The 72,089-nt window shown below is 37.8% G+C and overlaps 3 protein-coding genes and 1 long non-coding RNA gene across 5 annotated transcripts; 2 read left to right on the top strand and 2 right to left on the bottom strand.

Moving 5' to 3' along the window:
* Nucleotides 1–464: 464 nt before the first annotated feature.
* On the top strand, nt 465–8,383 carry LOC149011950 (uncharacterized; the record flags this gene model as incomplete). Its single annotated transcript, XM_089162802.1, has 7 exons — nt 465–1,369; nt 2,288–3,386; nt 3,751–4,035; nt 4,193–5,373; nt 5,485–6,733; nt 6,785–7,260; nt 7,537–8,383. Coding segments are annotated over exons 1-7 (5,796 nt in total), but the record flags the coding sequence as incomplete, so codon positions are not given.
* A 1,575-nt stretch (nt 8,384–9,958) lies between these two features.
* On the top strand, nt 9,959–17,227 carry LOC149011951 (uncharacterized). Its single transcript, XR_016174297.1, has 3 exons — nt 9,959–10,094; nt 16,662–16,974; nt 17,165–17,227. It is a non-coding gene; the product is annotated as an uncharacterized LOC149011951 (long non-coding RNA).
* A 16,870-nt stretch (nt 17,228–34,097) lies between these two features.
* On the bottom strand, nt 34,098–37,077 carry LOC149011952 (subtilisin-like protease SBT1.4). Its single transcript, XM_089163852.1, has one exon. The coding sequence runs from the start codon at nt 36,958–36,960 to the stop codon at nt 34,552–34,554; it is 2,409 nt and encodes an 802-aa protein (XP_089019978.1). The 5' UTR covers nt 36,961–37,077; the 3' UTR covers nt 34,098–34,551.
* An 18,565-nt stretch (nt 37,078–55,642) lies between these two features.
* LOC149011953 (guanine nucleotide-binding protein subunit gamma 3-like) lies at nt 55,643–66,045 on the bottom strand. 2 transcript variants are annotated; one of them, XM_089162993.1, is made up of 5 exons: nt 65,364–66,045; nt 64,240–64,292; nt 64,019–64,063; nt 63,898–63,942; nt 55,643–56,066 (listed from the first exon to the last, which is right to left on the bottom strand). In XM_089162993.1, exons 1-5 carry the CDS (start codon nt 65,508–65,510, stop codon nt 55,757–55,759), a joined length of 600 nt encoding a protein of 199 aa, XP_089019119.1. In that variant the 5' UTR covers nt 65,511–66,045; the 3' UTR covers nt 55,643–55,756. The 2 variants fall into 2 exon arrangements, with proteins under 2 accessions (XP_089019119.1, XP_089019118.1); XM_089162992.1 differs by having other exon boundaries at nt 55,643–56,069.
* Nucleotides 66,046–72,089: the final 6,044 nt, after the last annotated feature.

The following is a 72,089-nucleotide window of genomic DNA, read 5'->3' on the forward strand; positions in this document are numbered from 1 at the left end:
AAACACACTGTGGACAAATGTTCAAACCATAAAAGTACTAAATCGATTTCAGTTAACTTTTTTGGAACTAAGGTTCATCCGGGCCAGTTTGCACGCACCACGATTTACTTCCTCGGGGGGGGTAGCTTTATATTAATACCACCGAGTGGGTGCGAACCCAAGACCTCCCCTAGGGAAGTTGGGTCTTTAACCGCTTTAACATACCACCTTTGGTATTTGCGAGTGTAACTACCGCCAATATACCAAGACTTATACCTAAAACCTACTCTCTTTTTCATTTTAATATCTGATGAAGAGGTCACTTGTTTTATTTCAATTAAAAAAATTCATGCTCAATAGGCCGTTATAAAAATACTATAGGAATCTACACTAGGGAAATTCTGAGGAAGGTTCATGTATGTGAATCACCACCGATATTAAATTCGAGCAAGTGGAGAGTACATAGGCTCTTATTAAGGGGAAAGTTCATAAAGGTCGATTTCACTATTGAGAGTCAAGTCGAGTCATCTTGGATGGAAATTTGCGAGGAAGTTTTATTGCGATTTCATTCTTGGTGGGTAGTCTTCTTATCTCTCTTTTGAAGCTACTTTCATTTCATTCCATTTCTCCTGAGTGCTTTCCGGCAGACGCCGATTAAAGTGACCGAACAAGTGATTAAATCAAGTTTCGGCTCTTGGAATTTCGTTAGCATCTTGAAACTGTGGAGAAAAATGTATACTGCTGCAAAGGGAAAGAGCGTAATGTGTACTGCTGCAAAGGGAAAGAGCGTTGCATCATCTTCTTCATCTTCATCATTATCATCATCTTCATCATCTTCATCATCGTCGTCATCTTCGTCGTCGTCATCATCATCTTCATCATCATCATCTGCCACACAAGAGTGCAATTCCTGCGGTTCCTTCTCTTTTGAATATGAGGTGTTTTTGAGCTTCAGAGGTGAAACACGGACCAACTTCACCGACCATCTCTACCTCGCTCTCAACGACATCGGAGTCCACACCTTCAGAGACGACGAAGAACTCCGAATTGGAGAAGAGATCGGTCCAGCACTTCTCTCTGCGATCCGTCAGTCCCAAATCGCCATTGTCATCTTCTCGAAAGATTATGCTTCAAGTAAATGGTGCCTTTTTGAAGCTGCCGAGATTGCCGAGCAGTCCAGGAAAAGGCAGGAAGGCCAAAGACAGATGCTAGTGTTGCCAGTTTTCTATCACGTAGATCCATCGGAGGTCCGAAACCAGACTGGTGGCTATGGGACTGCTTTCCAGGATCACGAGAAAAGCTTCGACAAGGAGAGACTAGACGGATGGAGGAAGGCTTTGAGAGATATTGGTCAATTGAAAGGCTGGGATCTGAAGAATACTGCTGATGGGTAAGTAGTCTGAACAACTACATGTATTACCTTAAATTAATACCCTTTCCATTGTTCTCTGAAACTCTCGATGGTAGATTGATCTTCACTGGGTTACAACTTACAAGAACCGTTTCAAAAGAGTTCTTCGTGTCTCCAAAAGACCAGTTGCATTTGTATATAAAGTGCTAGTCTAGCGTGTCCCTCCCATTGATTGCTAGGTTATAAATCTGTCTTCTTTGATGTTGATGTGATGCTTGGATTTGTTATCTGGTTGGCTTCGGTCCAATTTGCTGGGCTTCTTGGCTTGGATTCAACTTAACGCGTACATAATAAGTTCTATAGGGAAAATGTGATTTCTTATGGTTTTGAATTAATTGGTGTTGAGCTCTTTTGCTTTAAGTGTGTTTTTTTAGGGCTCGTGAAATCTAAACCAAAGCCAACCCAATAGGACTTGGGTTTGATTCTATCTAACGCCACTGCTGTAATCAATAGAATTTGAAAGGCCACTTGTGACCCATAAGCATTACTTGTGATTATTTATGGATTATTGAAAATGGAGTTACAAATAATATTTACTATTATTGTATTATGAAACAAAATTACAATGTTGAGTATTATTTATGATTGTATGCAAATTAAATGGTTAAGGACTTTTGAGGAAATAGAAATGCTGCATTTTCATTTGAATTCATGCTTTTATAATAGTAGTATGATATGATATAAGTACCATGTATTTGATGTGACCTTTGTACCATTAGGTTCGATTCATATCCAATTTTCTAAGGCTGTTCTCACCTAAACAGATTGTTCAATAACCTATGAAGCAAATTGTACTAGTTCTTTGCAACTTTTCTACGATAGACTCTTCAATGAGAATCTGGGAGATATACATCATCATTCAACTCATTTATTTTCTTTCTTGTTTGAATTATGCAGGCACGAGGGGAAGTTAGTAAGATTAATTGTCGAGGAAGTTTGGAGTAAATTAGACAAGAACCCCTTGACTATTTCAGATGATGTGGTTGGAATGGATTCTCATGTAGAAAAAGTAGAGAAGTTGCTGAGTAGTGAATCTAAACAAAATAAGCATATTGTGGGCATCTATGGCTTAGGTGGTATCGGCAAGACAACGATTGCCAGATGTGTGTACAATAAAGTCTATCGGGATTTTGAAAGATGTTGCTTTTTGGAAGATGTTCGAGAAACTATCAAAACAAGAGGAATTACTCATTTGCAAAGTCAACTTCTCTCCAATATCTTGAACCAGAAGAGCACAAGCATTAGTAGTGTCCATGAAGGAACTTCTCTCATTAAGCAAAGATCATCCACTAAAAAAGTTTTTATTGTTCTTGATGATGTGGATAGAGATACTAATTTAAATGCAATAATTGGGGATGGTGATTGGTTTGGTGTTGGGACCAAGATTATCATTACAACAAGGGATAAGCATATTTTGGATAATCTTGGAGTAGACAAGATATACAAACCCAATGAAATGGATCCAGATCAGTCACTTATACTTTTCAGCAAGCATGCCTTTAAGATGTACCATCCTCCAGAAAAATATTTGAAACTCTCAAGAGATGTGATAAGGACTAGTGGAGGACTTCCTTTGGCGCTGAAGATTATAGGTTCATATTTATGTTGTTTAGGAGAAATAGAATGGATAGATGCTGTGAAAAAGTTAGCTAACACTCCCCACAAAGAAGTGCAAGAGAAATTGAGAATAAGTTATGATGGATTAGATCATGAGGAGAAAGAGATGTTTTTGGATATTGCTTGCTTTTTCATTGGAAGGAAAAAAGACATTGCATGTCATATATGGGACAGCTTTGAGTTTCCCACACATTTAGGAATTAAAAATCTTTGCTTAAAGTCACTCATTGGGATTAATGAAAGAAATGAGTTCAGCATGCATGATCAGCTAAGGGACCTAGGGAGAGAAATCGTCCGCCGGGAAAACTATAAGGTGCTTGGAGAACGTAGTAGGATATGGTCATTTAAGGACGTAAAGGAAATACTGAGTACTCAACAGGTTTGTTCTCAATAAATGAATTAGTATATCTAAATTTATGTTTTTCAATCATTGGTTTTATATATTTTCAGTTTTAGAAAACAGTCATTAAGGTGTATGGTTTGAAATCAAGTGATAAACATCGGTGGATCCCAGGTACAAAGGATCCAACACCCACAGCTCAGCTCCATATATTTAATTTTTCATAACCCCATATAATATTTTTTGATGACTTGAGTGAGGTCATTATTCCGTTATAATATGATGGACCTACCCATCCATAAACTAAATCCCTAAGAGACTTGGGCATTAATGCTCGTAAATCTGGCAGCTTTGTACATGATATATAATCTTGCATAATTAAGCTAGTTGCTTATTTTTGCAGGGAACAAGCAAAGTTGAAGGACTCTGTGGCTTAGGAACCTTTTATTTGACGCGGTCTGAATACATAATCATTGAAGGATTTGGTGCAATGACTGGACTAAGGATACTTGAGGTCAATAATGCCAGAGTTGCTAGAAACTTGGAGCACTCGTTTCCAAATCTGAGATACCTTAGTTGGCACGGCTGCCCTATGCAATTTGTACCAATCAATCTAAGGAGATTGTGTGTTCTTGATTTGTCACACAGTAAGATCACGAACGATTGGATAGGTTGGAAATATATCAAGGTAAGTCTCTAAGAATAAGATATTAAGCTAGTCTTAAAAGAAAAAATTGTAACTATGGTAATTGCTTGCCATCTATTGTATGTAAGTTTGTAACTATAGATTACTTATCTTTTAACTAATATCTACTAATCAAGTTGTTCCTGTTTCCGTTATGCAGGAGGCAGAAACTCTTAAAGTTCTGGAGCTAAACTGTTGTGATGAACTATCCCGAACTCCAAATTTGTCGGCAAATAAACAGTTGGAGGAATTGCATCTTTTTGGCTGTAGGAATTTGGTTGAAGTTGATGAATCCATTGGTCATCTTAAGAGTTTAGTCACATTGAACCTGAGCAACTGTGACAATTTAGGGTGTCTCCCAAACAACATTTGTGAGTTGACTTCTCTCAGAATACTTAAACTTGAACACACAAGAATCCGTCATTTGCCAGAAAGATGGGCTCACTACCACTTGGAAGCCTTAACGGAGCTACATTTTGATTTTTCTGAAACACGGCTACCTTACATGCCAAACCTCCAAATTTTGCGTACTGGTCTGTCTTATATTCTCACATTATTTTCTGATAAAGAGACATTATTTCCTGATAAAAAGACGGACATAATCCCACTCACGGAACTCCCTCCAAGTTTGAGATACTTAGATGCTTCGAGATGCAGAATGAAATCACTTCCAACAAGTTTGCCAACAAATTTAGAGGAACTGTACCTCCACAATTGTCCCAATTTGGTGGAGATACCCACTGCCATCAATTCTCTTACAATGCTCAAGTTTCTCGAATTACTAGGCAATGACAACCTGAGAGAAATACTAGGATTCTCGGGCATGAGAAATTTAGAAACAATACGGATTGAATGCTGCCCCAACCTGGTGAAACTTGAAAGCCTTGAAGGATTGGATTCCCTGAAGTGGATCTCGTTGAATGACTGTTCCTCATTGTCAAAATTGCCTAAACTTCACGGCTTGACAAAACTGAAAGGATTAGTTTTCGACAGCAACTACGACTTTTTAGAGACTCTGGGGCTAGGGTATTCTGACTCCCTCAATGATCTGTCTATACAAAAGTGCCCATCACTGGATTATTCGTCATTAGAAGTATTACCGGCTGTCTCTTCTTTGTCTTTCAGAAACCTGCCAATTCTATATCTCGATTGTGAGCGGCTAATTCATATCGTGGGTGGTGGCAGATTAGAATCATTGGAAGAATTGTATGTGATCGGCTGCGACTCAATGGAAATATTTCCAGATGTCTCTTACTTAACGAAGCTAAAGAAGCTAGAAGCCAGGGATTGTAATAAACTAACTCAATTTCAGGGGATTGATAGGTTGGAAAATCTAGTTGAGTTATGTATTCGGGAATGCGTTTCTATTGAAATATTACCATGGCTATCAGCTGAAAACTGCAAGAAGTTAGTTGAGATTCAGGGGCTCGATGGGTTGGAAAATCTAGAGAGATTGCAAATCGATGGATGCATTTCTATCAAAACATTACCACATTTGTCAAATTTAAAGAAGCTGAAGACCCTATCAGCTAAAGGCTGCGAGAAGTTAGTTGAGATTCAGGGGCTTGGTAGGTTGGAAAATCTAAAGTATTTGGATGTTGATGGATGCATTTCTATTGAAACGTTACCATGTCTATCTAACTTGAAGAAGCTGGAGACTCTATCAGCTAGAGATTGCAAGAAGTTAGTTGAGATTCAGGGGCTCGATGGGTTGGAAAATTTGAAGTATTTGTATGTCGGTGGATGCATTTCTATCGAAACATTACAATGTCCGTCCAACTTGAAGAAGCTAGAGATCCTATCAACTAGAGACTACAAGAAGTTAGTTGAGATTCAGGGGCTCGATGGGTTGGAAAATCTAAGGTATTTGAATGTTGATGGATGCATTTCTATCGAAACATTACCACATCTGTCAAATTTAAAGAAGCTGGAGACCATATTAGCTAGAGATTGCAAGAAGTTAGTTGAGATTCAGGGGCTCGATCGGTTGGAAAATCTAAGGTATTTGAATGTTGATGGATGCATTTCTATCGAAACATTACCACATCTGTCAAATTTAAAGAAGCTGGAGACCCTATCAGCTAGAGATTGCAAGAAGTTAGTTGAGATTCAGGGGCTCGATGGGTTGGAAAATTTGAAGTATTTGTATGTCCGTGGATGCATTTCTATCGAAACATTACCACATCTGTCAAATTTAAAGAAGCTGGAGACCCTATCAGCTGAAAACTGCAAGAAGTTAGTTGAGATTCAGGGGCTTGGTAGGTTGGAAAATCTAAAGTATTTGGATGTTGATGGATGCATTTCTATCGAAACATTACCACATTTGTCAAATTTAAAGAAGCTGGAGACCCTATCAGCTGAAAACTGCAAGAAGTTAGTTGAGATTCAGGGGATCAATGGGTTGGAAAATCTAGAGAGATTGCAAATCGATGGATGCATTTCTATCAAAACATTACCACATTTGTCAAATTTAAAGAAGCTGAAGACCCTATCAGCTAAAGGCTGCGAGAAGTTAGTTGAGATTCAGGGGCTTGGTAGGTTGGAAAATCTAATGTATTTGGATGTTGATGGATGCATTTCTATTGAAACGTTACCATGTCTATCTAACTTGAAGAAGCTGGAGACTCTATCAGCTAGAGATTGCAAGAAGTTAGTTGAGATTCAGGGGCTCGATGGGTTGGAAAATTTGAAGTATTTGTATGTCGGTGGATGCATTTCTATCGAAACATTATGATGTCTGTCCAACTTGAAGAAGCTAGAGACCCTATCAACTAGAGACTACAAGAAGTTAGTTGAGATTCAGGGGCTCGATGGGTTGGAAAATCTAAAGTATTTGGATGTTGATGGATGCATTTCTATCGAAACATTACCACATCTGTCAAATTTAAAGAAGCTGGAGACCATATTAGCTAGAGATTGCAAGAAGTTAGTTGAGATTCAGGGGCTCGATCGGTTGGAAAATCTAAGGTATTTGAATGTTGATGGATGCATTTCTATTGAAACATTACCACATCTGTCAAATTTAAAGAAGCTGGAGACCCTATCAGCTAGAGATTGCAAGAAGTTAGTTGAGATTCAGGGGCTCGATGGGTTGGAAAATTTGAAGTATTTGTATGTCCGTGGATGCATTTCTATCGAAACATTACCACATCTGTCAAATTTAAAGAAGCTGGAGACCCTATCAGCTGAAAACTGCAAGAAGTTAGTTGAGATTCAGGGGCTTGGTAGGTTGGAAAATCTAAAGTATTTGGATGTTGATGGATGCATTTCTATCGAAACATTACCACATTTGTCAAATTTAAAGAAGCTGGAGACCCTATCAGCTGAAAACTGCAAGAAGTTAGTTGAGATTCAGGGGATCAATGGGTTGGAAAATCTAGAGAGATTGCAAATCGATGGATGCATTTCTATCAAAACATTACCACATTTGTCAAATTTAAAGAAGCTGAAGACCCTATCAGCTAAAGGCTGCGAGAAGTTAGTTGAGATTCAGGGGCTTGGTAGGTTGGAAAATCTAATGTATTTGGATGTTGATGGATGCATTTCTATCGAAACATTACCACATCTGTCAAATTTAAAGAAGCTGGAGACCCTATCAGCTACAGACTGCAAGAAGTTAGTTGAGATTCAGGGGCTCGATAGGTTGAAAAATCTAGAGATATTGAATATCAATCGATGCATTTCTATTGAAACATTACCATGTCTGTCCAACTTGAAGAAGCTGGAGACCCTATCAGCTGAAGACTGCAAGAAGTTAATTGAGATTCAGGGGCTCGATAGATTGGAAAACCTAGAGATATTGAAAATCGATGGATGCATTTCTATCGAAAGATTACCACATCTTTCAAATTTAAAGAAGCTGAAGACCCTATTAGCTAAAGGCTGTGAGAAGTTAGTTGAGATTCAGGGGCTTGATAGGTTGGAAAATCTAAAGTATTTGGATGTTGATGGATGCATTTCTATCGAAACATTACCACTTCTATCGAATTTAAAGAAGCTGGAGACCCTATCAACTGGAGACTGCAAGAAGTTAGTTGAGATTCAGGGGCTCGATGGGTTGGAAAATTTGAAGTATTTGTGTGTCCGTGGATGCATTTCTCTCGAAACATTACCATATTTGTCCAACTTGAAGAAGCTAGAGACCCTATCAGCTGGAGACTGCAAGAAGTTAGTTGAGATTCAGGGGCTCGATGGGTTAAAAAATCTGAAGTATTTGTCTGTCCGTGGATGCATTTCTATCGAAACATTACCATGTCTGTCCAACTTGAAGAAGCTGGTGACCCTATCAGCTAGAGACTGCAAGAAGTTAGTTGAGATTCAGGGGCTCGATAAGTTGGAAAATATAGAGATATTGAATATCAATCGATGCATTTCTATTGAAACATTACCATGTCTGTCCAACTTGAAGAAGCTGAAGCAGCTATCAGCTAAAGGCTGCAAGAAGTTATCTGAGATTCAAGGTCTTGAAAATTCCGAATGCATTTTGTGGAGAGGATTGAAATATAACCCAATGACAGGTAGTAAAAAGAACCATTGCAGTTGCAGGTAACCCTCTCTCTCTCTCTCTCTCTCTCTCACTCTCTCAATATTTTGTCATTTTTTATAATTGGGTAAAATCTGCTCTCATTTCTAAAATTTGCTTGATAATGATTATCAGAAAATCATCTCAACAAGAAAGGGGTGTTTTTAGATGAATTCCCCCACGTCTCTTTTTTTTTTTTTCACAATATCAAAACTCCTTTGGTTATAGAATATGTCACTAGTAAATCCAAGACAACAAATACATAGAATTCAAATTTCCAGCACTGCACACAACATTGCTTGAATTTTCTTTTTCTCAGCTCAGAACAAAATATATAGGCCTGAAGCAGCCAAGCTACACACATTGATTCAACTCCGATTCGGATTTGGGATGAGTGAATGATGCTCTAGCCAAAGATACTGATTGACGTTACAAGGCCATCACATTAATTAACCCATATAATATTCTGCCAGGTCATTAAAATTGAGTAAGTCTCTGGAAAGCAGAATCGAAGTGTTGCAGATCTATTCAAAATTAGATCCTTCGATCATCCTATAAATAAAACTGAGAATTGTTCATGATGCACCTAAAATATGGCCACGTACAACTCAAGTTCAATTAAAATATGTGAATTCAAATCTGGAATCAGTATTAGCAAATACCATGTCAACTGTCTTAAAATCCCCTTTCACCACATGAAAGAGGGAATTCTGGGTTGCTATGGACAAAAGATGGTCATGTACAACAAAAGGTTCCATGGCTTTGAAACTTTAGAAAATCAGATTCTATTATGCATTTTTCTATATCTCATTCTCTGTATTGGCCAAGTCAAGTGATTGCCTCAGTTTGAATTCCCAACCCCCACCACCCTGGTTTTAAAATTTGAAGAATTCATGCAGCAAAATAAGCTTTGTTTCCCCTACCCATCTCGCTGCCTGATTCTTGTCCATTTCTGTTTCAGGATAATGTAGTTGTGGCATCAAACGTGGAGACAAGCCATGAGAGGTGGCTGAAGGACAGAAAAATAGAAGAAAGTAGATTCCAAACCCAACTTATAACTCTATGGTGCAGTTTCCTTAGGCAGAGTTTCAGCTACTGCTTTCACAATTGACATAGCTACAACGACATTGTCATGATTTGGTGGGCAGATGCCAAAGGCCAATGTCGTGGAGGTATCTGATACAGCCTTTTAATGGCCACAAAATGCCTTTACCCTGCAGGGACAAAGAAGGCAAAACATGAGTACCTTGAACATCATCAGCTCTGCCAATAAGGTATTATTGTTAGGGACCTCATTTCCCTTATCTACAGCTACAAATTGAAAAAGGGAGCTGACCACGTTGACATTTTTTTTTCTTTTGTATTTTGGTTGTCTTTCATTGAAAGATCATGTCTACTGATCAACCAAATGATTTAGGTTGGTTTGGTTTTTCCTCATTCATCCTTTCTTTATGTTTTGTGTGCTTGTTCATGAAAGGAAGCATGAGTGAATCAGATGGAGCCAAAGGTGCTAGTTATGTTTGAAGGCTACTATGTTAAGGTTATATTCCTCATTCTCCTTTGCATCAGCTTAATAATTGAATTTTGGTGAATATTTTGTCATCAGTTTAATTAAATTCCCTGGAGTCAAATATGGAATCAATAGCAAATACTGTGCAAACTGTCTTGAATTCCTCCCCTCCAACCCAACCTGAAAGAGTGAATTCAAGGTGAATATTTACAAAAGTGGTCATATACAACACAAGGTTCTGTAGCTCTGCTACATTAGAAAATCAGATTTTAATTGCTCTCGATATTTGCATAGGAAAATATGTTGAATGTATCTTATTGGTTGGTTCTTCAGAAGCAGCTACTGTTTTAGATTTGGACATGATTTTTAATTTCTTGAAAAAGAAATGTCTAATTGTATGTGTTAGAAAACAAGCTTTAAATAATCAAAACAGTAGTTGAACTTGAATAGAGAAAAGAGAGAAGAAGAAGAATAAGAGAAGAGAGATGAATAACCAATAGAAGAGGCCTATGATTCTTGCTTAAGAGTCTAGAATCACAGAGCCCTTTTATTTATAGCTTCTAATGAATCTAATACAACTTGAGAGACAAGTAATTGTTCTCTAGAAAAAGGAAACAAAAAATTACAACTTTAGTAACTTCCTAGTTCCTAAAATAGAAAATTCTGAAAATAGAAACTACCACCAAAATAGAAACTATGCTTTCTAAAAACTCCCAAAACTTATGTAGCAAGACTCTTACATTAGAAATAGAAACTATGCAGTTTTTACTGTTCACGTGAACAGTATTTACTATTCACGTGAACAGTAACATGAACACTAAAATAGTCCAGACTTGCATATACTTCAACACTCCCCCTCAAGCTGGAATGTACACAAAGAAAACTTCAGCTTGCACAATAACAATAAACTTGAAAGGTAGCACCAATCTTGAATCGTGTAGCAATGGCAGACGTCAATAAACACTGAGAAAACTTCACCCAGGAGATAATCAACACCAACTTAAAAAAAAACTTTAATTCTTCATGTCAATAGAACCATCCAATAATAAGAACAATCGACGATGTTGAAGACGAACAAAGTCCATAAGTATAACAGGATCAAAGATACTATCCATATAATGCCGGCAGTAGGAGACATATCCACACTAAATCTTCAAAATTGCAACTCCAATGTCCATAAGTGTAGTAGGATCAAAGACACCATCCACATAATGCCGGTAGTAGGGAGAAATATCCATACTAAATCTTCAAAATTACAACTCCAATGTCCATATAAATGCTTCACAAAAAGGCAAGTAATAGGCAAAGTATAGGTAGGTAAAAGGCAATATTGATTACTGTGGACCAAGTAGGTAGGTAAAAGACAGTATAGGTTACTGTGGACTAAGTAGGTAAGGTAGTATGGGTTACTATGGACCAAATAGATAAGGTAAAAGACAGTATGGGTTATCATGGACCAAGTAGGTAAGGTAAAAGACAGTATGGGTTACTGCGGATCAAGTAGGTAAGGTAAAAGACAGTATGAGTTACTGTTGACCAAATAGATAAGGTAAAAGACAGTATGGGTTACTGCGGACCAAGTAGGTAAGGTAAAAGACAGTATGGGTTACTGCGGACCAAGTAGGTAAGGTAGTATGGGTTACTACGGACCAAGTAGTTAGGTAAAGGACAATATAGGTAAAGACATGTAATGATATCGTTGTAGAATGCCATAAGTTGAGGACAAAGGATCTTCACAAATAATATCCATCAGCACATCTTGAGTAGATATAGAATAAGGTACCATTCTCCCCCTCACATGTAGCATTACACGTGGACAATTAATGATGACCAGTGACAAGCATCTTAAAGTATGAACACAAAAGAAACCCAAGAAGGAAAAGTAGCAGCCACAGAGCAGTGTATTATTCACCAATAAAGTTGATCAAGCAGCAGAAAATTGTCTCACAGGACAAAGTCTTGTGCACCAAGGGGGGAAAAAATTCTGGACCATCGCCAACCCTTAGGTAGGAGCAAATTAGATCAGGAAAAAAATATATTGAACCAATTTGGAATCTCAAAATTGCAGTAGTCGTTGCAACAATCCACTCGGAAGAAGTGCAATAACAATTGCTGCAGTAGCAGATAATATCAGATCTCGGACCGTAGCAGCAAACTTCTGCTAGATTTGAAACTCTAACAGATCTCGATATGAAGGAAAAATAGTCCTTTAGGTCTTTGTAGAAGTATTAGATAAAAAGAAGGCTAAACTTGATTCTAAAATAAACAACGGAAGAAGTAGTAAAGCAAGAAGGTAGCAGCAGAATTTTTCAGAAGAGAGAAATTCAATGAAACAGGGGTACTAGTATACGACTTGCAACTAAACTTATAGCACAAACAATGGAAGACAATACTTAGATCTTGCAATCCGAATTATGGGCATATCTTTGCAAGAATCAAGAGGAATCCCAAGACATCAGTATAGTGCAGATTGAACTTCAGATTTGCACACAAAAAAAAGGGTAGTAGCAGCCTCAATTGAATCAAATAGGTAGACATATCCCCAGAAAGCTTAGGGCCTTTTTGTAGTATTAATACATAGATACTTGGTGCTTCAAAAGTTAAAGAAGAAGGACAGCCATGCACAATTACTGCAGCGAAGGTTGGGGCTACCCTAGATAAGAAAAAGGAAAAAAACTGGGCAGCCAAGAGAGAGAAAACAGCCCCTAGGTTGATTAAACTTGCTCTGATGCCATGTTAGAAAACAAGCTTTAAATAATCAAAACAGTAGTTGAACTTGAATAGAGAAAAGAGAGAAGAAGAAGAATAAGAGAAGAGAGATGAAGAACCAGTAAAAGAGGCCTATGATTCTTGCTTAAGAGTCTAGAATCACAGAGCCCTTTTATTTATAGCTTCTAATGAATCTAATACAACTTGAGAGACAAGTAATTGTCCTCTAGAAAAAGGAAACAAAAAATTACTACCACCAAAATAGAAAACTACCACCAAAATAGAAACTATGCTTTCTAAAAACTCCCAAAACTTATGTAGCAAGACTCCTACATTAGAAATAGAAACTATGCAGTTTTTACTGTTCATGTGAATAGTATTTACTGTTCACGTGAACAGTAACATGAACAATAAAATAGTCCAGACTTGCATATACTTCAACAGTATGTTTTCACCATTATTTTTTACAGTCACCTGCAAGTCCTTTTGGAGCCTTTGTTAAGGTAAACAATGCATCTGCTTTCTGCTAAGGGTCATTTTATTAACTAAAGAAGAATAGTAGATCCCTATCCCCACCTTTGGCATTACCATCAACAAGGGAGTGTGCTTCCTTAATTACACGTATATACAGACCATAAATCTCAGGGCAATCCTGAAATATCCTAAATTTTGTTTCTCTGTTTGCATCCTATCCATCTCATGTCAGATAAAGCCCACCATCTCTCTACTTGCTGAGAAGATGCTTGTTTGGCTGCTGATGAGGCAAGGAAATCTGTTATCGGATTAACTCTCTGTAGCAGTGGGATATTTTCCAGCTAATCTTGTCTAGGAATGGCTTGAGTGTAGGCCATCTCTGTTGGATTCCCGTTGCAAGGGACCAAATAATTCGAGGAAGACCACAACTGTGAGTCGCTTTGTATCCAAAGCTTCGGTTAACTCGTTCTACCTGCCATATCTAGTCATGAATGCTTTCACCTTGACTTGGAACTTTGTTTTGATTCCTAAAAATCTTCTATAATGGGTAACCATTTGAGCTGTTATATTTCAGAATACCCCTCCTGCCCCTACAGTCTTGGATTTCCAATAGAGTTCCCATTGATATTTATTTTAATCCATCCTGGACAAGCTTTCACCCACTGAATCTGTCCGTACCTTCTTTACCTAAGAATACACATATCCACTCCTAAGCAATGGCAGAGCAACAGATCAGGTTGCACCATTGGTCAACTGATATAGACCAAGCTTGACTGAGATAAATACCACAAGATTATCTGCCTTACCACCATGGTTTAAATCTCCCAAAAATTGCGCTGAATCTCAGTTCTATAGCAAACCAAGATGAGATGGGCCGATAGGGAAAAAGGTACCAAATCTTGGTTGAAATCTTGGCTCATCTTTATTGAAATCTCAGCATATGGCGATCCATCCCGCATATTTTGACTAGGATGGACCGTTTTAGTCCATCTGAAGTTCCTTTTATACCAGTTTCAACATTTTGCAAATCTCCTCTTGGTTTCACCTGGTAGATTAGACCATTTCAACTTAAGATCCAAACTTTTTGCTTCATATGCTTATTTGTCCCTCAAATCCCTACACTCCTTTATCAACAAACGTCTACTTCGAGAATGGGACTTTACAAGTAATGGAGAGGATGATTGAACCCTCTTCTTCCCCAGCACCCTACCTTCCTCTGGCATCAACTGTTCTTGTGTCTCCCTCCTCCCCCCGGTCTCCACCTCCACTTGATCCCCTTTACCCTACTGGATGGTTGAAAATCGTCCTTCTACCCTACTGGAGTGCTTGATGAAGAAGCTTCATGCTTACCATTGCCTTATGGGCCATTTCTTGTGCTGTCGTCCTCTTTTTCCCATCATGAAATCTTTTTGATAAAAACAATAGAAACCAGTGGAACCCCTGGAGTTTGACCTCCTAGACACTATTTTCTCCCTCTTCAAATTCTCTGTAGATGAAGACAAATGCAAAGCCCTTGAAAATGGCCCTTGGTCTATTAGGAAAAGACATCTTCCTCCACCAATGGGATCGCCACCTGCAACTAAATCATGAGGATTCTCCACGCTTCCTCGTTGAGTCATGTTTCTAGGACCCCCCCTGCATTACCAGTGCAATGAATGTCTTGAGCATTGTGGGCTCAGCTTAAGGGACCCCTCTCTTCTCTAATGTCACCACCATGAAGAAAGACAGGCATCGTATGCCCACATTGGTGTTGAGATTGTTGCAGATTTCTCTTGCCTTTGTCCATCTTTGTCTCTGAGGAATCTGTTCTTTCTCTATCCTTGCCATTCACCTTGTTACCATTCTGGAGGAGGTCCCGCCAAGCATGCCAACAATGTTTTCTTAGAAACTGAGTTTAATAGAACTAGTTATGCATGTGTGCTAGGGCCTAAGAATGACCAAAGGACTTTGATCAGGCTACAATGGGTTCTCTGTGCTTCATCGTATCAAGGACATTGATGTCTCTTGGAAGAAGACAAACAGAAACTTGTGGAGCTTTTAATTGTGGACTTGAACCAATTTTATACTAGTAATGTGAGATCCCCTATGATCCTAATCTAAAACCTAACTTGCAGGTTTGAGAATCTGAAGTTTGAGTAGAAGGCAACTGTGGCCATCTAGATTGAGACCATCAAATTAAGATTGGAATCCATGAGCATGGATGGTGGTGATGATGATGATGGTGAATTTGTTACTTTGAAGGATTTTAAAATGAGATCTAGTTCGAACCCAGATGGATTGGGAAGGTAGATTTTTAGCTTATAAAAAATGGAGTTGGAAGGTCCTCAAGTCCATGTAAGAGCCCCCATCTTGGTCTACTAGGTTAGACAAGTGTTCTAGACTAACCACGTTGAAAAACCTCATTTCTATGAGAAATTAGAGAGGGCGGTTTGTCGGGGTGGTTGATTAACTGGCTGACCTCCACCCTAGGTGATTGGCCCAGTTTACTAAGGGCAAAATTAGGATTTGATCCCTATAAACCCTATTTAATGACTCCCAAACCTAATAGACAGGATTATTTTATTGCATGGAGGCTCAAAACCCTAGGAGTGAGCTCACGTGACGGTGGAGAATAAGGTGGATGTCACGACCCAAAGATCAAATCAGTTACTAGTTCATGAAATTGAAGGTAACTAAGGAATTGAAGATGGCTAAGTTCAGACCCAAGTGCTATTCGAGCACCTGGGGAGTCGCCTTGGGTGGTCACCCTCCCTAGAGAGGCCAATCAACCTCCATCCCCTTGATGTGTTGGTTAGTATAGTTTGATGTCTGTCTTTGTTTATTAACTTAAACCTAATCTAAATGCATGTTCTTAGGGATTTTGGTAACTTGTTAACATCCTATTTCGTGACGTTTGGACTCTTTGAAGATCTATAGTATTGCTTGAGTAAGGGATACAACCTCATGTATTTGATTCATGCTCTATAATGTGCTCTCATGACCTTGTTTACACTACTATGGTGACAACTGATGTTGTAGAGCATGTACGTATGGATAACTTATAAAACTGAGAATTGTTCATGATGCACCTAAAATATGGCCACGTACAACTCAAGTTCAAATAAAATATGTGAATTCAAATCTGGAATCAATATTAGCAGATACTGTGTCAACTGTCTTGAATCCCCTTTCACCACATGAAAGAGGGAATTCTGGGTTGCTATCGACAAAAGATAGTCATGTACAACAAAAGGTTCCATGGCATTGAAACGTAGAAAATCAGATTCTATATATTATGCATTTTTCTATATCTCATTCTCTGTACTGGCCCTGTCACACCACCCTGGTTTTAAAATTTGAAGAATTCATGCAGCAAAATAAACTTTGTTTCCCCTACCCATCTCACTGCCTGATTTTTATCGATTTCTGTTTCAGGATAATGTAGTTGTGGCATCAAACGTGGAGACAAGCCATGAGAGGTGGCTGAAGGACAGAAAAATAGAAGAAAGTAGGTTCCAAACCCAACTTGTAACTCTATGTTGCAGTTTCCTTTGGCAGAGTTTCAGCTGCTGCTTTCACAATTGACCTAGCTGCAATGACAGTGTCATGATTTGGTGGGCAGATGCCAAAGGCCAATGTCATGGAGGTATCTGATACAGCCTTTTAATGGCCACAAAATGCCTTTACACTGCAGGGACAAAGAAGGCAAAACTTGAGTACCTTGAACATCATCAGCTCTGTCAATAAGGTATTATTGCTAGGGACCTCATTTCCCTTATCTACAGCTACAAATTGAAGAAGGGAGCTGACCTCCTTGACATTTTTTTTCTTGTTTATTTTTGGTTGTCTTTCATTCATGTCTACTGATCAACCAAAAGATTTAGGTTGTTTTTCCTCATTCATCCTTTGTTTATGTTTTCTGTGCTTGTTCATGAAAGGAAGCATGAGTGAATCAGATGGAGCCAAAGGTGCTAGTTAATTTTGAAGGCTACTACGTTAAGGTTATATTCCTCATTCTCCTTTGCATCAGCTTAATAATTGAATTTTGGTAAATATTTTGTCATCAGTCTAATTAAATTCCCTGGAGTCAAATATGGAATCAATAGGAGATACTGTGCAAACTGACTTGAAAGAGTGAATTCAAGGTGAATATTTACAAAAGTGGTCATACACAACACAAGGTTCTATAGCTCTACTACATAAGAAAATCAGATTTTAATTGCTCTCAATATTTGCACAGGACTATATGTTGAATGTATCTTATTGGTTGGTTCTTTAGAAGCAGCTACTGTTTTAGATTTAGACATGATTTTTAATTTCTTGAAAATGAAATGTCTAATTGTATGTTTTCACCATTATTTTTTACAGGTCACTGCCAAGTCCTTTTGGAACCTTTGTTAAGGTAAACAATGCCTCTGCTTTCTGCTAAGGGTCATTTTTATTAACTAAAGAAGAATAGTAAATCCCTGTCCCCACCTTTGGCATTACCATCAACAAGGGAGTGGGCTTCCTTAATTACATGTATATCCAGACCAGGAAATCTCTGGGCAATCCTGAAATATCCTAAATTTTTTTCCTCTATTTGCGACCTATCCATCTCATTCTGATAAAGCCCACCATCTCCTTACCACCATAGACCGAGCTTGACTAAGATAAATACCAAAAAATTATTTGCCTTACCACCATAATTAAAATCTCCCCTAAATTGCACTAAAATCTTAGTTCCCTCGCAAACCAAGAAGAGCCGACAGGAAAAGAAGTACCAAGTGTTGGTTGAAATCTTGGTCCATCTTTATCAAAATCTCAGCATGTGGCAGTCCATCCTGCATATTTCAACCAGGATGGACCATTTTAGTCCATCTTAAAGTTCCTTTTATACAAATTTTGACATTTTGCAAATCTCATCTTGGTTTTACCTGATAGATTAGATCATTTCAACTGTGAAATCCTTAGGATCTTAACTCGAAAATTATAATTGCAGATGTGACAGTTTGCTGAATTTTAGAAGATGATCCGACACGAACCCGGATGGACTGGGAAGGTGGATTAATAGCTGACAAAAGATAGAGTTGGAAGGTCCCCTAGTCTAGGTAAGAGCCCCTAAAACGGTGTATAAGCTTGTGTTTGTATCACAGACTAACCTGCCCAACAGACCCATCTTTGTTAAAAATTCCGAGGGGGGGGTGTGGAGGTTGATCGGAGGTAGGCGCTTGGGGCAACCCACTTGAACGACATCCTTGGAGCCCACGAATACCTTAAGAGCAAAATTAGGTTTTTAGCTTCTGAACACTATTTAAAAGCGTTTTCACCTTAAAACATATTGTTTTATTGCTTAGCCATCAAAGAACCCTTGTACTTGTCAGAGAGTTCATGTCAGAGACGAAGGAAGTTGCGTTCCCTTTGCGATTTGTGATTCAGATCCAATTCTGAAAAATTAAAGGTAAGAATTCATTCCCAACCTCCAACCCTTACTTTCCTCTAACTTTGGATGAAGGAGATCATTGTCGAGTGACGTATTTGATCAAAGAAACCCTATTTTATGATTAGATCAAGCGCCGTGATTGATTCTCCAATCATTCTAGTTGCTGAATTTTCATCACAGGAAGATCTCAGAAAACCTAGATTTATGTTTTGTTATATCTGAGTTGGTACTTCAATATAAGTTTGTTGGGGATGTTGCGAATGTTTTTGGGAGGGTTTTAGAACTCTTGATTGACTTGGAACTCATCGGAAGCGAAGGAGTGAAAACGACGCAGTTTGCACTTGGGTGTTGTTCACACACGCATGGAGGTCGCCCGGCAAAAGACCCCCTTGGTCGACCCCACCCCACTATCTAAGTGGTGGTCACCCATGGAGGTTGCCCGGTGCTTGACCCCCTTATAGACCACTACCTTGCTGCCTCTATTTTTTGTCTATTCTGAAGCCTGATTGAACTCTGATGTTGGTCTAACTTAAACCATGAATTATCTAGGATATTTCGAGGCGTGCTAGGCTACATCTTGTCATTATTTGAGAGGTTTATTTCACTTGTTAGGCAAGGGATTCAACCTCATGTGTACATGTAGTTGAATCATGATCTCTTAAATTATATAAGTGATGCCTATTTTACTATTCTGAATATGTTTCTCTTAAGCATATATGAATGGTAGATTATGGATTATATGAAATCAGGATTTGTATATCCTTTATTGCATTTGTTATTGAATCGTGATAATGCTAAGGTTTGGGTATTGGGTTGTTTGTTATTAACATGGATACTGACCTAAAGTTGTTGCATGAACCATTGCCCTCAAAACCTTAAAATGGCCATGTAGACTTAGATGCATGTGTAAGATGTCTAGTTGCATTTGGTTAGTAATACCCCTAACGGGTTTCTACCCTATTGGCATGAGAATTGAGGCTAAGTGACCCGTGGCTGCTATATTGGATTAGTAGGCGCCCAAGGCCAGTAAGACTCCGTGAAGGGACATAGATGTACCATGGGGGCCATTCATTGGTGGGGTTGCATATGGTAGGTGTAGGGCTCATGGGCGCCTAAGACCAATGAGACTCTGTGAGGAGACACGAGAGCGTCAGCCCTATTATATGTAGATGATCAATAGGGTTACGAGTGTATGTTAAATAGTTGGTAGCCATCCCGTGAAGATATGACATTTTCTAGACTTGGAAGGATATTGGACCAAAGTGTGAGATGCATGTGGGAAGGTATTTGGACTTTCATTAATATGTTAAGGTAGATGACTTATGCACTGGGCTAGGTATTTCCCTGATACGTGCCAGTTATTATTCCAATTGGTCATTGTGAGATAGTGTGACCCTAAACCCCAGTCGGAGTTGTTGATTGGACTGTTATCCCTATACCTTGATCGTGATACTCAAGATCGGTGAGACTCCGTGAGACGTTTGTGTGAAACTACCCAGAAGGGACTCTGTGCATCTTAATGCATGTCTACCTAAATAGAGACCAGCATGATTAGAGTCTTAGGAGCACTCTTGCATTGCATTTCGCTTCATTTACACTTTTCATAAGTGAACTATTAAGTATGTGGACATATGTTGTTGAGGATCTTGCTAAATTCTATGGAACTCACCTGTTGTGGAAATATTGTTTTAGAATGTGCTGCAGGTTACGATGACTAGATAATACATGAGTACACGATGGATTCTCATGAGCTACTTGATTATGGGGATATTGACGTACATGGTGACTTGTGTGCATGTCTGGAGTGTTCCTATGACAACTTAGCCTTTTTGATTGGAGCTTAGTTATGTATAGAGACAGAGATACGTTTGATTGGAACATTTACCATTTAGATTTAGATAGAATTATCAATGATTGTAATTAAACATTTCTTCCTTTCCTTCCTTTTGATACAATTATCATCATAAACTTCTACTAACTTTTTATACAATTTCGACGTGACTATTATTCTTGCTCAATGATTATGTTATCGTATAGATTGTTTATGGGATTGAACGTAAACCTGATCTTGCAATTGTAGATTACATCTTTTGGTATTCGGGTAAGTTTAGTACTAGTTGGGTGAAGTGTGACAACTAAAATCTACACTACATGCTCAAACTAAGATAGAGGAAAGAACATTGTTGTTTGATTGATTTGTGTGTTCATTTAAGTACAAAATGATAATTATTTATAGAGTACAAATATTAGCCACCCATAGGCAACTACCCTTGGATAAGAATCCAAACAACTGGGGAAAAATAACTTTGATAACCACCTTTAACCGCTAGCCTCTTCGCCTGTCTCATCCCTTGCCTCGGTCAGTCTTGCGACATTCTTCTCATCTTAGGCTTACAATTAATTGGAACCTTAATCCTAGTATGTATTTGGCCTGGTTTGCCATTGAACCAGGTCATAATCCATTGACTTTTTTTGAAACTAACAATAACATTACAATTCTTCCAAGCCTCGATCATGCTTCCAAATCATTCATCCTCAAACTTAATCTAAATACCAATCTCCAAACCTAAGGATGTCACTCCATCATGAATTCTAAAATCCAATCAATAATGCCACACTGCAAAAACAATAATAATAATAAAAAAAATTCATGCGCTAAAGCTCATCAATCATGGTTTTTGAAGCGAATGAGTATCTTGCCGTGTTTCTAATTATGCAATCCTATTTTTAGCATTGAAGCGTCCAAAATCTGCTTAGCCTTGAGATACTTGAGGAATCACTTGCAAAACAGTATTAGACGTGGCCCAACCGTGGGGTCGGGAGGCCACCTCCAAAGGCTAAGTCAGTTATGAAACTGATCACAAAGCTCTAGCGAGTTGCAGAGCATAAATTGAATACAATAGTAAGGGCAAAAATTCCAATACCTTCTCTGTGCGTAGGCTACTTGTGTCACACCCCACCCGCCGGTCTCGGTTACCCGCCCGATAACCCATGGGTGCGATCCGTCACAAGATCCAAGGTTTTAGTCTATCAACAATATTTAAGACAAATAAAGATAATTAAGAGCGAAGACTATTCAATAACTGAATTAAATGAATTACAGGAGTCCAAATACTCCAATAATAATAATAAAGGATAGAAATAATGAATAAAATGGATAAAGGTTCAGCGGAAGTAAACAAAAGAATTATATCAATTTCTTCCCAGTTTCCTTTTCTAAATCCAAAAAGTGTTTTTCATGGATCTCAAGGTAAGGTGTTCTCCAATTCAACTCTATTCGCCGAGCAAACTTTCTAACCACCTTCCGTCTTTGATCATCAATAGGTGCAATAAGCGCACTCCATGCAGCTGCAGGAGCTCCCGCACATGCTATTTCCATCTCCCACTGACGGTGCCACATCTTCTTCATACGGGATGGTTCCTTCATAGGAAACCAGTCCATCCTCCTGTATAATTCCTTCTTCTGTGCAGGCTAATAAACAATACAAAATACAGACGTGAGTTCTAGAGAACTCAGTAGGAAACAATCACAAATCCCATCAATTATCCAACAAATGTCAAGATACATAAATAATATGAATGAATGCAACATATGAATGATACTATGATTTCTAACTATGCAGGTCTCTAATAGTTGACATGCTTTAAGTTATACACCAGCCCTCCTCTGGGTAAGTCTCATCACTCTGATCCGGCATGGACTGGCTACCTCTGTAGGGATCCTGGGAAAAAGGGAAAGTCCACACCTGGCTCTCAATTCCATGGCTGGGGGTTAAGTCAACACTCTCTTACCACGACCATTGGTAATGAGTACTGGCGCATGTCGGGGTTTCTAATCCAATGCAAGGTCATCCTGGTTACATGTCTACATGAAGTCCAGATACATCCCCTATGGCACCAACCAACTCGGTTCAGTATCCTTCGCAACCTAGGAGAGAGAATCCTCACGGACTGGCTACCCTTGTTGGACTCTACTCCTTAACCCTATGGTCATCCACATATTATTGGGGCGGATGCTCTCATGATTCCTCACGACACCCGGTTCGATCCTTGGACATCCATGAGCCCTACCCTAACATATGCAACCCTACCATTTATATGACTAACAGTGGACCACAATGTCACATCACTGTCATCACGGGTCACTCGGTTTCAATCCCCCTACCGAAAGGGTAGTAGCATGTGGGGTACCTAACCATCCAAATCTAGACTCTACCTAATTAATGCCATCAAATAGTAAAGACAGTGCTGGAGACATCAGCAGGCATGTGTCCCATTCCACAGCCTTCTGATATCCCTAGCTAAGATATCCCAAAATAGATACCTCATCCATCAAAACCATATACCAACTACCATCAATACATAACATTCATAATCAACACAATATGTATATCAGTAAGACAAACAGCAGTAAAGTAATATGATTTCTATATAAGACATATAAACAACAGCATATATAAAGAAATATGATTTCAAATATACACTAGATTAACATATTATAAGTCTATTCAAGAGATAGGATGAATTGTCCTTACCTGCATATAAGTAAGATTGTCCGTAAAATGAAATCCGATAATTATTATATGACTTTTCTTTCAAACAGTGATTACCTATAAACAGGGTTACAGTAACATATAAGTTAAATGAATCAATTTGAATCAGAACCAAAAACCATTTGGTCTCTGTTTATCAGCCGGTCGCTTAGGTTGAGCGACCACCACTAGTGATCGCCCCAAAAACAATGAGTTTCAATCCGAAACTCAGGCTCCTGATTACTCGTTTTCAATCCGGATTTCGAGTAATCTTGACCTAAGTCTCGAATCTAATACTCCCTAAGCCAAAAGGGTGAGGGAAAACTAACCATTACCATCAATAGATTACCCAGAACTCTCCCCTTGACTGGATTAACCTTCTACGAAAACAGGGTTTCGTTTACGGTTAATTCATCTCAAGTAGATTAAAAAGAGAGTTAAAAGATCCAAGGGGGTAACCACAAAGACGAGGGGGTGGGTTAACACTAATTTAACGAACAAAGAGAGTAAAGAACAAATGATTAATTCATTACCTCACGCCAGAGAGTCAGAGAAGGAAAGGACTGATCTCCAAGTCACTGCCAGCACTCCAGAGTCTCTTTCGGAACTTCCCCGCAGCCGTCTAACCTCCAAAATTAGCAACCACGAATAAAATATTCGTTACTTAGACAAGGGTTGCCTTCTATAGAAGTCAAGGGGCAAAATAGGGTAAAATTCCCGAAAACAGACCGGGCAGTCGCTCCAGGTGGTCGCTTGGTTTAATTGACCGCCACTAGCAACCGCCCCCATGTAATTTTCCATACAAGGGTGCTTTTGCTAGGGGGTTGATACCCAAGGCCAACCTAGCCCTAAAGAAGAGATGGGGGAGATCTTACCTTCATTCCGGACATCTCCGAACAACACTTGACTTCCGGAATTCCAAAATCCAACCAAGGCAAGCTCTTCAGATAAAGGATCCAGATCCATGGGTTCAGGGTTTGGATCATGGACTTCAATCTGGACACTCCACAAATTCACCCGACTAGACCTTCGGGTTCTCGGACCTGAAATACGGATCTCAGGTTAGAAATATGGGGGTTGTTACAACTTGTTTATATAGGTTTTACCTCTTGTTCTCGGTCGTTGGATTCGTTCATGATCCTTCTTGGTGGTCGTCTGATTGTAGGGTTTTACCCCTTTCCTCGGGGGTGGAAGCAGTTTTCTCATAAAGCACGATCTTTCCCCCGCATCAGTGGTAGTTACCATGAATAACACAATTGCCCACTCCTCAAAGTAGCAATAACCGTTTATAACTCAATCACGTATCCCGAACTCTTCGAGGTCATGTCTATATCTATAACTGTAGAGTCAGTCATCCTCACACAACTGATGGTTTAAACCAAGAATCGGTCCCGACCATGCCATGGTCGTTGCTAACCAGGATTTATGACCTGACCATGGTTCAACCGGGTTCGGTAATATTTTATCCATATCATGAGCCCCCCCAAGCCGAGTGATCAGGAGAAGCCCCCAGACCTAATGCTTGGCTTGCCTTTCTCGATCTCGATCATGAATAAAGTTGAAATGTCTCTTCATTCTTGAAAAAATCACATTTATTGCTATTGTGCCTTTGCTCAGTGGTGTGCTCTTGAGTGGCTTGAACTCCTCGTTATCTGTGCGCCGAACACCGCGTAGTCATTGGGAAGCGTTACCATCGTTGCCTTCACGTTCGTACTGTCAGTAATCGTCAACCAGTGATGGGTTTGGATTTGGTTCGTTGGATGTTGATAGTCGAACCGTCGCTCGAACTTGACTATTGATCTGAATGCATCTCGTTCGTACACGATCTTGCCTTTTTCCTTTTGACATTGTGTAACTTGATACGACTAACTTAAGCCGAGTCCAATCCTCCGTCTTCACAATAAAACTTTAGTCGAGTAAGTTGTAGGTCCCGACCGTTATGTTATGGGGTCTTACTCGAAAAATACGAGGCCCTGCAATCTTCTTTGATGATAACCCGATCATAGTAAATTCTCGACAGGTACATTATAGGGTCTTACTCGGAAAATCCGAGGCCCTCTTTCTTAGGTCTCATTCGGGAAGCCCGAAGCCATTATGTGGTCTTATTCGGGAAATTTGAATCCCTGCTAGGAGATCTTAGTCGGCTGTAACCGCAACCTTGTCTTAGGAAGTCTCATTTGGGGAAAGGCGATTCTTTGTTGGGGGTCTCATTCGGGTTTGTCCGATGCCCCATAATTAGAAAATTTCCTTAGAATTTAAGCTTTTGAAGGTCTCATTCGGTTCGAAACCGAAGCCTTGTACTTGGGAAAATTCCTGAGAATTCCTCTAAGTTTTTGGAGGTCTCATTCGGGTTGGTCCAATGCCTCTACTTAGGAATTTCCTAAAAAATTCACTACTAAGCTTTAGAAGGTCTCATTCGGTCATAGCCGATGCCTCTTGGGAGGTCTCATTCGGTTGTAACCAATGCCTCTATGGGGTCTTATTCGGGAAATCTGAAGCCTTGCATCATAAATTCCCGATCGTTGTTAGTTCGCCACCGGTGCGTTATTGGGTCGTACTCATAAAATCCGAGGCCCAATCTCTTATGTCTTAGTCTTTCGTAACCGAAGCCTCTACTTAGAGAATTCCTAAGAATTCTTCTAAGCTTTTGGAGGTCTCATTCGGGTTTTAAACTGAAGCCTCTACTTAGAGAATTCTTGAGAATTCTTCTAAGCTTTCGGAGGTCCCACTCGCATTTTAAACTGAAGCCTCTACTTAGAGAATTCCTAAGAATTCTTCTAAGCTTTCAAAGGTCCTACTCGAGTTTTAAACCGAAGCCTCTACTTAGAGAATTCCTGATAATTCTTCTAAGCTTTCAGAGGTCCTACTCGGGTATTAAACTGAAGTCTCGTCTTAGGAAGTCTCATTCGGGCAAAGCTAATGCTTCGTTGGGAGGTCTCACTCGGGTATAGCCGAAGCCTTATCTTAGGAAGTCTCATTCGAGCAAAGCCGATGCTTCGTTGGGAGGTCTAACTTAGGCATAGCTGAAGCCTCATCTTAGGAAATCTCATTCGGGCAAAGTCGATGCTTCGTTGGGAGGTCTAACTCGAGCATAGCCGAAGCCTCATCTTAGGAAGTCTCATTCGGGCAAAGTCGATGCTTCGTTGGGAGGTCTAACTCGAGCATAGCCGAAGCCTCATCTTAGGAAGTCTCATTCGGGCAAAGCCGATGCTTCATTGGGAGGTCTCACTCGGGCATAGCCAAAGCCTCGTACCTAGGAAATTCCTTAGAATTTTTCTAGGCTTTTGAAGGTCTCACTTGGGTAAGAAACTGAAGCCTTTTGAATTAGAACTCCTTTAGAACCGCCAATCCTATATGCCCCTATTCAAAAATATAGATTGCATAAAAAATGTGGCTTGTCTACACAAGGAAATGAAAGTAACTAAGGATATAACTTTTTCAGATGTCTTGCATTCCAAGATCGATCAAGTTCACGATCGGTAGCTCAGTTCTTCAGCTTATACGCTCCCGAACCAACTGGTTTGACTATCATATATGGCCCTTCCCATGAAGGATCCAACTTCTTTTGGTGACACGAATCTAATGCCAAAGTACTTCTGAGGACTAAATCCCCCGATTGAAATTGTGGATGCTTCACTCGGGTATTATAATGGGAGGCCACGTTCCTGTGAAATCTTCTGATTGTTCGGACCCGATGTGGGTTGTTCTTCCTGTATCCTCAGAGTCCAACAGGATTCACTCCAACTTTTCTATAGGTTCGGGCCTCTGTATCTCATCCTCGTTCCGATCATCACGAACTTCTATTGGTAAGGCCATAGCCTTCCTGGGCCCAGCTTTATCCTTCAAATAGGAAACATAGTACTGTCGAGAGGTTTTTTTATTAGAAGTTACCTCTCCAATTTCTTTATCAGTCGGGAATTTGATCTTCATGTGTTTGGTCGAAACCACCACTCCTAGCTTTGTAAGACATGGCCTCCCAAGGATGACATTATAAGCTGGTAGCTCCCGAACAACTAAAAAGTTTACCTAGGTAGTGGTTTCTTTCGGAAATTCCCCGGCGTGAAGTTCAGTTGTACTAATCCCTCTGCAATCGTTGATGATCCAGCAAATCCATATAAATGGGTAGAGGATGGCTTAATCAAATCTTCCTTGACTTTCAGCTTCTGGTAGGCCCCGTATGACAAAAGATCTGCTGACTATCGTGTATCAACCAATACTCTATGTACTTCCCGACGACCGATTTTGACTTTGATTACAATTGTGTCATCATGAGGAGTGCACACGCCTCTTTCATCTTCTTCATTGAATGTGAAGCTTTCGTCCATATTTTATCTTTTTTTGCTTCTACACCTCTCCCGAACCGACAAACTTGGATTCGGCCTTCAATCTTCTGAAGGATTTGGGCTTTTGGCCCTCGAATATGGTAAGAATGGAGATCAGCTAGCTCCGATAACTTCTTTGCCCTTGTTTGATTGGGGAGCTTCGGCTCTACGATCTCTGCTCCCTTCTCTTTTCAGCAACTGCTCTTCTTTCCAGATCACCTCCCCAGTCTTTAACAAAGTTTGTCAAATGCCCCTGAGATATTAGCCTTTCAATATCTGCCTTCAAATGTAATACCCCTAGATTTTACTAAGGGTATTTTTGTCATTTACCTTATATTATAGCCCTAACTATATTATATAGTAGTATTTTATATTCCATATAATATAATGTGATCTAAATTATTTGTAGCATTATTATTGTTAGTTTCTAAGAAAATTTATGAATTAAACTAAAAAGAAGAAGAATTTAAAAACAAAAATGAATAAAGTAATTTATTGTTATAATTACACTTAATTTTAATAATTATGAAATCTGTTAAATAAGTATAATATGTTAGTATAATGAATTTAATAAATTTTCTTAATTTTTTTAATTGAAACAAAACTTTAAGAAGAGAAAGAGAAGAAAAGCAAAAAATGCAAACTCTAATCCGTTTTATCAAAATAATAAAACATAAGAAGGTTAAATGCTTATTATGAAATTAATATCATTAATATACATTAATATATATTGGTATTACTAAACTTAAATTTTATATTGTTTCATTTATTATTACATTTGTTATATCACATTTTTTTTAGTATAAATAGAGTTGAGACTTGATCTCACGAGAGGGAGATTTCCAGAGAGAGAGAGAGAGAGAGAGAGAGAGAAAGAGAGAGAGAACTCACTAAAATCAATAGAAATTTCTAAGTTTCTATTGATTTTGAACAGAATCCATTTCACTGTAATCGTTTATACTAATTTGTGTTTTCTTGGACCACTCAAAGCATTGCAATATCGTAATCTTGAATCCATCGTGAAGGCAAGTGATAATCTTGCATTATATCCACTTGTTTGAATAATTACGTAATTGATCTGTATTGCTAGTGAGAATCCTTCGTGTATATTTACTCGCTTGAATCATTGAGTTATTTGATTTTTATGTTGCAAGTGATAATCTTGCAATATATCCACTTGTTTGAATAATTGCGTATTTGATCTATATTACAAGTGAAAATCTTGCACTATGTCTACATATTTGATATATTGTCTTTTATTTAATCCAAATTGCAAGTGATAATCTTCCACTATATTCACTTGTTTGAATAATTGCATATTTGATATAAATTTTAAGTAATAATTCTTCATATTATCTATAGTTTGAAATATTGTGTTTTATCTTGATATGTATTGTAAGTGAGAATCTTTTATGTATGTCTACTAACTTGAACCATTTATCATTTGATCTATATTGCAAATCCTGCGTTATATCTATATGTTTGGTTTATTGTCTTTTATAAATTTCTATAAATATCAAGATTTGGCATTGCATTGCATATTGCATTATAAGAAGAAGATATAAACTTTTCAATTTATCATGATACGATAGAGAATTGGATGGGTTGATAGGGCTGTGTAACGCGCGCAGGCCACGTAACGGCGTGAATCAATCTTCATCCTTTCCTATTAGAAAAACCCATGATAACACTGGAGGGATCAACACACATATCAGAGCTGTATAACGCGTGCAGGCCATGTAACGGCATGGGGCATCGTATTGTTTCCAAATAAGATAAATAATCATTTTGTGCATTAGCATTATTGCATTATTTATTCCCTTTCATTGTATTTTTTTTGTATTGTTTCGATACATTATTTCAAACATGTCGATATCTTGCTGGATTTGATCTTGCTAAGTTTTTCGAAACTTACCCAATATTTTTCTCCAGATGGTGAATGTGTAGGGCATGACTTTGAAGAATTGGGTCGTGATACAGAAGAAATCCATATTGCTGATGAACCTCATTCATATATTATTTGTTAAGGACATAAAATATGCTTTTTATCTATATTTAAATAATTATGTAATTGGTGATGAAATGTTCTATTTGATAAATGTAATAGTCGAACCCATTTATTTTGGATATTTTAGAATAATGGAAATGTTTCAGTTTATTACAATAGACTTCCACTGCTTAAATATTCTAAATTCCTTGAGTTTAATTTATGGTCTATTTTATCACGACTGGTTCACTACCTAAGGAAAAACCGGTTCTTGGGTTAAGTATCGACCTAATTTCCCATATTGGGAATCGGGGCGTTACATCAAATGATGGCATTCGTTCATATAATGTCCGTAATCTTTGTAGAAACGACAATATTTTTCCATATTTCACTCCCCAGATTTGGCAATTGTCTTTGGTGGCCATTTCAAGATATCTTGATTTTTGATCTGCATCAAGATTTCCGACTGTGGGGTAATCAGTGGTGTATACTCTGCATGGTCGGGCGATCTCTGCCTCCATCCTGAGCATTGTTTCCTGCCTTGATTATTGTTTGGCACCTTCAATCCCTTGGCCTTTCTCAGGTACCTTCTGGTCTTTGTTAGAAGCATTGATTTCTCCTAGCCGAGCGTCAAGGATCTCAGTCACTTAAGCTTGCTTTTGACACCTTTGTACGAGTTCGGGATAGGTAGTAGGCATATCTTGAAGTAATAATTCTAGGAGTTTTCTGTTGGTGAGGCCTGTGAAAAGTGCAGTCTTGGCTACTTGTTCATCCAAGTTCTCAATCTCCATTGTAGCTTTGTTGAACCTCTACAAGTAATCCTGAATAGACTCAGTATTTCCTTGCTTTACAGTGAACAATGTCTCCTCAGTCTTCTTGGTCTGTATTCCACTTTGGAAATGATCAATGAACTTTCAAGCCAATTCTTCAAAATCACCAATCCTTCCCAATGGTAGATTCGAGAACCACTTTTGTGCTACTTCAATGAGTGACGACCCGAATACTCTACACATTATTTCGTCCAAATTACCAGCAACAACCATGGTCTACTGGTAATAACTTATATGTTCTATTGGATCTCCCGATCCATCAAATGGAGAAAATGTGGGGAGTTTGAAACTATGGGGGAAATCATACCTGGCAATGTGGTTCATGAAAGGAGTTTTTCTGATGACAGAGTATATATCATCGGTCCTTCTTCCTCTTGTGAGTTGCCCCAATTTCTGATTAATGTCCGCTAGTTCCTAATCAATTTGCACCGTCTGAACGCCATCGGTCCGAACACTATCCCTACCTGAACGTTGGGACGTAGGAGTATGTGTACGCACCCCTCATTCTCGTCGGGTAATAATTCTGGTTATGCTCCCTTGCACCCTTTCTCGACCGCGTTGTTCATCCCGCCTAGGTATATCTGCCATTCTTCTGGCTCTGGATCAACCTTCCCGATCATCATGAGGATTTTTGCCTAAAGTTCTGTCCAATTTGGTATTTACTTCTCTAAGGAGAATGTCCTTGGACCGGGGAAAGTCGTATCCCTGTTCTTCACGTCCCATCCTAGGCCTCCTCCCAATCATGATGATTTGGATCTCTAGGAGCTCCCAAACGTCTTGCCACCGTACGAAGCATTTGTTGCATCTCCAAAAATTGAATTTGCATCTAATTCATTTGTTCTTGAAGGTTGTTTGGTTGTTCACCTCCAACCAGCCCTTCATCTACATGGACTTCTTCATTACGAGCATGACTTCCTTTAGGAGGATCGTCTCCTTCTGGAGGTGGATCTCCTCCAAGAGGAGGAGGAGGAGGAGGAGGAGCATTGGTTCCTTAAAGCTGCTAATCTGGTAAACATGGCTTTTTGAAGCGTTTCCCACAGACGACGCCAAATGATGCATCCAAAATCTGCTTAGCCTTGAGATACTTGAGGAATCACCTGCAAAACAATGTTAGACGTGGCCCCACCATGGGGTCGGAGGCCACCTCCGAAGGCTAAGTCAGTTATGGAACTAATCACAAAGCTTGGGCGAGTTGAGCAAAAATTGAATATGATAGTAAGGGAAACGATTCCGATACCTTCTCTATGCGTAGGCTACTTCTTTATATAGGTTTTACCTCTTGTTCTCAGTCATTGGATTCGTTCATGATCCTTCTTGGTGGTCGTTCGATTGTAGGGTTTTACCCATTTCCTCGGGGGTGGAAGCAGTTTTCTCATAAAGCACGATCTTTCCCCCGCAACAGTGGTAGTTTCCATGAATAACACAACTGCCCACTCCTCAAAGTAGCAATAACTGTTTATAACTCAATCACGTATCCCGAACTCTTCGAGGTCATGTCTATATCTATAACTGTAGAGTTAGTCATCCTCATGCAACTGATGGTTTAAACCAAGAATCGGTCCCGACCATGCCATGGTCTTTGCTAACCAGTATCTATGACCTGACCGTGGTTCAACCAGGTTCAGTAATATTTTATCCATAGCAAGCACTAAAATATTAGATAGTATAATCAGGTATATCACATGTGATGATGTTAGGAAATGCCCCATGTTTCTTGATAACTAAAACCAGCACCTAACCATTAGAATGATCGATCACGTTCCTAGATTATGATTATCTCTCCCTTTTGCACACCAAAAATGGCGAACAGAAAATAGAAATTCAATATTGAATAATAAATCAATGCTTCCATATAGGAGGTTAAATCTTGAATCCCTCGATGCTTAGGACAAAACCCCGCCTATATTAAGTATATAAAAGCTTCACTAAGGATGTACTTGAAGTGCGCATAAACTGACCCGAATGAACCTCAAATTGTTTATAAAAAAAGATGAACTAGCAAAAGAAGATTATTCTTATTAGTTTTAGGGTAAAAACTAATAAGAGAAGATACACTAATAATCCTTTTGACATCATAGGGAATTAAAAAGATAGCAATCTCCGAAATTCTCTTATATTGAAAACTATTACATATGAATAGAAACATATATAACTGAAATACAAATGCTCATATTCCATACTGTCAAAATATATCCAACAATACAACATCAAACGGATACTGTGAACTTGAAACATTCATGTAAAAAGACAAATCAATTAAGTTGCAATATCACTTATCAATAAAAGTAGAACTCATATAGAAATCATAAAAACTTACCAATGGCTTCCCACCCCCACACAAACACATAAAGTCCTGACTAAATCTCACATAGTCAAAGAAGACCAAAAAAAAAAACTCCTATAGTCACAATTTTTGTACGGTCCCTTGGTTATAACTATTCAAATTCCAAGCAAGGAAACTGAAATAAATGTTAACTGTAAAGCCACACTAGCAATGGAAAACAAAATATTCCTTAATAGTGGTAGAGTCCCTATCACAACTGAACTGGAAATTAAAAGTATAAGAAAATAAGAAGACAAATGATCATAGCAAGTTTTGAACAGGTCACTATGACTTGTTTGTACAAACCGATGAGAAAGGCCTTTCAAGCAAAGTTTAAAGCATCCCACTATATGATAAGATATTATTAGCCCATATGTATCTTTAATTGGATACAACGATACAATACATATCAATACGTCTTTTTGTTGGATTACAATAAAATGCATTGGTACTTGATACCTCGCTTTTAAGTCCTATTTCTCCTCTATGGCAGTAGGACGTTAAGTCTAACGAATCAATCAATCAATGCATACAAAACAGCACCAGAAACCTCACGATCTGTCATTTCATGGGACAAATACATAAACTCAATGATATCCTACATAACAACAATAAACTAATCAGAATAATGTGAGTATCTAATCCATCAATATTCAATATTCAACCTGAAAGTGTCAAATGAAATTTACAAATCTATAACACCATCAAATGGATGATCAGGCTGTGCCCTCACTCTATATCAATCAGTAGCAAAGTGTGTCAATATTCCTCAAAACATACAAAACCCACATGAAGAAGAGCGAAATGAAAAGCTTTACTCAACCCAGATTACAGTATTTAATTAAATGACACAACATAGAACAAATCCCATATGCAATAACTCAAACCCAGAAGGTTGTATACCCAACAATACAACACTAAACAAATTATGTGAAGTCATAAATGAATCCCACATGAAAATAGACAAATCAATTAAGTGCAATCCCCAACTATTACAAATGAGGCATCCAGCCTATAGGAAAACTATATTTTTGGAACCTCATGATTCATATAATGTGTTTTATTCCGATGTCAGTAAGCTCTCATCCGAGGAAACTTAAAAATTCAGTTATTTCATGCTTAAGCATCATTATCACTTTCTTCTGTCAAATTATGAACATTCCACACAATTTTTCTAACCTCATTTTGTTTCATAAATTTGATTTTGATTTTCATCCTTGAATAAGGATAAAACCATGTTAAATGACATTGAAAATATCAGTAACAGATTAAACCTAAATCCATATTTCAATCATGGCATTCTTTTTTTTGGTAACCTAAGTCATAGCTTTCACAGATGAATTTATTAATTTATGTTGCCTAAGAAATATATATATATATATATATATATATACACTAGATAGATTAAAAACATTTTTTTGTCAAAACATAACTAAATGTTTGGAAGAAAAAAAATTATATTCAAACTTGTATTTGAATACCACAAAACAAGTGCACTTGCATGTTGTCTATACTTAAATATACTACAACAGGACAACTCAAACCAGTGCACATATGTTACTTAAATTAGTTTACATTAAATTGATCAAGCATACATTAAATTGATCAAGCATACATTAATTACAAGTTTTGTAACATTTTACATGCAAACAAAAAGATAATCTACTTGATTAACCAGCTACTTAGTTGTCATATATGACTAATTTATTTCTCTCTTTTTTTCACTGAGATGCTTCTGCCCCCTTCTTCTTCATCCTCTAGGAAACCAAATAAATAGGGCCTGGATCTATCAAAAATAAACAGAATAAATAGAGCCCAGATCTCCATGATCAAGCTTGACATTACACATAAACAATATACAAGCTTCTACCTCTTCTGGCTCTTCAAAACCAGACATACTACTTACTACTTAGAAGCTTGATCTCCCTGATTCTTCTTCCTTAATGCTGGCCAGATAAGATGAGATACCGTAGTCGGAGTTCTGAAGCCATCTGATTGCTATTGGGCTTCTCACCACGTGGGTCCCGTCACTCCACTCGATCCCACCAAATGCAGCCGTCTGATCTTTGATCGAACTGTCGGAAGAGGAAGAAGAGAATGTTATCCTATACCCCAGTGTCTGATTTGCCGCACTGAACACTAGCTTGCTCGGGCTAACTGTAATCCCAACCGTCGGTGGACCCCACACCTTTGCTTCATAAACGACATCCGATACACTACCAACGTTTGTAACAAACCTATCGTAGCTGACCACGTCAGCTTTGGGTTTGAACACGACCGAGAAGGATGGGTAGTTGAGATCACCGGGACTACTCAATTTCGGTGAGTGCGAAGCACAGTCCACAGTGGAATGGTCCCTAACGAAGATATCTATCTGCTTCGAATCGAATCCAACGGCACAGAGGAATGCCACGTAGTCATTTACACCTACGTCGTACACCAAACCTGGGTCTAAGGCTCTATTTGGATCCACGTGTCCTGAACCGTGAACGAACGGTGTGGATTCACCCGCGTTGGCAAGATCAGTGATGTTCTTGCCTGAGTTATCAAGATTGTAAGCCGTGGTCATTAGGGCAGATTTCACGGCGGCTGGGGTCCACCCAGGGTGGGCCTTCCGTAGCAAAGCCGCTAATCCGCTAACGTGAGGGCATGCCATGGAGGTTCCAGATATGATATTGAAATCTACGCGCCTAGGGTCGAAATCCAGATCGGTCGGACCAACCGCGCCGGTCCAACCGGCTAGAATGTTGACCCCAGGAGCTATGACGTCCGGTTTGAGAATCTCCGCCGTCAGATGATTCGGACCACGACTCGAGAAGGCGGCGACTTTGGGAGCGGCGATTGCAGATCCAATCACCGTTCCCCTGGAGACAATGGTGGCCGTCGGCGCCGGATCCGATCGTGCGTATTCACGGATCTTGTCGGCGGCGGATTGGCCAACCATGGTTGCAGGGATGAGATGTGAATCGGCGATGAGCTCTTCGCCGCTCTCGGCGGTGTTCGCCATTACCATTCCGATACCGCCGGCGGCATTGACTACACTCCCTTTCTCCACTCTCGCGTTACCGCCGCGGTCGCAGATGACGATCTTTCCGGTTACTTTGGAGGAATCGAGTTCGCCGGGGTAGCAGTATCTGCTACCACAGTCGGCAGCGTAGACGAGCGGATACCTACTTTGTCGGTCGAGTGGTTCACCGGAGCAAAGAGAAACTCCGGTGAACACTCTTCCATCACCGAGGACAGCATCGGCCGGAAAGTCTCTATCGATGGTGGAGGCACCGACGGTGAGGATCCATGGCGCAATGTTGACAGCAGTAAAAGGCGAAGGTCCAGAATTCCCAGCCGAGCAAGAAACAAGAACGCCTTTCTGCATCGCACCGAAAGCTCCGATCGCGATCGAATCGTGATCGTAAGGAGGAGCATAACCACCTGCTCCTACAGATAGAGAGATAACATGAACGCCATCCGCAACGGCTTGATCCATGGCGGCGAGGATATCGGAATCGAAACAACCTACGCTCCAGCAGATCTTGTAGGCGGCGATTCTCGCCTTCGTAGCCATCCCTCTCGCTTCTCCAACCGCGTATTTGAATAAACCAGCATTTTTAACGGCAGATCCGGCGGCGGTGGACGAGGTATGTGTGCCGTGACCTTCCGTGTCTCTGGGAGATTTGGATTCGAGGGACTCATTCATTGGTCTCCCCATTGCGGCTTCGTATCCCTTGTAGAAAGCTCTGGCACCTATGATCTTCTTGGTACAAGCAGGGAACTCAGGTCCAGTTTCGCAGATACCTTTCCAATTAGAAGGCGCAGCGGTCAATCCAGAATCGGAAAAGCTAGGTCGCTCCGGCCAGATTCCTGTATCGAGGAGGCCAATGACAACATCATCAGCATAATCGGAATTAGGCCAGATACCAGAATCCTCCGCAAGACCTAGAAAGCTAGGTGTGTGGGTGGTGTGGAGGTGGCGGATCCGGTCGGGAATAACGGAGAGAACGCCTGGAACGCGGCGAAGATGGGCCGCTTGAGAGTGTGTGAGGCGGACGGAAAAGCCGGTGGCGGCGTGGTTGTAGGTGTAGATGATCTGGGAAGAAGGAGGCGAGTGAGGCAGAGATCGAAGAATCGAGGAATACCAGTGATGGTGGGTTGAGAACATCAACGGTTTCTGCGATGAGGAGACATGGATGATGAAGGTCTCTGGCTCCGAAGCAGAAGAAGATGATATGTTTGCAGTGGAGAGGAGAGAGAAGTAGAGAGAGAGAAAAAAGAAGACGGAAGGAACAACACTAATCCTTCTCTCCATTTTCCTTCTCTCCATTTTTCTGCTAATCCTTCCTGAGTCTTGAGTTTCACGAAATTAAAAAACGCATTAAAGCGGTTTACGAACAAACCTCTGTCTGCCGTAGCAAGAAAAACCGGTTGTGGTGCTGGAAAGAATCACCCTTTGGCTTCATTTTATAGAGGGATCTTTCCGCATCTCTCTTAGATCAAATATAGTAGTCACACGTGTCTACTTTTACCGCTGGTTGGCTTTTTATTATGTTTTTTTTTCTAATATCTGATACTTAGTGGGCCCGATGCCACCTTATAGATAGAAAATTGGAATATATTTAAAAAAAAATTACGTGATTAGCTAATTTTAGGTTTTCTCTTACAAAAATAATTACGTAATGTTTTACCTTACAAAAGTAGTCAAAACTGAGTTTTCATTGACAAAACTAGTTAAAATATTGATTTTTTTACCTCTATGGATATTTTTTTTACCCCTAAAACTGATCGCATTGAGCGAGAAAATCACTATTATGTCCAAAAGGAGAAAGTCATTATTTTTTATACATTTTGGACATTTTCACCCCTATGCCGATATGGTCAATTTTAAGGGTGAAAATGTCCAAAAAATTGGAAAAAACACTATTTTTCCTAGTTTTGTAATTACAAACTCAATTTTAACTAGTTTTGTAAAATAAAACATTAAGTGGCTATTTTTGTAAAGAGAAACCTAAAAGCAGCTAATCACTTAATTTTTTCAAGATATTTTATGTAGCTGTATCTCTTGAATAGACTTTTATTACTGCAAGCATGAAGCTGCTTATGGTGAGGATAAGATGAGTGGTCAACATCAAAATCTCAATCACTCGTTCTTTATATAAATTTTTAAAATTTTTTCAACCATATCTTCTTGTAAAAAAAATAAAAATATCTACAAAATGAGTGGTCGAGATTTCAACCTCCACCCTTCGATTTGATCACGGCCATACACAACTTAATGTTGTGCATTTAATGCACAACTGAAGTTAAACCTCCATTTTTGTTATGTTTGTTAGTTGAGAAAATAATGGGAAATTTTCGGAGATACTCTCTTACTATATCCCTTAAAATTAATGTTACCCCTTGAGCTGTCTAATTTATCAATCAGAACCTCTATAGTAAGAAACTTATATTAGTGAGACCCTTTGTTATCAAGAAATCAAAGTTATGTGCTGATATAAGCAAGTTAAATTTTTTGAAGAAAAAAAAAAAATACCCTTGATTGAGAAACCCTACGTTTGACTTGTTTTCGTTTTTATTTATTGTCACAACTACTCTTCTTTTTCCTTATGCAATCTTCATAATTTCCATTCTCGTAAGTTTTTTTTTTTTTTTTGGTGTTCTTCTCTCCTTTTCCATCTTATTTTCTTAAAATATGGGGGTAATGTTGAAAATAAATAAATAAACTTAGACTAACAGTATCAGTAATAGGGAGTCTGAATGATAAATTTAATTACTCTAAGGCAACATTAACAGTATGCAATAAGTCAAGAAGTGGCGTTGAAATTTTCTCAAAAATAATTATAGCATATAAACCGTGTAACGTCAAGGTCCTCAAAGAGTCATTTCTAAGAGTGAGTCAGGATCCTCAACCTATTACAATAGAGTTCTGTACTCCTCTCACACATTTACATCACACTAGGAGAGAGCTCCACCAATGAATTCTAAGGGCCTGTTTGGTTACATGAATCTAGAGATTTCAAATCTCTGGATTCATGAATTTGAGAATTTTACCCGTTTGGTTGCAAAAATCTCTAGATTCATGAAATCTAGAGATTCACATTTTTACACTAAAAACGTGAATATGTAGATTTATGGGTAAGGGGTGAAATCCAGAGATTTCAAAAAAGCTATACATTTGTACATTCACAAAAATCACGTCGATCAAATAATTTTTTAGGATGAATCCACAAATTTCATTCCACGACCAAACATCAAATTTTATAAATTATAACTCCATAGACTTGAAATCTATAGATTTGAAATCTCTAGATATTTGAAATCTCCAGACTCATGTAACCAAACAGGCCCTAAAGAAATAAGTCAAAAGTGGGACCCCTGTGAATTCCTTCTGGATTCTTCTCCTAATGTATGGTACAAAAATATGATACCATTTACCTCTATTTTGACGGACTAATACCTCTTAGTGAAGAGGTCGTGGGTTTGACTATCCCTAAGCCATATTAATAATTAATATCCCCATCCCCGGCTTAATAAAGCCCCTTTATACCACGACAAAAATTTCTAGACTCCAATTCTTATTCACTCCAGCTACTTTCTCCATAAACAATGCATGGTGTGGATTTTATGAAAGTTTTTACCAAAAAATGTTATCAAAAGATACAAAAGTGAATCTACTTGGGATTATGGCTAGATTCTTCCTAGAGATTCTACGAGAAATGGTAGATACTGATTTGACATCATTCAATCGGTCCAATTTTAGGTTATTGATTCAAATCATCAGTTATTACCGAAAAAAAAGTAAAAAGATTCAAATCATTAGTGATCCTCTAGGCTCTAAGTGTCAAGATTGTATCCAACCAATAACTTGAAAGCAACAAATGGCTAGGGATTCCTATATTGGATTCTACTACACAGGGTCCCACAAACTTTTTCTTGGCTAACTAACAAATCAATAACAATCCAAAATACAATGGGAAAAAAACGGATTTTTTTAATCAATAATTTCGTATTATATACTAGACTTCAAAACAAATTGATACAATTAAAACCAAATTTTCCTTTATAAATTAACTTCAATTGCTAATATGATTAGAGAACCCCCCCAATGTGGATGCGGCCGCTAACATAGTTCTTTGGATGGTCCACAATCAAATCGGTTTGAAATTTTAAATTTCAGGACTGATGAGGTGGTGATTTAATTTTTTCAGACTTAGTACAGTTTGGCTTTAAAATAGATTGGAGAAAAGTTACTCCTACCATTTTTTCAGATGCAAGAAGACTGGGCCTTCACTTCTCTGTCTTTAATGCTGCTCCTCCACAAGAAATTTTTTTGTGTCCTCCTGCTGTAAGCTGGGTTAAACTAAATATTGATGGGTCTTCTTTAGGCAATCCAGGAAGGTCTAGCGGTGGAGGAGTATATTAAAATGAAGTTGCTGCGGTGGTTTTCAATTTCAGTATCTTTTTAGATTTTAAAACCAACTTTGAGGCTGAATTGAAAACTTTCATTCACGAATTACGTTGGGCAAGACATTTACAAATTAAAAAGCTTTGGGTAGAAAGTGATTCAAAAGCTGTGGTGACTTTAATACAACAGAAGAAAATACATTGGTATATCTTTCATGTATGGAGAGAGTTACAAGAATATTTGTTGACTATAGATTGGAAGATTTCACATTGCTATCATGAAACTAATACAGTGGCAGATTTTTTAGCAAATTCGGCAGCAAGGATAGGAACTTCTGATATTAACATTCCTTGATCAGCTTCAATCTTTAATGAATTTGATGTGGATGCCTCTAGACATCCTAGATTTCGTTTTATAAGTTAGTGGTTTTCTAATCTGCGCAAGAACCAGTGAAGAAGTGTGTATTGGGGGCAACAATTGTTGCGGGTAAGGGAAGCTGGTTCCTTATACGGTATTAATTGATGTATTTTTAATATTTTTTCTTCGCTTAATATGATGATCCTTTTAGCGGAAAAAAAAATTCCTTTTAACTACAAAAATATAATTACGATTTTGAATTGTAATAATTTAAGATATTTTAAGTTACGGTATTCAAAAACGTAGCAATAAATAAACATTGTAACTATGGAAAAAGAAATTGCAGCTAAAAGTTACAATAATATACAAAACTTATTACGGTGGTAATTACAAGTGAAGCAACACTACAAAAATAAAACTGCAGTTTTGAATTGTAGCAATATAGTTTACACAATAGTCTTTGAAATTGTTGTAGCGATTTTTCTTTTAGCTACGAAATAGAACTGTGTTAAAAAAATCATACTAATATAGTTTATATATAACTGTGGTATTTGAAACCATAGCAATAAATGAAGTTATAAATGTTAAAATATAATTGTACTTAACAAGTATAATGATAACATGTATTTGTTGCTGAGAATGCTAAACCATAACAATAGAGTTTCTATAAAAACCATTTATTTTACTATCACTCCTAGTTGTTTTATAATTGATTCATTTTTTTTTTATCACAAAAACGCACAACTTCATTACTATTCCAAAAAATATTTACAAAGAGTGCAAGCAGATAGCATTCCTACTATATATAGAACTATTAGTAGTGTCAGTTATATTAACAGTCTAATTAGTTCTATTAATACAACATTCTAGCAAAGTGGAGGATTAAAGTGGCAAAAAGTGATAGTAGGTGCCTGAGTAGAGATGTTTGAGAGAATTTGAAGCAGAGGTGTAAATGGATAACTGAAATCCGCTTTCGAATTCGCATCCGCATCCATTTAGAGGTATCCGAATCCGTCCGATTACTAATAGGATGCAGATATGGTATACCCCTTGCTTACCGATTATTATCTGTCCGATAAAATTATCCGATTAAGTTACTTATTTAGATTTATTATTCTTATTTTTATAAATTTTTTACCTTTGATGTGTGACTATTTTTCTAGATTTTCTACTAAAATAACTACAAAAGTTGTTAAATTCTTAAATTTCAAACCTAACCCTCACAAATAAAAAGGTAAAGATGTAAAAAAGTAGTCGAAAACTTGTATTCAATCTGTATTCATGCTCATTTAGAAGAATCTACTTAAGAAAATAAATATCCGATTATCATCCGAATCCGTCTGAAAACTGGTAGGATATTATCCGAATCCGTCCGGACATATTAGGATACGGATATAGTATTACCGCTATCCGATCTGAATCTGGTCCTTTTATACCCCTAATTTGGAGTAGATCTAAAGGTCATTCTACAGTTTCTGGGTTAGGTAGAAACTGAATTGGTTCTCCAAGTTGTTTGGACAACCTTATACTAGTTCATGAATCCCCTTTCCTTTTTTTTAATATATTTTTTTAAATTTTTTATTTAAGAGTTTGTGATTTGCATTGGTAATTATATACTAGTGGTATTCAAGTCAAAGAATTGTTGTATTAAACTTATAAAGCTAAGGAATCAATATTTCTGTTCAATTTTCAATTTATCATAGTTTCCCTTCCCTTGGCCATACCCCAATCTAAATTTAAAAATAATAAAAAAATTATTTTATGAAAATAAGTTTATCTTATTATTAAGGATGTTTTGCTTAATAAAGTTATGATTTTAATAGCTTGGGTTTGAATTTATTTTCCATCAATCTAAAACTATAGAATCTTATTCTATTTAAAGGTGCTGATCGATTTAGTTATAGTTTGGTTTTAAATAATGATTGTGTAATCCAAATTTGATCTAAGAACCAAGTTAGTTTTAGAGTATTCGAGCTTATCTAATTTTAGTTCTAGAATCTAACTCTAAATTAGCCTTAAATATGGTTCCTAAAAGGAAAATAGAGGTACTTGGAGGGAAATTATTTACTTAGGTAAATTATTTAAGTCTTTAAAATGGGTCTATTGAATTATTTGTTTGAGAGAAATGCAAAGCTGGCCCAAAGAAGAAAAATAGGGGAACTCATTTAGGCATAAGGGTCTTACTATATAGTTTCTTATGTAGAGAATATATAGCCCGAGGGGTCCCCTCGGGAGTAAACACACCCCATTCGGGTGAAGTGTGTTACACCCTCGGGAGGAATGGCGGAACCCCCACGGGAGACTCGAAGAGCCCCTCAGGAGGGACACACACACCCACTCAAGTAGGTGTGCTCCCCTCCCTCGAGAGACTCAAAGAGCCACTCGGGATGGACGCACATACCCACTCGGGTAAGTGTCCTCTCCTCCCTCGGGAGGGACACACACCCACTCGAGAAGGTGTGCTCCCCTCCCTCGGGAGACTCAAAGAGCCCCTCGGGAGGGACGCAGATACCCACTCGAGTAAATGTGCTCCCCTCGGGAAGACTTGAGGAGTCCCTCGAGAGGGACACTCCCCCCCCCCCCTTGGATAAGTGTGTTCCCTTCCCTCGGGAATACTCAAAGAGCCCCTCTCGGGTACAAGCACATACCCACTCGGTCAGGTGCATATTATTCCCTCGAGAGCCATACTTGAGCTCGTAAAGTGAGAAGACATTCAAGGCCAATTCCAATAGTAATGTTAAAGACGACCAAATCAAGAAGGTTAGTTAGAGATAACTACCCATCATATCCACTCCGAGACTTGGGGAGGTGGATAAGGGAATAAAGGCTCTAATAGGCCCGCCAAAGAAAGGAACGTGCTTCCTAAGATCTCTTGCCCACTCTTCAACTGAATATGTGAAATTCAAGGAGACGCCGCCTCCAGGTATACTCTATATAAACCTTCATCCTACAAAAAGAAAGGTACGAAATTCAACTTAATATTAGTCTCTACGCCTTGAGAACCCTCTCAAGGTCTTCTATTGTTGCCTAGACTAACTTGGGCGTCGGAGGCGATTCCCCGGCCAAGACTAGGCCGGCCATTCTTGTTTTCTTTGTGAGTGCAGGCATCTTAGCTACTTGTATTCGGTTGGAGAAGCCTCCAAGAGGTTATCCAACTATCCGACTCTTGAAGAAGTTCTAGACGCAACAATTTCTATTATTTTTCTTTCAAAAATGAGATCAAGCTTTCCAGTAAAGCAAATTAGGGCATCATAACACAAGCTTTAAGGCCACTTATCACAATCATCTCTCTTTTTATTTTCACATTGCACATTGAAGAGAATGTGAAGCACATCATCTAGGATTGAGTAAACATGTCCAACCAGTAGATGTAATATAGGTTCTTCAACTCCCTTTAGCATTCTTGATTGGCTTTGAAATAATCACAGTATTATTTCAGAATTTTCCATACGGAAATTTATTGGAATCATAATCATTCGTAACTTCCACAGCTTTCACATGGTTTTTTTTTTTTTTTCCTGGTAATCCTGAGTACTTTATTGAACTCAAGTAGCAGGAACTGAGGAGGTGGCAAGAATGGACCGCAACTAAGGAGTGGACAATGGGCAAACAGTCATGTACACAATTAGTTGAGCCTTCCTAGCTAGAAGATCCGCTATAGTGTTGATCTCTCTAGAAACACAAGCAAAATGACAAGACATAAAAGTATTCTGCATATCCAATATATTAGAAAAATATGGGTCCAAAATAATACAAGATAAAATAAAGATTGGATGCTTTGCATTACAATATCACTTTTCTTAAAAACATTTCCCTGTCTAACTAAGAAATCAATGACAATCCAAAATCCATTGAAAAAGAATTGATTTTCTTTTCAATGAGTTTGCATAAATATATATATATATATATATATATATATATATATATATATATATATATATATATATATATATATATATATATAGAGGTTCTTTTCTTTTCTTGATAGAATATAAATATGTATGTTACACCAAATGTGATAAGAAATTAACAATTAAAGTCAAATTTCCCTTTAATTAACTTCAAGTTGTTACGATTAGAAACTCCCTTACCCTTAATCACTCCACCAAAATGATTTATGTTTTATGAATTTTTTTTTTTGTTTTTTTATGTGATCATCAAATTAGTCATAAGAACTGGGCCCACATGGATAAAAAGATGAACGTTCGAACTAAAGCTTCTTAGCCTTATTACTTTATAATTAAGATATTATATTTTGAAAGCACATATTATATCATTTTTTTCATTTTTTTTTTCTTTTTTAGAATTGTAATTGTAATTTTAAGGGAAATAAAGTTTTAGATTTCTGCACAAATAGTTTCTATGGGATAACCTAAATATGATGCGGAGCGAGCACTATAGCACTTTTTGAAATGAATCTAGTCCTGATTATAGTTAGATTCTTATGATGTATACAAATTTTGACATCATTAGATACCCCATTTAACTATTTCAATTATTCCAGTTTTAGGTTTTTGGTTTAAATCATTTATTATTCTCTGTCAAGATTGTATCCAACCAATACACTTATTGGATCCAAACTTGAAAGCAACGAATGGGTAGGGATTCCTATCACTATACAGGGTCCCACAAACTTTCTTCCTTGTTAAGTATTCAAAAATAATCCAAAATCCATTGGAAAGATAATTAATTATTTTTTTCAATATATATATATATAGACCAGACTTACTAGCAAATGCATTCAATTAAAACCAAATTTTCTTTTGTAAATTGACTTCACTTCTTGATATGATTAAAGAATTCCCCCACACAGACGTGGCCCCCAACATGGTTCTCGCTCTATTACTAAAAGGGATGAAAGGAAAAGGAGAGTGTGTGAAGGGACATAGTTTCGAATCCAAAATCTCCTTGATCTTATTGTTTTATGATTGAGATACCATATTTTACAGGTAAAACGTCAATATCATTTTTGTTTTTTTCTTCCTTTTCTAGAACTAATTACATATATGCTTCTTCATTTAGTAAACTATTATATTTACACCCATAGAAATTTTTGTGTTACAAATGTATCCTTGTGGCTAACACTCTTTGTTTTAAATAGAAAACAATATACTTGTGCTTGTTCATTGTCTTTATAAATTAGAAAAATTACCTTAAAAATAATCGATGCAATTCACCAATAGAAGATGTTCTTCCCTTTTTTTTTTTTTTTTTTTTTTTTTTTTTTTTCTTGAGTTTCATTTATGAAAGTAAAAATAAAATGGATTACCTTTTATTTCATAATTTGTTCTATCTATCTATGTGAAAATCTTTCAATTGTATGGGTGCATTCCATTCAAAACTTGTTTTATATGCCTACCTATTATATAAGATGTATTTTTTTTTTTTTTTTTTTTTTTTTTTTGTGAAAGATTAAACCTTTATTTATTTAACTGAAATTCCGGGATGGAGATAAATGATACAAAAACCTCCTAAGGGATGTAAGAGAAAGAACATTCAGTAAAATACGCTGCCAGCCTACGAATGTCGAAAATGAGGTGCGAGATTTTCCGACTCCCATTAGATTCTAAATGTATTTTGAACCTCAAGAAAAGAAGAACTTTCCATGAAGCTTCCTAAACGAATCTGCCAAGCTTTTAACCATCAATAACTTTGTTGATCTCTTTCTTCCCGTGAAAGGCTTCAATTTAAATGTTCACCTTAAACTTCAATTTTCCATCAATTACTGAGAAACCTACCCTACAAGATTCCACTGAACCTACTGATGGTGATGTCGGAAGTTACTGATAATAAATATAGAAAATAACTACTTTTAAAATGGGTGTTTTGGATTATTTGTTTCTCAAGAAAGAGTGCAAACTGGCCCAAAGATGAAAAATCAACTATCGATGTGATATGATATTTGATATCAATATTTTAAACCTTAAGCATTTGTATTCAATTCAACTTATTTTTTTTCATTTGGGCGAAACGAATATTAAATAATTATATTATATTATTACTTTTTAGGGTAGAATTTTATATATTATTATGTATATATAAATTAAATCGTCACCCCACTTGCATGCATTAGTATCCTATCTTGCCAGTCTACTCTCTTGATATGGCTTCAGTGTTGTGCAATTAATGTACAGCACTAAGCTGTGAATGGTGAGGATTCAAAGTGGTGGTCAAGATTTCATCTCGACGACTTGTTTTGCTTCTTCTTTTTTTTAACATTTTGATCTACACCAACTTTGACCCCCCCCAAAAAAAAAAAAAAAAACGGGTGGTCAAGATTGACCACCATTTTAAATCCCAACCGTAGACACTTCAGTTATTGTGCAGCACTGAAATCGAGCTTTACATCTGTAAGGATGTACCAAAACCCCAGATTCTCCACTTGGGAAAAATCATATGATCTCTTTCACGGAAAACCCACTAAAATTGATTGCTTCTTATTGCACCATGTTCCCTATTTTTTCGACTAACCCCATCTACCAGTGAAAAAGATTGGGTTGGAGTTGATTGATGTGAAGACAAAATTGGAAGTAGTTCATTATTAGAACAAGTTGGTTGATCTAAGCCAGCTTTGCTTGAGGATGTCATCTACCCACGTACATGTTCTAGACGTTGAAATGATGTTTCATCTCTCTTGCATCACCACGTCAATAATGTTGACGGACATTTCGGTCGAGATTTTGACCTCTATCGTATATTTATCAATGGTGGACTGAGATCTCCATCTAGTAGTCTATTTCTCTTCACTTCAAAGTTCAGCGCATTTATGGCGTTGAACTGAAGCGATTTTGCATAATGTTTGCCATGATTTCTTTTAAAACCAGAAACATATCTTCATAAAAAATTATTAGATCCAAACTTGTAAGCAACAAATGGCTAGGGTTTTTCTTTCTTGGATTCTACTACACAGGGTCCCGGCCCATAAACTTTCTTCGTTTTCTAAGAGATCAATAACAATCAAAAATCCATTGAAAAAGAATTGATTTTTTTTTTTTTTACAATGAGTTTCCATAATAGATGTAAGATTTTCCTTTTCTTGATAGAAATATAAATATGTATGTTAGACTAAATTTCATAACAAATGGATACAATTAAAACCAAATCTTTCTTTAATTAACTTCAGTTGTTATGATTAGAAGCAAAGCGAAGCTCGCTGATGCTGATGTGGTCAACAACATGATTCACGTTTTATGATTTTTTTTTTAATTTTTTTATCATCAAATCAGTCACAAGTACTGAGCCAAGATGAAAGTTCCAACTCAAGACTTCATTAGTCTTATTACTTTATAATTAAGATATCATTTTCTAAAGACATACTATTTCATTTTATTTTTGAATTTCCTCTTTTTTTTTTTTAGCAAATTACATATATACATACTTTTTGATTTTGTAAACTATTATATTTATACCCCTTTGAAATTTTGTGTTAGAAATATATTCTTGTGCCTTAAATCCTAACACCGAAAAGACAAATTTATGCTTGTTGAATGTTCTTAAAAGTTAGAAAAAGAACGAAAAATTGTCCAAAAAACCCATCATTCAATTCACCAATGGAAGATACTCTTCCTCTCTACTTTTTTCTATTTTCTTGTGTTTCCTTTCAAAAGTAGGAATAAAATGTGTTTGAATACAAAAGCTGATGAATCATCACTTGACGTTATGACTCTAAGGAAAAAGATAGAGTTTTACCCAAAAAAAAAAAAAAAAAATACAGTTAATATATAAACTATATATTGAGATCACCTACCTATGTTTATTTTCTTTTATATTTACAGAATAAGGTTATGTAAGCCTACAAAATTTTTATATTAATTTAAAAGATTCATATAAAAAGTGTGAATAATACTCTATCTTATTAGAGATTCCTCTCCTGCCCACCCCCAACCAATGGAGGTATTTTGTGGGTTAAAAGAGTTTAGGACTACTAAGTTAAATTATTAAATAACATAATGTATTAAATAAGTTTAGAGACATTTTGGTTCCTTCACATTTTAAATTTGAATATACTTAACTATGACTGACGGTGTTAGTCTGATTAAGACCCACATGTAATATATTACCCTAAAGGGACCCAACATTAGTTTGTAGTCCTCTAAGGGTATCCACACGTAAAAAAAACTCTAAATTATTTAATGAGAATTGAAGGGGAAATTTTAGTTTATTTTTTAGTTTATTTTGTAGCTAGTGACTTATATTTATAGATAAGATAGAGTACGAGCAAAATTATATACGAGGAAATCTTTTTTCTAGTGCCTACTTATGGGACGGCACCAAGCTTGCTAAGTAATCTGCACACTAATTACTTTCTCCTACGAGGTAAGAGAACTTGCACCAAATAAAGGGTCTAGAGATCGACAAGATGACAAAAAAAAGAAGTTTCCGTGAAACAGCCAGTATGAGAGAACTCACACCAAATAAAGTGTCTAGAGAATGATGAGATGACAAAAAAAGAAATTTACATGAAACAACAGAACTTCCAAAATCTACCGAACTTTTATTCATCAATGAGTTAGTTGATCCCACTTTCTTTCTTCCCGTGAAAGCGCCACTTTGAGTGTTCACCTCAAGCTTCAATCTTCCATCAATTATTGAGAAACCTAACTACAAGGTTCTACTGAACCTGTTGATGGTGAGGTCGAAAGGCTATTGATAATAAGTATATATAAAAAATAACTTCTTTAAAATAGCCCTATTGAATTATTTGTTTGTCCATTACTAAGAGAAAGAAAAGAAAAGAAAAAAAAAAAAGAGATTTTTTCTTGTGGCCACCTTAAGGCTTAAGTGGGACCCATTAAAGTGGAAAAAATTATTAGTGACTCACTTTTAACAAAACCAAATATATTACTCATTTATTAATTTGAAATTGAAATGTAATGGGTGTTATGATTAAATTACCCTCCAATGGCCAACCCTTATGCTGCGTTTGTTTGCAAAGGTGGGGTGGGAGAAAAAATATGTGGGTCCTATGTGTAGTGGGGTGAGGGAGAAGAAAAGGAAAAGAAAGGGTTTTGTGGAAAAGCTATAATGGTGGGTCCTATTTTTTACTTTTCTCAACTTTTTCACAAAGTCCCACCAAATATGTAGGGTTTTAAAATAGCATAGGGTGAGAAAGTGGGGTTATCACATCACCAGAAAAGTTTTAAACTTGTCTCTCGCTTTTCCACCCCAAGCAACCAAACAATCTACCATTTTGGGATTTAAGGGAAAAGTAAGAAATTTACACCTTTTTCAAGAATTTTCCCACCCCACCATTATTCCAAAAAACAAACACAGCCTTAAATTTCTCTCTCTCTCTCTCTCTCTCTCTCTCTCTCTCTCTCTCTCTCTCTCTCTCTCTCTCTCTCTCTCTCTCCTCTCTAGGAACCACCGCCTCCACCAGAAGGAGGAAGATGAAACCCTAAATCCCTACATCCATTTCTTTCCCCACCAGATAAGACTTGTTCTTCTTCTTGTTATTTACAATGTTTAATATGTTTTTCCATTGGTGGGGGTCGACTTCAGTGCTGCGCAATTGATGCACTGCACTATGCTGCGAATGTTCGAAATCTCGATCTAGACCGAAATTTCGATCTCGACCGTCCATTTTCAAAAATTGTAAAAATAAACTTTTTGAAAATAGACTGTGAGAGATTAAAATCTCGGTCTTCACTGCACATTAATTGCGTGGTATCCAAGCAATTTCGACATTGGTGTCATATCTAACGATTACTGAGAGAGCTATTGGGAGCCTAGAAGTGCAGAAATGGATTTCTCGTGCAGATTGAGTAAATCTTAGTAGAAGCAGAAGGCAACATAACTTCTCACGTTTAAGGTCACCTATCACAATCATCTCTCCCTTCACTTTCACGTTACACATTGCAGAGAATGTCAAGCAGATCTTAACTGTACATGTAATGTAACTAAAGTTCTTTAACTTCTTCCCCTTTTAGCATCTCTGATGGCTTTCTGAACACAGTATTTGCTCAGAATTTTCATATGGAATTTACTGGAATCATGGTCATTCCTAATCTTCACAGGTTTCACAGGGGAAGAACACCTAAAATTATCAGTACTGCTTGAATCTTCTTTTTTTTTTTGGTAGAAAGTAAATTTATTGAGAAGGCAAAGCCGAGGAAACAGAGCTACAAAGAGACTGCACCCAAGGAGAGGAAATGAGTCAAAGAGTCGGGACCGTCACCGACTTAGCCCTCCGGGCTAGGAGATCAGCGGCCTCGTTGATCCGCCTAGAAATATGTTTAAAAACACACTTTTCAAGCCTATGTCCTACATCTAAGATATCTTGGATAATGGGGGCAACATCAAGAGCCATTCACTAAACTAATGAGCTCTTTACAATCTGATTCAAAGTAACCAATGTCAATTCCTGCCCAAGAGTATAAAGAACAGCTATCCTGAGCGCCTTTGCTTCTGCCATAAGTGCAGATGTAGCTGAGTTGGGCTCAGGTACAGATTGAATCTTCTATTTCCTAAGGAAAAGGAAACTAGTGTCTCATTACTTTATATTTTCTGTTCTTTTTCCTTTGACCATATGTAATATTATATTTTTATTTCTTGGGTAAAATTGTATACATTATTAGGTATATAATATAAATGGTCACCCCATTATGGTTTCAAACGTTGACATAAAGCTCAATCACCCCCTGCGTCTAAGGGTGTCCATCAGTACGTTTCTGTATGGTACCAACTTTGAATACTTAAAACTATACCGTACCGAATTTACATGGTACGATACGGTTTCGGTATTTGCAAAAACAGTTCGATACGGTATCGGTATTAAATCGGTACAGAAAAACGATTTAAACATAGTATTTAGTGCGGTACATTTTTTGTACAAATAGACCCATGCCACTTTTGTTATTAGTTCATTAAGATCCTAATGAAATTGCAATCAAACAATCGATAGAATCTTATATTAACCGACAAAGCAAATAAATCTAATTAATAGAGACAAAACAAGTAAATCTAAGAAGAGAAGTAAAAGATGAAACGAAAAATTGAAATAGGGAATTATGGATAGGCTAAAGGTAAAGTGTTTTAATTGTAAAATTACATTTATATCTTTTAATTTGGTACGGTTTCAATACATACCGACAGTATGAGTACCTAAAACCAGAACCGTACCAAAGAAATTTACTTTCGGTACGTTCCACAACCGTACCGAAGAAATTTGGTTTCGATACTACCGTACCGAATTTTGAACTATGCAGTACAGTACAGTTTTAGACAGTGCGATTCGGTACAGTTAAACGGCTTTGGTATGCAATTGACACCCTTACCTACGTCACCACATCCATATTGTTTGCCATGATTCCCTTTGGAACCACAAAAAGTTCTTCATAAAAAATTGTTGATTTAAAAGGGGGCATTTATAGGGTTTTGGCCAAGTGAATTATAATGGTTATTTATTTAGGAGGATAGACTTTCTTGGTTAATTTAGGAAGATAGACTTGCAACAACCGGAAATCTGTCATCAAGATCTTGTTGCCCATGTGAAACACTTCTTCGAAACAGCAACCTTCTCCTCCCAAATAAATGAAACCTTCATTTCCCTTATATCCAAAGTTGGCATTTCCACCTCAGTAAATGAGTTCAGACCCATAAGTCTTTGTAATGAAAGCTATAAGATCATTACTAAACTTATGGTTAGTAGAATCATAAAGATTATGCCCAACATCATATCTTTCAATCAAAATGGCTTCATCAAGGGTCGGCATATTCAAGATAAAATCTTGATTGGACATGAAATTATGCACGGAATCAGTCAGAGTAGGAAAGGAAAAAAAATTGATGATGGCCATCAAATTAGATATGAGCAAAGCTTATGACAGAATAGAGTGCGTTTTTCTTGAAAAAGTGTTTCATGCATATAATTTTCCTTTAGAATGGATCATGTTCTCTATTACCACTCTTCTATTCTCCATCCTCATAAACGGAAAGCCAACAACTTTCTTCAAACATACTAGAGGTTTGAGGCAAAGGGACCCCCTGTCTTCTTACTTGTTTGTGCTTTGTGCTAGGCTATTGTCTAGTTAGATTGAAAAAGCTAGAATCAAGAAGAAAATTAGAAGTATCAAGATTTGTAGGGGAGGAGAAAGTATCACACACTTGGTTTTTGCTAATGACTTAATCCTCTTTGGTCAAGCATCTGCACAAGAAACTGATCATTTTCAAAAAATCATAGAGAAGTACCGTTAGTACTCAGGACAATTACTAAATACTCAAAAAACTAGGGCCCATTTCAGCAAGAGTACTCCCAATCAGACTAGAAGACTTCTAGCTGAAAATTGTAATATCTTGTCTTCCTCCAAGATGGATATTTATCTTGGTATTCCTCTTTTCAATGGAAAAATCAAGTAGAAACACTATCATGGATTGATATAAAGAGTGAATCTTAGGTTACAAGGGTGGAAAGCAAGACTTTTAAGCTCTACAGGGAAAGCAGTTCTTATTCAATCTGTTACTCAAGCAATGCCCACCCACTTCATGTCCTCTTTTCTCCTTCCTAGGAAGACCCTCAATGAAATTGACGCAGTTAACAGAAATTTCTATTGATTCTGATGGGGAAAAGTCTCATATTCACACGGTCAACTGGACCACAATTTGTAATCTTAAGAAATTGAGTGGCTTGAATGTCAAAACTATGGAAGCTTGAAACTTGGCTTTATTGGCAAAAAGACCTTGGGAGCTAGGTATAGGGAAAAACTCATTGTGGTATAGAATGATGAAGGAGAAATACTTCAAGAAATATAGTTTTCTTCAAGCAACTACTCCCTCAAATTCTTCTTGGGGGTGGAAATCAATTATTAAAGCAAAAAATATGATGATGGATGGCATTCTCATGATGGTTGGCAACGAGGATCAGATAAATCCCTGGTTTGATAGATGGATTCCTAGCATTTCAGTTCTTCAAGCCCCTCTTCCCCTTCACAATGAGGCTCCCACTAAAGTCTCTTTCTTTATTGACCATGAAACAATTCTTGGATTGAGATCAGAGTTCAAACTTGGTGGCCCAATGACCTTGCTAAGAGAATACTTAGCATACTTTTGCCTATATCCAATGCTCACGATAAAATTGTTTGAGATCAAACATCTTCAGGAGTTTTCACCATCACTTCAGCATATAGATTGTTCACTCGAGAATCACAACCATTATGCTGAACACCCAATGGGTCTCACTTGGCATCTTCCTTTTCCCCCAAAAATCATTCACTTTATTTGGAAGGTTCTTCGTGATAAACTTCCAAAATCCAGTGTTATTATGTGAAAGAGTTTGTAGGATAAACAACATTTGCCGCTCTGTTGGAAAGAAAAAGTCTCAACAAATCACATCTTTCTACAATGCTGCTTCGCAAAACAGGTTTAGGCACATTTTAATATCTATTGGTGGGCACACTCATCTAATATTGTTGATTAAATCTCAGCTTGGATTAAATTTGCAGAAAAAAATCACAACTCACCTATATCTTTCTTATACAAAAAGTAGAAGCGAACTCGCTATTTATACAATTTTTATCTATTTATACAATTTTTTGTGATCATCGACAGTTAGGATATCGAAGCTCTCATTCTTCATCTGATTGCTATGTGGCTGATCTGGCTAGCTCTCAACAACGCTAGTCACCAAAGACCTCATAAGAACCCATATCAAATCTAGAGGCTTGCTCAATCATTAACTGCTGATTAGTGTGTTTTCTCATCGCATCATCTCAAAGAAGAAGAAGAAAGTTATCAGATGCATTGCTTTTTTTTTTTTTGGTAATAATCAGATGCATTGCCCCTTTCATCATTCATAAAGATTAATGTAGATAGGGCTTCTACAAACAAAGGTTTAACAATCATCAAGCAGGTTTGGGAGGAGTGGCGAGAAATCATATGGGGAAAGCCCTATTTTGTTTATATTTCAAGGGTGGAAATACTCGAGCAATCCAAATGAAGTTGCTGTCATCAGGAAAGGAATCCAAATTACCATTGCCCAAAACATTAAGAAGGTGTTCGTAAAGTGATAACGAAGCAATTGTTCGTATGATCAATAACAAGGAAGAAGCTCGACCATAGAAGATCAAGTACCTTATACAAGATATCTTCTATCCATCTTCAACTGTTGAATCTTTTACCATTCAGCATTCCCTTAGAGAAGGGAACTCCGTCGTAGATAAACTTGCAGCTCATGCTGCTATAAATCATGTTTGTCTGTTTTCTTATTCCCCTCCCCCTTTTATCCTTTGAAAAAAAAAAAAAATTGCAGCAACTAAAAATCTGTTCTCTCAAGGGTTCTTGGAGCTCAAAATCAAATGAAAGAGTTCCATGGGCTATCACATTCAATAGGGTAAATGGTCATTTTGAGGCAAAATGCAAATCAGCATTTGGGCTCTCAAGAGGGCCATGGAAGAGGAAAGGAATCCGCAGTGCCCTTCATCTCTCCCTGAACTTGAATGTTTAGTTTCGTTTCTAGCCGGAAATAATAGAACTTGGGGGTAAAGAGATCACTTGGCAATTTCCTTGCCTTGGGTGCTTCAAAGTGAGGTCTGTCTAGAACCTCCCTAGGTGATTTCTGTCACCTATACTTCTCTCACCAGGAGATCCTCCTTAGCTGACAGATTTCTGTCAAATAATAAACTCAAGTCTCCTGTCCATAAAAACTAAAGAACCAGTTAAAACACATTCACAATGCACACAGGACTATATGGTGACTTGGGTTACCAGCTCAATTATGAAGAGGACCTTCTTTCTCAATCCTTTTCCACAACCTTACAAAGTACACACATTCAAAGCATACAGTTCATCAAACTGAAAACTCTATGCCTGACCAAACAAATAACCACACCAACACTAGTCTTCAACCAGGTTGCACTTCCTAGCAAATTTTGCAACCTCAACAGATTCATGGGCAGCCCATGCACAAGCCAACACTGAGTAAGGATAGATTGCCCCAAAAAAAAATAGTGTTGGGGCTAAAGCTTAGAAACTTTTGAATCCATCACAAAAATGTAGCAAATTAAGAAATCTATTCATTGTTTTCCACCCTGCCCTGGCACCCCCCCCCCCCCCGGCCCCCTAAACCAAACAACCTTATTCCTTTGGTTTTGGTGTAAATTATTCCCATGATATCTTGATTTACAGTATCATTTTTTGCATTCTACATCAAAAGAGCAGAAAATGATATTCCAGTGTAGAACTGTCTTTTTCTACCTCTTCTATGAGGAAACAATCAGAGCCTTTGGGAAAACAGAGAAAATAAAAACTCCGATAGAAGTATCTCATAGTTTATTACTCAATGCAATTTATTTGAATTCTTACAACTTGGATACTCTTTCATTGAATAAAATTCTAACTTCAAAATATAAATGAGGCTGGAGCATTCCTAATAACATAGACAACAAGGATTAACACATGTTTCTGTACAGTTGGGACAACAACATAAATTTGTCAATTTAGGGCGAGAGCATGTACATCTGATGCATGAGCAGCAACCGGCGCAGGAAAGATTGGGAAGAGAACAACATTTACCACAAGATATTCTCTTCAACTGGCAGCAGTGGAGTCCGTGGCAACGCAGAAAGTTTACAGATGATTGACAGGCACAACAGCTTGGTGATTCTGGATGAAGTGAGCAACTACTACAGCAGCAGCAGCAGTAAATCCACGAAAAACTGAAGCATGACTTCTTTCCGCTACTGACCAGAAAGAAAAAGGTTGGGGGATGGGGACAAAATGTTAAACTGGTAAGGAAACACTTCTCAAATCTCAAATATGTGTGAATCGTGCACCTACAAATCACAAAAGGCGGAGGCTAGGAATTTCATTAAACATAGAGATTCTGCTTAGGTTCTGCAGCTTGAAACAATAGAGGGATGAAGTTGCACAAACATGATGAATTAGAAAACACAAAATATTTACAGAGGCCACGAAAACCATTTCAGCATTTGCGGGTTCTGGTTTAACCCTCAACTTGGTTTAGGCTCCAGCAAAACAAGAGTGGAACACAATTGGTAGTCCAAAAACAGTCATCGGTATAATTTTTCTTCGAGGGGTAAATAACAAAGTACCTCCCCTTTTAGTTAGCTATGAACCCTCCATCACTACACATGAAGAAGTAGCAGATAGACAAGGGTGGTATATCACAACCTCCATTCTGTGTAACATGAGTAATTACTACATTGGATTAGGTTGCTGGGCGAAGGGTTTGGTATAATCGTCAGGATTTCAATCTTCATGATATTTTGAATTCCTGAAAAGTCACCGTACAAGAGAAGAGGTCATGTACAGCTGAGAAACACATTAGTTATTAACATCTCGCGCCTATATAAAAAAGGCCTAACATGCGCGTTTACTTTATATAGGGGGTAACAGGTTTTCGAGAGCTTTTGATAGACAATCCATCTATCAACTTGTCATTGTGACAAATGAATGGGAGATTTGTTAGGTTCTCACAGCGGAAGGTTAAAAAGGGTAACAAGATAAATTGAGATGGAAAAGAAAAATATATCAAAAAATTCAGAAAACAACAAAAAACTTTACAGAGCAGAGTTCAAGATAGGGTCTTGGCTTATGAAGGAAACCTACCATCACTCCAAGAGTTTTGATCTGGTTCAAAGCCAACTTCTTCATAGAATTTTAAAATATTTGGAGAAAAACAAAATAGTTAAGTAGCTTACCCTGACATAGATAACCCCATTTAGACTAATCCCACCCATCCATAGAATCCCACAAGAGCCTATTACTCCCGTAATTCTATAAATAACTCCTTTATGCCACATTGGCCAAGGAGGGAGCTCCAAGAAAGAGTCAAGAATCCATTGGCCCAATGCCTAATGGCATCTCCCGTCCATCCATAATGTCTGATGCATCAACTTCATCCTGCTGCCACTCCCCAACTCTAAGTGATTTTTTTTTTTTTTTTTTTAACCTCTTGGGGGGGCAGGCACTGGAGGAAGAAATTTTAGAATAAGAGCAAAAAAAAATTCAACTTGTAATCATCAAAAACATGTTGTTTTAGTAACTCCTGAATGAGTCTTCTTGAAGTAACCAGGATTGGCAACTATAGGGACCCTCAGAATTTAAGCCCAAACCAGGCCCCTATTGGCACACCTAGCCTCCTGACTGAACCCTATGAAGGGGTAATTTGACTATTTCCCCACCTCCTTTGGGCTCCAAAATGCTCCAGAATAATTTTAGGAGCAAGGATCTACTCTCTATGATGCAGAATTGGCAGCAGATACAAAAGAGAGAAAAGCCCAAAGCTTAAGCCCATTAAAGCCTAAGGACATAACCCAAAACAGCCCATGGCTTGCATGGGCTAGGACTATTGGAGTGGGTTAAAATGAGCCCATGGTTTCATGGGCTTGGATCACTTTAGTGGAAGAAGAATATCAGCCCACTATTTTGAACTAAGCCCAAGTCTAGCTTTGAAAAGTCAACAAAAGGAGCTAGTAGGTGGTGTTGGTTAGTGGTGGGGTATAGTTGGTGGATATTTCCATTATTGTTTTGACTAGTGGTGTTGGGTAGTAGTTGGATGTTTCCATTGATGTTTGTAGTAGGTTGTGTTAGCTAGTGGTTGGATGTTACCATTAATGTTTTTGTCTCTTGAGAATGCTATATAAAGAGACTTATGTAAATGGTGAAAAAACAACTTATGAATTGAAATCAAATTGCTTGCTAGCATTCCTCCTCTTTGGAGAACCCTTGTGTTTGATCAAGGTAGATTGGTGTTCGATCCAATCGATCCACCTTGCGGTGAGAAGCCCGGGTGTTAAGACTCCTTATGTTTGATCAACGAAGGTTGGTGTTTGATCCAATCGATCCACCTTGCGGTGAGAAGCCCGGGTGTTACATGTTCCTTTGTTGTCCTTATTGTTCTCTTAATTCTCTTATATTGTTCCATCCATTCTTCTTTATAGCATACTGCTGTTTTGAAGACCTAGTTAGTCCTTGTTCTTAAACCAATATCCTTGTTCTACCACTTCGGTTTTCAGCTTTCTATTATATCTGAATTTTATCTACCTTAAGTCCATCATATTTGCAATTGACTCCCTGTGAAAAGGTCCTATTTGGGTACTGTTTTGATCATTCAAATTCAGTATCTACATTATTTGGTATCAGAGCCATGACAGGGAGTAAAACTTCTAGATTGGATACTGACCTTATGGCACAAATGATGGGGATGTTGCAACAATTGAGCAACCAACTCACTACAAGTCACAAGCACGAGGAAGAGAGGCGCTCAGCAATGGAGGCTAAAGTTGTTACCTCTACTCATGCTCCACACCCTCCACCCATCAAAGAGTTACCTAAATTCAATGAGCATGTTGGTGATTCTCAAAAGGTAAAGCTTGAACACCAGGAGTTAATTCACACTAGCCATAACACAGGGCTGGTATTGGCTCATGTTACAAGAGAAGTTACCCCTCAACCTAAGGTGACATTTCCTCCACTTATCAAACAGTTGCCTTCTGATTGCCTTAAGGTGGTTCCTGATGAGTTGCCTAATGAGCTACTTCTTATGCACGACATTTTGCATGCCACTGATTTGGTATCGAGTGTGGTGTTATCAAACCTTCCGACCTATCACCTCAGCCTAGCAGCGCACAATGACTTCAAACAACAGGTGGATGAGTTGCCACATAAAGGAGTCATTCAAGAGAGCTTAAGTCCATGTGTTGTACCGTCATTACTCACTCCAAAGAAGGACGGCTCATGGCGACACCACTCTGATGAGGGAGACACTGAACAAATGTTGAGGCTGCCCCAACTCAAGCCACCAATCACTAACATCATTGAAGAGGTTTTGGATGACTCTTACAAAACCACTCGTCGTGGCACTGGCTACCATGCTTTCCTCGTCAAATGGAAGAATCGTCCACGACATGAGAGCACTTGGATTCATGCTGGCAACTTCGAGAAACTCGATCCCGATTGGTGTGAGCGTTACATATCATTCATCCATTCGTCGGAGACGAATGTTTTCAAGCCGAGGAGAGTTGATGCAGAATTGGCAGCAGATACAAAAGAGAGAAAAGCCCAAAGCTTAAGCCCATTAAAGCCTAAGGACATAACCCAAAACAGCCCATGGCTTGCATGGGCTAGGACTATTGGAGTGGGTTAAAATGAGCCCATGGTTTCATGGGCTTGGATCACTTTAGTGGAAGAAGAATATCAGCCCACTATTTTGAACTAAGCCCAAGTCTAGCTTTGAAAAGTCAACAAAAGGAGCTAGTAGGTGGTGTTGGTTAGTGGTGGGGTATAGTTGGTGGATATTTCCATTATTGTTTTGACTAGTGGTGTTGGGTAGTAGTTGGATGTTTCCATTGATGTTTGTAGTAGGTTGTGTTAGCTAGTGGTTGGATGTTACCATTAATGTTTTTGTCTCTTGAGAATGCTATATAAAGAGACTTATGTAAATGGTGAAAAAACAACTTATGAATTGAAATCAAATTGCTTGCTAGCATTCCTCCTCTTTGGAGAACCCTTGTGTTTGATCAAGGTAGATTGGTGTTCGATCCAATCGATCCACCTTGCGGGTGAGAAGCCCGGTGTTAAGACTCCTTGTGTTTGATCAAGGAAGGTTGGTGTTTGATCCAATCGATCTACCTTGCGGTGAGAAGCCTGGGTGTTACATGTTACTTTGTTGTCCTTATTGTTCTCTTATATTGTTCCATCCATTCTTCTTTATAGCATCTGCTTGTTTTGAAGACCTAGTTAGTCCTTGTTCTTAAACCAATATCCTTGTTCTACCACTTCGGTTTTCAGCCTTCTATTATATCTGAATTTTATCTACCTTAAGTCCATCATATTTGCAATTGACTCCCTGTGAAAAGGTCCTATTTGGGTACTGTTTTGATCATTCAAATTCGGTATCTACATTATTTGGTATCAGAGCTAGTGTGAATTAACTCCTGGTTTTCAAGCTTTACCTTTTGAGAATCACCAACATGCTCATTGAATTTAGGTAACTCTTTGATGGGAAGAGGGTGTGGAGCATGAGTAGAGGTAACAACTTTAGCCTCCATTGCTGAGCGCCTCTCTTCCTCGTGCTTGTGACTTGTAGTGAGTTGGTTGCTCAATTGTTGCAACATCCCCATCATTTGTGCCATAAGGTCAGTATCCAATCTAGAAGTTTTACTCCCTGTCATGGCCTCGATACCAAATAATGTAGATACCGAATTTGAATGATCAAAACAGTACCCAAATAGGACCTTTTCACAGGGAGTCAATTGCAAATATGATGGATTTAAAGTAGATAAAATTCAGATATAATAGAAGGCTGAAAACCGAAGTGGTAGAACAAGGATATTGGTTTAAGAATAAGGACTAACTAGGTCTTCAAAACAGTAGTATGCTATAAAGAAGAATGGATGGAACAATATAAGAGAATTAAGAGAACAATAAGGACAACAAAGTAACATGTAACACCCAGGCTTCTCACCGCAAGGTAAATCGATTGGATCAAACACCAACCTTCCTTGATCAAACACAAGGAGTCTTAACACCCGGGCTTCTCACCGCAAGGTGGATCGATTGGATCGAACACCAATCTACCTTGATCAAACACAAGGGTTCTCCAAAGAGGAGGAATGCTAGCAAGCAATTTGATTTCAATTCATAAGTTGTTTTTTCACCATTTACATAAGTCTCTTTATATAGCATTCTCAAGAGACAAAAACATTAATGGTAACATCCAACCACTAGCTAACACAACCTACTACAAACATCAATGGAAACATCCAACAAACAATAATGGAAATATCCACCAACTATACCCCACCACTAACCAACACCACCTACTAGCTCCTTTTGTTGACTTTTCAAAACTAGACTTGGGCTTAGTTCAAAATAGTGGGCTGATATTCTTCTTCCACTAAAGTGATCCAAGCCCATGAAACCATGGGCTCATTTTAACCCACTCCAATAGTCCTAGCCCATGCAAGCCATGGGCTGTTTTGGGTTATGTCCTTAGGCTTTAATGGGCTTAAGCTTTGGGCTTTTCTCTCTTTTGAATCTGCTGCCAATTCTGCATCACTCTGTTTTTCAGTTGGTCAGTTGGTTAGAATCTTTATCTGAGTAGGTGTCCTAGTTAGAATCCAATTTTCAAGTAGGATTCCGTCTTAATTTGATATCTTATTTTGCAGGTTGTATTTGTTTAGGAGCCTCTTAGTTAAAGAGTCCTTTTCCTCATTTAGAAGATAAGTCTAATGGCACAAGGGAATTCTAATCCAAATAGGATGCCTTAGTTGAGTCCAAGCAGATTTCCTTTGTTAAGTCCTAGTTAGTTTCCTTCAATGTAACGAGGCTATAAATAGCCCCTCATATCATGTAACAAATTAGATTTGATGAATTGAATAAACAAGCAATGACCTGGGTTTTGAGTGTTCAAACAATTTTCTGCAATTTCAATTTTGTCCACCATCTTCAAAGCTTGTGGCAACCCTGAAATTCACTAAAGGAGTTTGAAGATCTTCAAGAGCAATCATATCAAACCAAAGAAGCAGCATCCCCTACCCTATTCCCCTCCCCAAACCCTTGCACAAGTTACCCCATTCTTCCTCCATCCAAAACCCCTAGAATTCCCTACCTTATTTCCCTCCCCATCCACTAATAGGATCACACCCCTCCCTACTCTCATCCCTACTTCCATATTCATCAATAGGCCTTCATTCCATTAGTTTCAAAGTTTCTGCAGTTCATCTTCTACCTCTAAAAACCCTAAAACCTAATTTCATCCAAAAGACTGATATCTCTCTAACCACTCGACCAAAGCCTAAATCCTTTTGGGATTACCTTCTCCTACACCATTTGTATCTCCTCTCCAAGCCTAACTGTAGTCAACACCTCAAGAGTCCTGATCCAACTAGGAGACCTACTTTCTACAGCCTAGACTTATAGGATCAGTTTTGAACTTATGGGACAACAAAAACAGAATTAATTTTAGTGTAACCAAACCCTAGAACACCCCCCCCCCAAACAACGACAAAATAAAAAATAAAAAATTGACCCTATACCCTCCCGTCATAGCTCCAAAGGTTTGGAAGTCAAACCAGACCTAGCCGGAGGGTTTCCAGAGTATTTTTTGTTCAACTTAGGTGCTGTCCTTTGAGTTACAGACCTCAACAGCAACAGTTGACGCCCTAGGGAGCCTGCTGGTTCTTAATAAAAGATCCAAGAGAAAATTACACGACACCCACTATTTTTTGGGTAAAACTAGTGACCACCCACTAGTATCTCCAAAATACATGACACCCACTTGCATAATTACAAGTTACCTACAGTTAAATTATGTTGTTAAATGATGGATAAAATTACCTAAATACCCTTACCCTATTAAGTCATTCAAAAATTAAAGTTAAAATTACGTAAATGCCATTTGGGCAAAGAAATTACAAAACATACCCCCACCTCTTTTGCAACCTATCTTCTCCAACCCATCCCAACCATGTCTCCTCCCACTTCAACTCATTTAGTGGTTGAAGGGAGAAGGAGAGATGGAACGTGCAGAAGCAGAGATTTGGAACTGAAAGGTTGAGGAAGAAGGGCAAGATGAACTGTTGAGATAAGAACCAGCCGGTGCCATGGCTTGAGCCACTGACGGCAGTTAAGGTATTACAGCAACATCTCATCCACCACCTTCTTCCCCGGCCAAATCGTTGAGACGTTGACAAATTTAGACCTTGGAAGACATTTTCAAAACTTTCATTTTCCGCTGACCCATTACCGGCAAAATCACTTTGAAAAGTCTTCACAAGATGAATGATTCATAGACGACACATGGTCCATCATCAGAAATCTAAAGAAAACCCTCAATAGCCTCTGAAAGTAGCAATAATAAAAGCAACAAAAACCCAGAATATGCATAATGTAGTTCTGGGGTTTGGATTCACTAAAATGCTGACATTTTACCACCAAATCGAAGTAGATGGAAACAATTTTGCTCTTCATCGGAAACCAAAACTAGTAGAATGTACGCAATCATTCTAGTTGAGGCCTATAACAGTGCATTTCTAGGAAACATGTAAGCCATAGAACCATTCTTCAAACCTCAATTCAAAAAGTTTTAATTAAGATATAAATCAATAAGAATGAGGCTTAAAAACCATAATCTGAATTTAGATTCTTACAATTAAATTAAATAACAAAATATAAGGATACAGATGCATTCTTTCTATGCATAAATGCTGCCATTTTGTATTAAGCCTACGTGATTTTTCAGAGAATAAATATCTGTCAATTTATACCAATTTCAACTATATGTTCAAATTCTGTCTCATTAGAGATATATATTAAAAATGACACATTCCTTCCAACCGGAAGAGAATGATTTATGTTTCTATCCAAAGAATATGCTTATCATAGAAATGCAAATTTAACTTGATGAATTTTTTCCAGTTCCTTCATCCCCATGCTCATCTGTTACAAGTTATATCTTTGCTTCAAGTTACTACAATTATATATTTTTCATAGTTGATGTTCAAAGTAGACAGAACATAAACACTGTTTAAGGTGAAGAAGTACCAGAGCCACTTCCAGATGCGACGGGATCTACGAATCTTCCGTTCCCTGCTAAAATAGATACTGTGAAACTTTGATCACATTTGAATTTCAATGGACAAAGGTTAATGCCAAAGAATCATACACAGTAATCAAAGGGTCTGGGTTAGCCCCTACAAATTCGTCAACCCTGCCAAAAGAATTGCCTGCAGTCAACTACAGATCAATAGACTACATGTATAAATCAAATGTAAGAGAAGCACCTGGCATGCTTCACATTCAAGATCAATTCCCCTCAACAGGCAGAATAAAGGAAAACAGTATAGTATGAGAACTGAAAAAGGAGTGGGCATGGATCATGCTTACTCTTTGCATATTCTGGAGGCAGGTGGAAGACCGTCAAGTGATTTTAGCTCATCCTGTTTGCAGTTAAATCGTGTGAAATTTCAGTTTTCATACGCAATAATTAAAAAGGATAAGGTGTTCATTTTTCACTCTGGTACTTTTCAACATACCCAGCTTATGTAATGGTTTTGTCAGAAAATCATTTTCTCTGTAGTTTCAATAATCATTATTGAATTAATAACTCAAACTTTAATCATTACAACTCTTGATCACATGTAGTTGTAATACCATTGGAATGAAGAAAAAAAACCTGCAATCATGATCATCACAGCTAAGTAGACATTGCCCATATGTCTTAACCTTTTCCCAGTTTAACATTGCCCAACAATTTGTGTGTGATCATCCGGAGCTGATAAGAATTCATCTTTAAGATTTCTTTATGGCCTAAGATATGCTGTATGCAGGACCCATCTAATGCAAGGCATTGACTTCCCACTTAGTGAGCCACAACAAGGAACGAGGGCTTAGCATATTTCTACCTACAAGAAGAAAAAAAATTTCAATTTGGAACTGACTCTCGATTCTAATTGCGGATGAACCTTATACTGGGTTCAATCAGCAGGAAAGTGAATAAACTACACCAGAATATGAGTTAAAACATAGAAGTCGTCAACCAGAGATAAGGAAAGGAAGCTTAGTACAAGAAATGTGATTCAGCACATTTTTGTATGAATGCCTCATTCAGCAATTTCCAGAGCCTTCTGCACTGGCTACACCTTTTCTTTTAGTAGAAAATTTCAGGCTACAGCTGAGTGGGATTTTCTTTGGGGGATCAACCTTCTGCGAGAAGAAGAAGCGAGGATCTAGTTTTTACTAATAATGCCAACTAGTTAAGAGAGAACAATCTTAGTATGAGCAGAGATGCCCTTTCACAATTTTTCTTCCGGTGCCATTTTTTAGTCATTTCATGATTAATATGGATATAAAACCCATCATTCACTCAAGATCCATTCAACTTCCAAAAGAGCTGTCTGGTTAGAAGTATTGAAGAGCAACTTTGAATTGGTAAAGGAAAAATGCATACAAGTAAGAACAAGAGAATCGTCAACCTAATCAAATGAGTAGTTATTTGTAGCAGAGCTCACCTCCAGAAAACCGATCTCTCTTTCAATCATCTGAACCTTCAGCAACTCCCGACGCTTCCCATACAAATCAGGATACAGGGGAGGTGACTTGGGACAAGGTAACGGCAGAGATGGAACAGAGGAACCACTCGGAGTTGTCGTATCCATTGAGGTTGTAACGAATAACCAAACTATCGAACGAACCCAGCAACAAAGAGAACAGGAAACTACGAGTTTCTGCAGGGTGGTTGGAAGTAATGAAGTAGGAGAAATTAGGGTTTAAGCAATGAATGCAAGAATAGATACAGGACAGAAGAACTTAGTGAAAGTTCTGAAAAAAAAATAATGACAGCACTGCAAAAGCTCTGAACGGCATCAGAAATTATGAATGCTTAGTCATTTAAATGCGGTTTGGGATTGTAAAAACAGAGAAAGAGATGAAAGAAAAAGGAAAAGAGTGATGGGTGCTGAAGAAGCAGCTTTGGATTTGGAAATGGAATAGTAGACTTCTTCATAGCCACTACCCATCACTGTGGTAGTAGGTAGCAGAGAAAGCTGTTCTCCTTCGACGTTTCTTCTCTGTTATACATAATAGGGAGAACCAATGCCAGAGTAAAGCCTGCAAATATCTGAAAGAAACCATTCTGAGAAAACGCAAATTAGAGTAAGAGAGAGAGAGGGAGGGAGAGTCTCTCTTTCTCTCTCTTCTGCTGTGTTCCACTCCACTGTCTGTGGCGTCGTGGTTGCAGAAGATGGGGGCGACAAGCAGCACGACGCCGTACCTCAGACCGCACGTGACCCATCAGGTAGGAAAGAGAAAACGGCATTTTTGGGTTTTGATGCGAAAATGCTTCCTGTTTTGCCTTATTGGGTTCAATTACTTTTTTTTTTTTTTTCGGTTAATTATTGGTTCAATTACAAACTAACCCTTCATCTCACTTTCAATTCTCTCCAATTTTCGGTAATAACAATCCTTTTGTCGGTCGGTTTCCTTTTTTTTTTTCTTCAAAGGAGCTTTATTAAGCCGGTGATGGATTTTAAGACATTTTCACTAAGAGGTGTTGATTTCAACTACTAGAACAATTCTACGTTGGTGGTCAGTTTCACCTTTACCTATATATTATTATTGAATTCTTCTTCTTCGTTTTTTCTATCAGAAGAATGGTAACCAAAGTACAAGATGTCGGGCAATATATCATCGTGTGTCGCAACAATAAGTGATATCGACTATTTCAAAAATTAGTTATATATCGTGAAAAGTCGATTTTTCGACAATATATCACCTAATTTACAAAATTTAGCAGAATTTCGTTCGATTTTTTATTCGATTTTTGCCAAAGTGACGTAGGACCCACTGTCCATTGACAACAAATGTAAAGCATGAGTCATACTCAACATAATTGTATAATGAATTGTAGATTTCAATCTTTTCTTCACTAGTTGTGTATTTATGTTCTCTTTGTATATTTACATTAGTTTATATGAGTTTTTCAAACTTTCAGTTTTACCCGTATATAGCCAGGCATGTGCCAATCAGGAATTTTAGATTAAGTGATGTTTTAGGCCAAAATAATGTTCTCATTGTGTCTATTGGCCTCAAATTAGGCTACTTAATAAAATTCAAGCCAAAACAATTCTAAATATCCCTGTAACTAGGGTTCAAATTTTCATCAATACCCTGCCAAAAGTCGCCGACATGTCAAACCTTGATGGTAACTCACTTTATTTATTAAGTAAGAATAAAAAACAAAGAAATTCGCACAACATTTTCCTTACTGTCTATAATATTTATTGCCCTTAGGGAAAAAAATCCTGAATAAAAATAAATAATTCTAATGGAATAGCATATCTTTAGGGTGAAAATAAATTTTCCATGTCGAATCAATAAATCTACCCAAGAAATTCACACAACAATGGCCCATGGTATATTATGGCAAGCCCTATATTGACGGCAAAATCCAACTTTTTTTTTTTTTTTAATAACAAAGAAAAAAATTAATATTACTTAGAGTAGCAAATACAAAGACTAGTAGTTTCTAATACAGTTAATCATTTTCTTGTATTCTATAGAGTATTTAGATGCTAGATAGGTGAACCATTGTTAGAGTGTGGTGTATTTAAACTTGCTGAGTTACAAGTAATTACTTGATTAAGTAGTTAATTATACAAAAAATGCGACAAAGACTAATGGCCTACTTTTGTGTTTCAGCATCAAAAGTAGATCAAACACTTCTTCTTCAGTGCACCAAATTTTAGATAGTTGAATTTGAAAGTTTGGTGGCAAAAACCAACTTGCCACCACAATCATGTCCAATAGAACCATAACCACCCAAGCCCTTCTTGTATGCACCATCACAATTAATGGGGGCATACTCATTTGATCGCTTAGGCCCAAGGTCCGAAATATCGGACAGTATCGCTGTGTCGGTGACTGGCGACATAGTTACACAGCGACATTTCATTGACGTGTCTGCGACTTTTGGCAGGGGTGTCGATGAAAATTCGACCCCGGTTTCGGAGGGTATTTAGGGTCGTTTTGGCTTGAATTTTGTTTTGTAACCTAATTTAAGGCCAATAAATACAATGAGAATATTATTTTGGTTTAAAACATCACTTAATCTAAAGTTTTTGATTGGCACATGTCAGGCTATATGCAAATAAAACTGAAAGTTTGGAAAACGCATATAAACTAATGTAAACATGTGAAGAAAACAAAAATGCACAACTAGTGAAAAGAAGTATTAAAATCTACAATTCAGTATATAATTATGTTGAATATGACTCATGCTTCAAATTATGTTGCCTACAGACATGGGGTCCCGCTCCCCGGTGAGCAGGAGGCCACCCCGGCAGGAGTGTGGGGGCAACACCCCGGAGCCTATAGAGGTCTTACGTCATTTTGGTAAAAATCAAATGAAAAATCAATGAAAAATCAAATAAAATTCTATTAAATATAGTGAACTTGACGATAAATCGCCGAAAAATTGACTTTTCGCGACATTTGGTAGACCCTTATAAATCATCAAAACAAAACTAAAGCATCTTACCCGATTCATGAAGATGTGCTAAATAAATAAATTTAGGGTAAATATCACTTTATCTCTCCTCTTAGCTGGACAAATAGCACTTACACCACCTCTTAGTTTGATAATATCACTTATCTCCCCTCTTACCTATCAAATATATCAAACACCTCCCCTCTGTTAACTTTCTCGGTTAAATTTAACTTTTACCGTTAAGTATTTTTCTAAAACCACAAACTATCCTTGGCTAAAGATTTTATTTATTTATTTTAAACCCTAAATTACTGTAACCACCCTAGCAATTAAAATTCTAAATTACCCTCAATTAAAATAATTGTTACCCACTAAAACATCATAGTTAAAACCCAAATTATCTTTAATTATTAAAACTCCAATATACCCTTATTTTTCAAAAAAAAATTATCAAACAATTAAAAAAAACACAAAATAGTAGAACGTGTTTAATTTTATCAACATACTCTTTTTTTTTTAATTGCATTTTAATTTTACTTGATAGTATACTATATTTTTTTAATTGTTTGATAATTTTTTTTTTAAAAGGATATGTTGGGCTCTTAAAAATTAAAGATAATTTAGATTTTAACTATGGTGTTTTGGTTTTTAATAATTATTTTAATTGAAGGACAATTTAGTAGTTTAAAATAAAAAAATATTTTTAGCCAAAACTACTTTGGGGTGTTAGAAAAATATTTAACGGTAAAAATTAAATTTAACCGAGAAAGTTAAGAGAGGGGAGGTTTTGATATATTTACTAGGTAAGAGAGGAGATAAATGATATTATCCAATTAAAAGGGATGTAAGTAATATAAATTTATAAAAAAAATTAAAAAAAATAAGAGGGGGGAGAAATATGAATAAAGGTAAAAGTGACAATATGATAAAGCGACCGTCATGGGATTGGTTAAACAAAGAGTAAAAGAGGGACAAAACGGTCAAAAGGGTAAGAATCTATCTATCTGATTCTGAGATTCTGAAAAAAGTGAAATTGAGAGTTCCGAGAGAGAAACAATAGACAGGAGAAAGTCTCAGGAGGAGTCATATCAACACGCGACGATACCTCAAGTGTCCATCGTGACCTGGTGGAGCTGGTGGAGCTGGTGGAGGGAGGCGATGTAAAAAGTAAAAAATGAAAAAAAGTGAGCGCAGTAAGTAAGAATAGGTGATCTTTCATTCATTCTTTCCCAAATTGGCACGGCAAAGGAAGTAATGACGTCGTATAACTGCAAGCTTGCAGGTTACGGATCTTAGGCATCATATCAACTCACCAGATAACTCCGAGAATGAGCTCTTTTTTTATATTGTTCTTTCTCTTTCTCTCTCTCTCTCTCCCTCCAAGGCTCCAAGGCTCCAAGGAAGGGTTGATGTAATATCTTTGGATGCAATGATTTAGGATTGACCTTTGCCTCACGCGTTGCTCAATCAATCGCTCCTTTGCGTGATACAGACTCTTATGGGGGTTGGGGTGAGTACCAACATTTCTTTTCTGGATCAATGCAAAGACCTTGACCTTTGTTATGTACTGTGCTCTGCTTAGGTTGATGCACCTCCAGTAGTGTCTAATCACCAATAATTACTACAAGACACCCGGTCCTCTGTTTGGATGTAACAAGCATAGTCAAATCGGGTTCAATCGCGATCGGATCATTAATCCCGATTGGGACAGGTTTGGAGGATGAATTGACTAGTAGCGAAATTGTGAAAGGGTGAAGGAATCCGATGGTCATGGAAAAAAGCATGCTCCCGTAAAACTCGGGATGCACGATCATACTATGAATGGAAATCTCATCTAATTCAAAAAGGAGAAAAAACCTTACGATCGGACGGCCGCAAAAAAGGATCAAGGACGAATCCAACTATTAAGAATAAACGATAAGCCCTATATAAACTAATGGGTCGTACAAAACAAAGGTATTTGAATCATTTCCCTCCATTATTGTTATTTAACTAAGCTCTATGTTGTTCCAACTATTGACTTAACCTTAGGAGGTGGCTTCTCAACCGCTGAGTTGGCCCCCCACAACTGACGTTGTTTTGTAAGAATCCGAGGACTAAACAATTTTTGGACACGTCAATTTGGCGCCATCTATAGGAAACGCTTCAAAAAGTTAGTAAACACCATATCTACAATTCATAGGCATCAAAATCATAATTTTCAGCCTTCTTTAGATGGAAATCTTACTCTCCCATAGGGAAATCATGTTCGTGAAGGTAAAATTCAAGAAGAGGAAGAAATAGTAGGAGGAGCCCGTTTGAATGATTCAAACGAAGAGATTCAGATGATTCCGGTCATTCGGGAGAAAATGAACCAAAGCTAGCGATAGATGAATCAAATGCAAATTTAGTTTCTAGAAATGCAGGCCATGCTCCGAACAATGGCTAGACGCTTGGGAGCCCCAAGAAACCCAAATCTCCCATGATCGTGAGGAGTTGAGAAGGCAACCCAGGTGAAAGGAGAAATTCTCCAGTAAGAGGATGTTCTCCCCTCAAATAAAAGAACCCGACCGAGGGCCAAAACTTTTGTCAACAACTGGAAAGAAACTTAAGGCCGTAGGAAGAAAAGGGTGAACGGTCGAGAATAAGGAGGACGAGTGAAGGAGAGACAATCCAGAGTTTTAGGATCGGACCCAAAGAAGTCGAATGGGAACCCTGTCTAGGACTTAGTGAGGAGTACGAACGCACTCTACAATATCTCAACAGTCAGATAGAGACAACGTTTGGACGCAAAACACCCGGGCGGTACAGATCGATCAGGAATTGGCTGATGTAAATTAAAAAATTGGGACAACTCACAAAGGGCAAAAAGACTGATGATATATACCGGTCATCAGAAGGACTATGTTCGTTGAGGCGATAGCTAGATAAGAATTCCCTCATAACTTTCATGCTCGATCCCGACCTTTTTTTTGTTCGATGGATGTGGGGATCCAGTAGCCCATATGAGTTCCTACCAGCAAACAATGGCGGTTGCTAAGAATTCGGATCCTATTTTGTGCAAAGTGTTCGGGTCTTCACTGACGGGAGCAGCTCAGAAGTGGTTTTCAAACCTACCATTGGAAAAGATAGCTGATTTCGATGAGCTTGCTCAAAAATTCATCAGTCGGTTCCATAGTGTATTACAGACCAAAATGACAGAAGAGATTTTGTTCACCGTCAAGTAGGCAAAGCAAGAGTCTATTCGGGATTATTTGCAAAGGTTCAACAACGCAACCATGGAGATCGAGCACCTTGATGAGCAAGTGGCCAAAACAACACTCTTCACAGGCCTTTCCAATAGATGACTTCTGGAGTTATTATTGAAGGATATGCCGACCATCTATGCCAAACTTGTCCAAAGATGTCAAAGATAGGCAGAAGTAATAGAAATCCTTGACGATCGGCAGGGAGAAGTGAAGACAGCCAACAAAGAGCAAAAAGCTTCTAAGAAAGGCCAAGGCTCTAGAGTGCAAAGCAACAATCGAGGAAGCAAAGGATGGTCTGGATGGAGACAACGTTCACCCAATCGCTCTGAGTATACTCCTCTAAATGCACGACGTTCGAAGATCTTGATGCAAATCAAAGATTAGGATATCTTAAGATGGCCACCCAAGATGACATCAAAGCCAAAGGAAAGAAACATGAACAAATATTGTTGTTTCCATAAAGACTATATGGACACTACACTAATGAGTGCCGACACTTGAAGGCGGATGTTGAAAGGCTGATA

The sequence above is a fragment of the Hakea prostrata genome, chromosome 7 (genome assembly GCF_041222555.1).
Source record: "Hakea prostrata isolate BN-2017 chromosome 7, UWA_Hpros_2, whole genome shotgun sequence".
Taxonomy (NCBI): domain Eukaryota; kingdom Viridiplantae; phylum Streptophyta; class Magnoliopsida; order Proteales; family Proteaceae; genus Hakea; species Hakea prostrata.

Bases quoted from the DNA above. Each gene is read 5' to 3' on its own strand.
- LOC149011952 (XM_089163852.1), bottom strand. From the start codon at position 36,960: ATGGAGAGAAGGAAAATGGAGAGAAGGATTAGTGTTGTTCCTTCCGTC.
- LOC149011953 (XM_089162992.1), bottom strand. From the start codon at position 65,510: ATGGATACGACAACTCCGAGTGGTTCCTCTGTTCCATCTCTGCCGTTA. The intron at 64,064-64,239 runs GTAAGCATGATC...TTCTTTTGGCAG, and splicing joins GCCTCCAGAATATGCAAAGA to GGTTGACGAATTTGTAGGGG. The intron at 63,943-64,018 runs GTATGATTCTTT...CTATTTTAGCAG, and splicing joins CCAGACCCTTTGATTACTGT to GGAACGGAAGATTCGTAGAT.